General features: G+C 45.6%; 5 protein-coding genes across 7 annotated transcripts; 4 read left to right on the forward strand and 1 right to left on the reverse strand.

Annotated features, from left to right (window-relative positions):
• The first annotated feature begins 5,575 nt into the window (after positions 1–5,575).
• LOC101761452 (RNA cytidine acetyltransferase 1) lies at positions 5,576–14,024 on the forward strand. The gene is made up of 25 exons (XM_004961042.3): positions 5,576–5,772; positions 5,892–6,063; positions 6,155–6,277; positions 6,455–6,628; positions 6,831–6,941; positions 7,027–7,160; positions 7,238–7,331; positions 7,406–7,504; positions 8,273–8,409; positions 8,495–8,589; positions 8,693–8,816; positions 8,898–8,985; positions 9,132–9,231; positions 9,317–9,369; positions 10,112–10,288; positions 10,372–10,409; positions 10,812–10,896; positions 11,556–11,735; positions 11,822–11,930; positions 12,091–12,160; positions 12,234–12,381; positions 12,533–12,661; positions 12,754–12,879; positions 13,079–13,144; positions 13,465–14,024. The coding sequence occupies exons 1-25, from the start codon at positions 5,576–5,578 to the stop codon at positions 13,708–13,710; spliced, it is 3,075 nt and encodes a 1,024-aa protein (XP_004961099.1). The 3' UTR covers positions 13,711–14,024.
• A 1,219-nt stretch (positions 14,025–15,243) lies between these two features.
• On the forward strand, positions 15,244–20,747 carry LOC101762407 (protein REDUCED WALL ACETYLATION 3). 2 transcript variants are annotated; one of them, XM_012844954.3, is made up of 16 exons: positions 15,244–15,590; positions 16,404–16,495; positions 16,707–16,835; positions 16,924–16,980; positions 17,065–17,137; positions 17,374–17,532; positions 18,008–18,157; positions 18,283–18,538; positions 18,638–18,759; positions 18,930–19,016; positions 19,137–19,225; positions 19,330–19,392; positions 19,481–19,537; positions 19,876–19,972; positions 20,050–20,208; positions 20,294–20,747. In XM_012844954.3, exons 1-15 carry the CDS (start codon positions 15,558–15,560, stop codon positions 20,206–20,208), a joined length of 1,623 nt encoding a protein of 540 aa, XP_012700408.1. In that variant the 5' UTR covers positions 15,244–15,557; the 3' UTR covers positions 20,294–20,747. The 2 variants fall into 2 exon arrangements, with proteins under 2 accessions (XP_012700408.1, XP_004961102.1); XM_004961045.4 differs by having other exon boundaries at positions 15,245–15,590; positions 20,310–20,747.
• Positions 20,748–47,370: 26,623 nt separating this feature from the next.
• LOC101762806 lies at positions 47,371–49,025 on the forward strand. Its single transcript, XM_004961046.3, has one exon. It carries the CDS (start codon positions 47,657–47,659, stop codon positions 48,599–48,601), a length of 945 nt encoding a protein of 314 aa, XP_004961103.1. The 5' UTR covers positions 47,371–47,656; the 3' UTR covers positions 48,602–49,025.
• An 8,103-nt stretch (positions 49,026–57,128) lies between these two features.
• LOC101763213 (PLASMODESMATA CALLOSE-BINDING PROTEIN 2) lies at positions 57,129–59,074 on the forward strand. The gene is made up of 4 exons (XM_004961047.4): positions 57,129–57,501; positions 57,877–58,293; positions 58,408–58,438; positions 58,544–59,074. The coding sequence occupies exons 1-4, from the start codon at positions 57,438–57,440 to the stop codon at positions 58,791–58,793; spliced, it is 762 nt and encodes a 253-aa protein (XP_004961104.1). The 5' UTR covers positions 57,129–57,437; the 3' UTR covers positions 58,794–59,074.
• Positions 59,075–61,072: 1,998 nt separating this feature from the next.
• Positions 61,073–68,326, reverse strand: LOC101764022. Of its 2 annotated transcripts, none has more exons than XM_004961050.4 (10): positions 67,889–68,326; positions 66,943–66,986; positions 66,191–66,278; positions 65,989–66,106; positions 64,539–65,053; positions 63,554–63,812; positions 63,203–63,482; positions 62,817–62,966; positions 61,757–62,230; positions 61,073–61,678 (listed from the first exon to the last, which is right to left on the reverse strand). In XM_004961050.4, exons 1-10 carry the CDS (start codon positions 68,094–68,096, stop codon positions 61,433–61,435), a joined length of 2,382 nt encoding a protein of 793 aa, XP_004961107.1. In that variant the 5' UTR covers positions 68,097–68,326; the 3' UTR covers positions 61,073–61,432. The 2 variants fall into 2 exon arrangements, with proteins under 2 accessions (XP_004961107.1, XP_004961106.1); XM_004961049.4 differs by having other exon boundaries at positions 65,989–66,109.
• Positions 68,327–70,169: the final 1,843 nt, after the last annotated feature.

The following is a 70,169-nucleotide window of genomic DNA, read 5'->3' on the forward strand; positions in this document are numbered from 1 at the left end:
ACGAGATGATGTTGCTGCTGAACGCAGCACGCCGCACTCAGCAATGCCCGCATGGACGGATCCGCCGACGCCCGCAACATGCTACCCCCGCCGCAAGGATCTTTGGTTGGAGAATAACCCACTCCACAGTAACACACGCACAGACTACACTGGCGCTGCTGGTTTGTGTAATTTCGTCGAGCTCAGCCCCGGCACCCGGATCCCGGGGCTTTTTGCCGACGCCTCACCGTGCGTTTTCTCCTGCTCTAGCATTTTGGCGTACCTCCGGAACGATCGCGGGCGAACTATTTGGGAACATTTGCACTGCTCGGAGCACGATCCCCGCCGCGCATGGCCCTCGGGTAGTCGGATTCACATCAAGCGCTTCAAAGCAGCTCTGGACGTGTTTGTGTGGCCATCGTTTTGTTCGATGATTCCATGGACGCAAGAACTAAGGCCATGTTTAGTTGCCCAAGTTGGGACCTCCCAACTTGGGAGTTACTGTGCAGTCGAAATTTGGCTTGCATGTCAAATTCAGGAGCTCCAAACTGGTGCCCCCCAAACTTTGCAATGCACTGTTGAATCATTATAGCAGCCACTGTTTCACCATTACAACACAAAAAAAGCACTGAACCAGGTCAAATGACAACACAATTCATAGCTGTTTCAACAACAAAACTTCAAGGAAAATATTCTCAAGTGCACCGCAAATTATTACAGATTGACAACACCGAAAATTATTACAACCGAGCCACAAAGTACATAAACAATTACATGTCCTCAAACACAAATTATTCAAGACCGAGCAAACAAATGTGAAACAAGCATATCTCGGAATGCATTCATGCTTGCCATGTCCGCACTCTCCGGCGCAGGCACCGTTTCCGGCTGATCCTGAGTGCCTTCAACAGGCACATAGTTCATGTTGCTATCCACTATACCAAAGTGAGTATCAAAGTCACCATTAATCCTAATGAAGTTGTGCAATGCCATGCATGCACATATAATCCGTGTCTGTGTTTCTGGTGGATAGGCCGGGATGTCCAACAATATGCGCCACTTCATTTTCAACACTCCATACGCCCTTTCGATGACATTTCTAAGAGAGGAATGGGCATAGTTGAATACCTCCTTCATACCTTGTGGTTCTGGCGCGTTTTGAAAGTCTTGGATGTGATACTTGGTCTGGCGGTAAGGAGCTAGGAAGCCGGTGCGGTTTGCGTACCCGGAGTCCACCAAGTAGTATTTCTCTATAGGAACAGTACATACCTGTAAGTTTACAATGGTTGTATTAGAAAACACTACTGACCTAGAAACAGTTGTGTGTACCTCTAGGTGGCTTTGGGAACTTGTCGCTGTAAGTTGTCATTGCATCGTCAAACACCCTCATGTCATGCACTGAACCCGGCCACCCAGCAAGCACAAATGTGAAAACCATATCCAAGTCACAAGCGGCCATGACATTCTGGGTTGTCTTGCCCTTCCTACACATGTGCTGCATAAACTTTGCACTTGGCACTACAACAGGGATGTGAGTGCCATCTATTGCCCCTATGCATCCCTGGAATTCAGGGTAGAACCTACTGTTTTGCAGCCTAGGATGCATTGTTCTAAACTCTAGGTCCCTAGGTTTAATGATGCCGGCTGATAGGTCAACTAGAGAAGTGAGGACTTTGTAGAATAGCCTATGAACAGTACCAAGGGACCTCTCAAATCTATCCTCTGCTTGCCTAACAGATTGGGGTGCCCCACATATCCAAAGGAACAATCCTAGAGCCTCAATAGTGCTAGATTTATTTGATGCAGTCAGCCCATAGTCAGCTGTCAACAAGTCATGCAGCCTATAAAACATGTGGGGGCTCATCCTAAACATGGTGCAGCAGGATGTTTCATTGGCAAGCTTGTTAAGTACCCATTGCTCCCCAGTCAATGGTGGATTCCTATAGGGTGATCTATTGCAATACTTGTCGATATGAATAGCATATTCATACATACCATAGATAAATGGTGCCTCATCATCGTCTAATACCACCAATTCCCAGAAAAGGTCCCACCACTCGGCCAGCAACTTCTCCTCCTCCTCCTGGTCCTCCACCTCCTCCCCTTGGGCACCAACATGAGCAGGAACTTCCTGGGCAGTCCAAAACAAGACAGCAAAAGTTAGCACAAAGAAATTGGTAGCCACAATAGTAATTGCTGCTACCTTGAGTCAAATGACACCCATCTGAAGACAGAGGCAATAACTTTAACAACCATCAACCAAACAGCTCTAATGCACTACCATGCTGTTAATAACCGTGCTGTTCATATAGGATTAGCCAACACAGGTCATCAAATGTTCATCCTCACAACATAAACAATACCAACACATATTAAGTCAACAACAAGACATAACACAAAAGACATACCAAGCACACACAAAAGACATAGGGTGTGGTTTACACCATAGCAGCATATTTCTTGATCATTCGCAGCCTTGCAGGAACAGGTGTGTTGAGGTAGATGTTGCGTAGGTCATCATCCATGCAGATCATGACGACTCCATCCCAGAGATTTTCTTCCATCTCGTGCACTCCAAGCTCTGTCGCTGAATCTGTCACAAGCTTCTGTTCTTTCCTCCTGGCCTCCTCTCGGTACTGCTTCTTGTCGATCACAACCTCAACCTCCTTCATCTTACCCTCCAGGGCCCTTTGGATAATTGCTGTCCTCTGAGAGTAACTGGTGTTGAACGTTGTCATGTTGTTGTTCATGTTCCGAACAGCAGGACCCTTGTTCCTCTTGTTGGGGCTAGTAGCAGTGCTGCGGAAGCTGCTTGTGCTCCTTTTGCTCCCACTGCTGATTGGGGTGGCACAGCTGCGAGGGGTGCCACAGTCCTCATCAGCAGCATCTTCTTCGCCGCTGCTGATGAAGTTGATCTGCCGGCTGACCCCTGGAACAAATGACGTCTCTCCAGTCACCGCTACTCCACAGAACATGCGGTCAAGCTCGTCAATGTATGCTGGCCATCCATCCTTGAGGTCATACCAGTCCGCGCGCCCCTGCATTGCAAATAAGAAGACACAACCATTCAGTAGGCAAGACAGGAACGAAAGCAGTACACATGCGGTGTTCACATATCACTAACCCCGCTTTTGCTCTTCCACCAGTTATCACTAGCAATCACAGAGCCATCTTCTCGGCGCCCCAAGCCTGTGCATTGTGTCCGCAGATGTTGGATGAACTGCCAAAGCAGCTTCAGCTGCCTGTACTTGTACCCGAACTGCTCGCTGTTCCTGACCTTCCCAGTGGCCGCTTGGAACTTCTCCTGGACATCTTTCCAGCCCCACTTGCTCATGTTCCCGCTCTTGCAGTTACCCAACTCGATTTGCTGACAGTACAGCTCACAAAATAGCTGTGTATCCTCTTTAGTCCACTTCGCCCTGCTACGCTCATTCTGTGCACAATGCAATTGTACAAGCAATGCATGAACTCCTATTGACAGTATGCATGACTAAGCAATACAGATTAACAACACCAGGGATAAATGTAAAAATGACAACCAATGCATTATATCATATTGACAGAAACCATCAGTAACCAATACATTTCATGCACACCAGGCATAAATCATGATATAACAAGCAATGAGACAACTCCTACTGACAGTAACCGTGAGTAAGCAATACACATGATGCACACAACTGTTTCATGTACGAGGCAGCGCATATCTTTGCAATGGAAGTACAGAGGGGGAGTGGGAACAAGTACCGGATTCATCCCGGCTGCCCCTGCTGGAGCCGCGCCACGACGCCGGGAACCGCGTGTCCTAGCCATACCACGCCGCTGACGAGGCAAGGGAGCCGGGGCCTGGTCTTCGCTGCCGGAACCATCTCCGCCGGGAGGGACGACCCGGCTGCTGCCGCCTCCTCCAACTCGGTCGCCGGAGCGAAGGATGCCTTCGTAGTCGTCCATGTTCTGCCACCCGGAGGAGGCATTGAGGTTGAGGCCGGCCATGCCCAGCTGGCTTGGGGTGGGCAAGCTGGACGACAGGGTGTGCTGCGGCCCGGAGGAGAAGGGGCTGTACGCACCGCTTGCAGAGCCCGGCGGTGCCAGGGAGAACAAGTTCCTGGTGGGGTGGCCGCCGTCGTAGTCGAGGACGTTGCCGAAGTCCATACCCGAAGAGCCTTCTCCGTATCCGCCGGCGTTGAAGCTGGCGTTGAAGCTGGGGTTGCCGGATCCGCTGGCGTTGAAGCCTCCGGGGTTGCCGGATCCGCTGGCGTTGAAGCCCCCGGGGAGTCGGGATCCGGTGGCGGTGAAGCCCGCGGCGAGTCGGGAGGATCTGGCGGTGAAGCCCGCGGGGAGTCTGGATCCGCCGGCGTTGAACTCCGCGCCATCCCCTTCCTCGTTGAAGTGGTCCATCGCCGCAACCTGGGTCAACAACGGAACCGAGTACGTCGTGGATCTGGTGGTGGATAGGTGGATTGGAGCGGATGCGGCGACCTCCTGGCGGGGGAGTGGGACAGCGGCCGAGGGGGACAGATCTAGGCGGGGGAGAGGCGACCGCGGCGGGGGAGAGGGGAGCGGCGCGGGGGAGGGGGGACAGCGGCGGGGAGGGGGCGAGCGCCGCGGGCGAGGGGGAGATCTGCGGGGGAGACGAGAGCGGCGCGGGCGACAGGGATATCGGCGGTGGAGCGGACACCGGCAGGGGGGAGAGGGCGAGCGGCGCGGTCGAGGGGGAGAGTGGCGGGGGAGAGCACACTGGCGGGGGCGAGGCCCACGACGGGGAGGGGGGAGAGCGGCGGGAGGGGCAGCGCGGGGGAGAGGCACCGCCGGGGGAAGGAGCTGACTGCGGCGCTGCTAGGTTGGGAGTGCGGCCGGTCGGCTGCCGTGATAAGGCTGCGATTTTGGCGAATTCGGCATCCTAAGGCCGACTTTGCAACCGAAGTTTGCCAGGGCCGTTTACTTCAAACTCTCAAAAGGAGGCCCAAACACTGTACAAAGTCCGATTCGGGCCTCATCTAAACAAGGCCTAACCATAGTTCAGCTGCCGGATGCGATCGTGTAAATGACAACGCTGCTTTTTCTAAGTGGCTGTGGATGCATATCTTCGGACGAACTGGATCACCTCATTGCAATCAATTTGTAGATGTAGTGGATAATGTCAATGCGACAGCGCAATGTTCCGGAAACGTTTTGTTTGGTGAACTGCATATGTCTCTGTCGATGAACCAACTACGACAAGGTGCTTTCTTTGATGGGCAAGTTTGAAGGAGCAGCGTGGAGAGGAAGGAAAAGGAAGCAACACGTAAGGTTACAGTTACACGACGCATCCCTCTGGAAGCAGCTGGGCCTGCTTGGGCTTCACGTTGGCCCAATCAACAGCCCAGTACAATGATCTCTATATTGGAACTAGGCAATCTTAACCGTCGAAGCAGCAGCCCCCATCCCGCCGTCCGTCCACTCTACCATCCCCTTCTCCATCCTCCCGCCCCCGCCGCTTTCACCGATCCACGCCGGCGTCCGCGAAGCAAAACCCTAGCTAAAACCCCCACTGCCACACCAACCCGACCCCGGGAAGCAGCCGCCGCCGGCGCAGTCGGATAGAAGCGGCGGCACGATGAGGAAGAAGGTGGACGAGCGCATCCGCACGCTGATCGAGAACGGCGTGCGGCAGCGGCAGCGCTCCATGTTCGTCATCGTCGGCGACAAGTCGCGCGACCAGATTGTCAACCTCAACTACATGCTCTCCAAGTCCCGCGTGAAGTCGCGGCCCTCCGTCCTGTGGTGCTACCGCGACAAGCTCGAGATCAGCAGGTAATGCCCTTGCACCTGCTGCTTCCTCCGACGCCGCCGCACGCTTGCTTGCTGTTTCGGCTGGTGAATTGGTCGGTTCTGTATTACTTACTTGTCCCGGATTTCATCTTGTGCCGTAGCCACAAGAAGAAGCGCGCCAAGCAGATCAAGAAGCTCATGCAGAGGGGGCTCATGGACCCCGAGAAGGCCGACCCGTTCTCCCTCTTTCTGGAGACCTCGGACATCACATACTGCCTCTACAGGGACTCTGAGAGGGTCCTTGGCAACACGTTTGGCATGTGCATACTGCAGGTCTCGCCTCAAGCTGAAGCGTTTACTTGCAATTGGGATTGTCGTCCTGGCTTGCTTGTTGCTGAATCTTCTTTTGTTGCTGCTGCTTTAGGACTTCGAGGCGCTGACGCCCAACCTTCTCGCACGGACCATTGAGACAGTTGAGGGTGGTGGTTTGATCATTCTGCTGCTCCGTTCATTGTCCTCGCTTACCAGCCTTTATACAATGGTCATGGTGAGCTTCATTTCTCCTCTACATTTTCAATTTCTCTCACCCATAAATTTTCAATTAAAATGAACTGGATAGTGTTTTATTTTTTTGGTTATGATGATGTCCTTGTAGAACTTCTATACTCCCTGTCCCATTTGTGCTGAATTAGACTTTTGAGTTGGGCTCTTCCTGTGCCAACAGGATGTCCATGAAAGGTTTCGAACAGAGTCTCATACTCAACCAGCCGCGAGGTTCAATGAGAGGTTCTTGCTGTCCATAGCATCATGCAAAGCATGTGTTGTGATGGATGATGAACTTAACATTTTGCCGATATCATCTCACATGAAATTCATACAACCAGTTACAAACAATGAGGTATGTGTGCTTAATTCCATTTCCTTTATTAGTATGTGAAGCATTTTGTTGTTTAAATTGTCATTCTAATAAGACCTTTTCTCTGGTCTCCTGTGCATGCATCTGCTGAGGTTTCCAAATTTTTCTGAATCTTCGAGATTTTGTTTCTGTAATTCAGATCATTTGATTCCTTTGTAATGTACATATTTTACCATGTGACTAGGATTCTGAGGGATTGTCAAAACGGGAGAGGCAGTTAAAAGACCTCAAGGATCAACTTCGCGAAGACTTCCCTGTTGGTCCTTTGATTGGCAAGTGCTGCACATTGGATCAGGTGCAATTTGATGCTAATGTTGTCAATATTCTCACCAAAAAATAATTTTCTCGTGTCATATGTTGAAACTTAAAGTCACTTACAGGGTAATGCTGTCATCAACTTCCTTGACTCTGTTTTGGATAAAAACCTGAGGAATACGGTTGCCTTGCTTGCTGCTCGTGGACGTGGTAAATCAGCAGCCCTTGGTCTTGCCATTGCAGGAGCTATAGCAGCTGGGTAAAGCTGAACCTGTTGAAATCCATTATTTAGTTGAAAGTGCTAATCTTATTAGTGCTAACCATTTGACTTCTTAGGTACTCAAATATATTTGTCACCGCTCCAAGTCCAGAGAACTTGAAGACTCTGTTTGACTTTGTGTGCAAGGGAATAAATGCATTGGAGTACAAGGTGCTTTTCTATTATCTGGTTTTGTTGTTAAAGTGTAACTGTGTGTTCATAATTCTTGATTTTTCCTTTTTCAGGAGCATTTGCACTATGACGTGGTGAAGAGTGCAGATCCGGAACTCAAGAAAGCAACGATTCAAATAAATGTATATAAACAACATCGTCAGACAATCCAGGTAACTTGCTGCCAACCCTACCATTTCAGTTTTAGTCCTATTTGGAGCATCCAGGATGACGCTTCTGGCAGAAGCTCACTTCGAGAGTTGGAGGGTGACTTCAGCATATGTATACAAAAGAGTCTTAGGCTTCCTGTGAAACTTTAGGAGTTGTATTCCATTTCGGAGGTCTTCAATATCTTACTTAGTCTCATTTCCTCAGAGAGTGCAAAAACCAATTACTTCTCAAGACGCTAGCAATAGTAACTGAGCAAGAGAAATGCACATTTTTAATTAGTGAGATGACGATAATAATGGGTACTAGAGGTGTTTCCATTATTAATTGTTGGAGAAAGGCAAAGAACAATCAACATAAGCCTATGCAGTTTATTGGATGGTTAGGTGTGAACATACACTCTGGTGGGTGGGTGTAGAACAGAAATCAATTGATGTTTTTACTGTAGCAATTTAATCTTTGGTTACCTGCTGCCTGTTGGAGATTATGGTTTTCCTATACTATCTGCTTTATTCATTTGGCAATTAATAATGTAAAAAATGCTTGTATCATCTTATATGTCAACTTGAACAATTTATCACTGTGGAGGAAGAAACATGTATCCTATCACTGCATTGTTTTGGGTTTCATTTCATTCCAAGGGAAATATGTATCATCCTTGAAGTTTATATTTTCCCTATCCACTTGAATATGTATTTATGAAGATACCCATTTTGGAACTCACTTTGCTTAATATCAATGTACCTTGTTCTTAGAGTTGCTAATGTTTGCAGTATCTGAAACCACATGATCATGGAAAGCTTTCTCAAGTTGAACTCCTTGTTATTGATGAAGCTGCTGCCATTCCATTGCCAATTGTTAAGTCCATGCTTGGTCCATACCTTGTTTTCCTGTCTTCCACTGTCAATGGGTATGTTTGTTTTCAGTTACTAATAATGTGGTACCATAAGTCACAGGGGTCGGGGGTAATCGATGAGGATTGTTTTGTGTTGAAGGTATGAAGGAACAGGGCGATCATTGTCTTTGAAGCTTCTCCAGCAATTAGAATCCCAAAGCCAACCATCTGCGCAATCTAATGGATCTAATTCCAGTAAGAGTTGTTTAAGTTTTCAGTTTTAATGGACTAATTTTGGAAGAAACTTCCATGTTTCTTGTTGTTTTGCATTTATTGTCTGCTTTATTTTATCCTGTAGGTAGGGTGTTTAAGAAAATTGAATTGAACGAGTCAATTAGATATGCCTCTGGTGACCCTATTGAGACATGGCTTAATGACTTACTTTGTTTGGACCTTGCAAACTCCATTCCGAATATCAGTAGGTGAGCATCATCCAAATACCCCCTCTTTTTACCGTGTCAAGTTTGTAGCATGCCTAACAAAGAATTCTGGTTCCTTCTTAGGCTACCTCACCCAAAAGAATGTGATCTGTATTATGTCAACCGGGACACACTTTTCTCATACCACAAGGAGAGTGAGATATTTTTACAGGTACAGATCAATTATGCTTCGGTTTGCTCTCTCCCTTCATATATTTGAGAAATTAGCTTGCTGATACTTAAAAGAAATTATATATAAACTGAAGGGGAATGCGTTTCATCTTCCTAAATGGATAGTGGTCTCCTTGATATTTTCAGCGGATGATGGCACTTTATGTTGCTTCCCACTACAAAAATTCACCTAATGACTTGCAATTAATGGCGGATGCACCGGCCCATCATTTGTTTGTATTGCTTGGTATGGAATGACCCTCCTGAACTAATTACCTTTTCGGTATGGTAATATTATTATGCAGTACTTATATTTGTTCTTTGTTTGGCAGGCCCTGTTGATGAGTCCAAAAACCAGCTCCCAGATATTCTGTGTGTAATCCAGGTGCCAATACACATACTTGAGTTAATTTTGTAGGAGCCTATTTTGAAATTTGCTCCTGATTCTTCTTCTCATTGGTATCTTTGGTACTTCGATTGCACAGCACTGGATCACATGAAACAATTTTACATAAATACATAATGTATTTGTCCAGACACCAAATGCAGCAATATTTAGGTTTTTTTTATACATTTACCCCCAAATCCTCCAGGTCGAAATACACCTACTTTATTGACCTAATTGACTTTTCTTTGAGTTAATTTCCTGTGGACTCAAATTTCTGCACATATCAACCTAGTCCTAGAACCTTTCAAGCAATGTTCATTTCCCTTTATCAGTGTGTTTTTTTGGGAAAAAAGGTGGCGTGTTTGCTGTATTGCAAATCCATATCCGTATTGGGGTATCTAGTTGTGGAATGTTGTCTCTGCTATCTTGTGCTTGATCTATTTAGTCCTTTGTTTGCTGGTAATTATTTAAGCCCATTGTGTACATGGGAACTTGTCAAATGATTGCTAGTCTTAAAATTGGTAATGAGAACTAGCATTCTAAGCTGTTGGATTCAATCTAAGAATCTAATCAATCACGAAAGCCACTTACAGTTTTCATATTCCACCTGGATCTACACCATTCCAGCTTGATCTTGTTCTTGAGACTGCTTAGTGGTCTACTTTAAGGTTATTTCATACTAGATTCGCCTTGTAATTCTCAAATATTAGATATGTATGATTGTAATTTGTATTTTCAGGTTTGTTTGGAAGGACAAATATCTCGAAAGTCGGCTATGAAAAGCTTGAGCGAGGGTCGTGCACCTTCTGGTGATCAAATACCTTGGAAATTTTGTGAACAGTTCCAAGACAATGTATTTCCTAGTCTCTCAGGAGCTCGGATAGTGCGAATTGCTGTCCATCCTAGTGCCTTGAGGGTACATTCTTTTACCCATATTTGACTTGGTTTGCGTACGTTAACATCATTCTATATATCCTAAATGTTCGTCGCCTAATGCAGCTTGGGTATGGTTCAGCTGCCGTGGACCTTCTAACAAGGTATTCTTCTTTACAGCGATTTAATTTGCATCTGTATGGCATATATGATTATTGGTGCTTTATCATGATTCTAAAATATACTCTTCTTGACACTGATTTAGTTTGCATCTGTACGGCATATAGGCATTATTGGTGACCTGCTTCTGGTTCTAAAACAAACACAACCCCTACAGTCTTCAACCATAGTTGTGATATACAATCCTCCCTAATTTCCTGTAGTTTGTTCTCCAACCATAGCGCACTTGTTCACATGCACATTTTTGCGCAGAAGCATTTCTGGGAAATATATTTATATCGTCATTTATTTGTTATTTTATGAAAAGGGCCGATAACTGAACTAAGAATGCAACTTTTATAGCCGTTCCCATTTTATTTGACCAGTATTTCTTTTTTTCATTGAAGGTACTATGAAGGGCAAATGACACTATTTGCTGATGATGAGGAAACTGAAGAGCCTGAAGTGAAGATTACTGAAGCTGCAGAGAAGGTTCGAACTTACAACTGTATTTACTCAATTATTCATTTTAATGTCTTCATTAAAAAAGTTTTAAATAGCTGGAACTAGGCAACTAGCACAAGTTTACCAAAAAAATTAGGTACATTTCACATACTTGCTATTATGCTTGCTAATCTAGTTTCGATGTTTGCAAACTGTATGATCCTAATTCGGGAAAATTATATCTAATACACATTAGTATTACAGCTAATGCATTGCGTAGAAAAAGAAACCTGTTTTCTTTTGTCTATCGTTTAGTCTGGAGTATATGATTGTTTACCAGGTGCTATAGCTATTGGGACATGTTTTTTTTGCTTGGGGTATATTTGGTTATATACAGTCATACAGTATTTGTCCATATTTATGTCAAATTTCATCCTCAAATTTGAGTTAAACAATGCACTTGATGAATGACCTCAATTATCTATTGAATTTGTTGTATATTGCCTAGTGAATACATGATTGCTGAATTTGTTATATGATGTATAGATGCATTGAGTATTTAGCGTTGCATACATGCTTCTGTTTAATTATACTACCAATTATAACATTATTGGTATTAATATGTTATCACTGAGTTTTTAATGACATTGGCACATTGCTTATCTTTAGGGGGATAACAACTTTCAACTTGGTCTATGTTGTTTCAGGCTTCGCTGCTAGAAGAGAACATAAAACCTAGGGCAAATCTTCCGCCACTCCTTGTTCATCTTCGTGAACGTCGTCCTGAGAAGCTCCATTACCTTGGTGTATCTTTTGGACTGACACAAGAGCTTTTCCGCTTTTGGCGGAAGCACAACTTTTATCCATTCTATGTGGGCCAGATTCAAGTAATGATATCTAACCTGACCTGCCATAGCAGACCGACTGTTCTTGTCTCATCTTGACTTGTGCTTATTGCTATTTCTTTTTTCAGAGTGCTGTTACTGGTGAGCATACCTGTATGGTTCTGAGGCCATTAAATAGTGATGACATCGAAGTTAGCGAGTCAAACAAATGTGGATTTTTGGATCCGTTTTATCAAGGTACGAAATTCTTCCTTGCTCTGTTCGATATTGTTTGCATTTCTAACTGAAACTGGTTAGTACGCTTCACCTCAAATTCAATATTTATGTGGGTTCTAATCTTCCTAATCTGTTTAAGGCTTATTTTGGCGCACTAACTAAATTTCAAAGCTATATTCAGATTTCAGACAAAGATTCAGGCGGCTTTTGGGAACTTCTTTCCGGCATCTCAATTTTAAACTTGCGATGAGGTATTAACTTTCAAACTATGTTGGCACAGTGAATTTGGCTGTATTCTAATTTTCTGTTTGGTCTATTTTCTAGTGTCTTGGCTTCGAAGATTGATTATTCAAACCATGAACCTTCAGAATATGGTAACAATAGCGCATCAAAGTTGTTGGGAGACACGCTATCACCACATGACATGAAGCGGTTAGAAGCATATTCCAACAACTTAGTTGATTATCATCTGGTAAGACCCAGAAATGCAACTATCTAATCCAGAAGATCAAGTGTATGCAGTTTTAATGCATGTGCAGAATATATTCTTCTGGAGTGGTGTAAAGATATCTGCACTATGCATCTAAGACACTAATCCCAATTTAATGCCCTTGGTATTGCAGATTCTGGATCTTGTCCCCATCCTTGCACACCAGTATTTTTCGGAGAAGCTTCCTGTATCATTACATGGTGCCCAAGCTGCTGTTTTGTTCTGTATGGGTCTGCAGGACAAAGACGTAGGCACTGTAAAGGTTAGCTCAGGTTTAATTGCAAGCAAGTCTAGAGTACTTAACATTCTCATCAAGATTATTCACAACTGTTATCTTAATTTCTATACTCACAGGAAGAACTGGGGATAGAAAGGGAACAAGTTCTGTCTAACTTCATCAAGACAATGAAGAAGTTATATGGTTACCTTCATAAGATCGCAGGAAAAGAAATTGAAGCAACCTTACCTCGACTGAAGGAGGTAAGCAAATACATTTAGTTTCATAGTGTAAACTTCAAAATTCCATGTAATAATTCCATGCTCTATTGGCATGCTAGCTGGTACGAATTACTGTGACCGCATGGAATTTGTATGGTCATACTCTGGAAAACGCCTTTTCCCCTCCTTTGTTTCTTAAAAAATTCATGCTTTGATTTCATGCTATTTTTGCTACTCCCAGATTGAAATGCCCCCTCTTAGCAAATCGATGGATGAGGATCTTGCAGAAGCAGCCAAGGAAGTAGAGGTGAGAGTTCAAACCATCATCAATTAATACTTTAAATTCCATGAACCATCAGGGCACACTAATTAGATGATAAACACATTGATACTATAATTAGGTAGAAGAGCAAGATTCTTGTTTCTTTTTTTCAAGAATTCAGTGGAGAGCCAGATTCTGGCTGTCATTAAGCAGAAACTTGATTCCAGCCCAGTATAGCCACAACTGTGTACAATTTTGATCTATCTATATATAGAGGCAATCTTGTGATAGTGTCAGGAAGTGGGGTTTTCCCTGGCCGGTCTGCTTATTGACACTTCTGCTAATGTTTTACGGGCAAAACACAGGAAAAGAGAAGAGCCGCAAATGAAGCCCCTGTGGACCCAAAAATTCTGCAGAAGTATGCAATTGATAATAATGACAATGAAATGGAGGAGGCCCTGAAGAGTGCCAAGGTGTCTGCAAGCGGCATTATCAGCGTGAAGTCCAACAAAACAAAGGCAGACAAGAAAGAGAAGCACAAGGAAATGGGCAAATCAAAGAGGAAAGGAACTGATGGTGGCAGGTCCGAGTCGAAAAAGAAGAGGTCTTAAGGTATCCCTTGAAGTTGGGTCTGTCAAACAATTGACCCTTCCGTATTGTTGGAATCGACCCTTCCTGGAAACTGCAAGGATGCTTTGATCTGAAAGAAAAGGAGACGATGAGCAGCGTTGGGTTGAATGTGGCCAATTTTTCTAGCTGCTCGCTACAATTTTGATGTAACATTTCACGTTTTAGAACATGGCTTTTGCTGTATCTTCTGTCCAGTTCATTTTTGTTGGAGAAACGAAGCAACGTACTGCTTCCTAGTTTGATCAACTGCTGATGTTATATTATAGTGTTATTCTAGATGCTTTTGCTTTGCTAATTTCTGGGGATGCGGGGGGCGCAAGCGGGCTTGTATGTGCACGAAACCTGCAAGAAATGACCTATTTGTGGATTCGCGGATAAAACCTACTTGCGCGGGAAGTGCTTTTTGAACTGATGAACCTGCGGTGTGGTGCGGTTCGACGGATTGCTGACATTACCTGACGTCAAAATTCAAGAACAGAGGAGGAAAAAAATCTTTCCCTTCGGTGGATCTGTATAATTTCCGATGGCTATACTGGGAATTGGTCCAACATAGTCAGGCCTCCACTGCTTACTTAAAGAGTCGCTTGCAACCTGCTAGCGCTTACTGCTGCTAACTGGAAACAGCAAGAGGGCATCTACTCATTCGAGCCGCTTGACTTGAAAATTCCACTGTACTCAACCTGCTAGTAGAGTAGATCGGTTATTGCATAGAGCCATCCCTGGTAACCGGATTACCGGAGGTCAAGCGGCAACAATGCACAACGACATGGCACTTAATCGAGATGCGAGAGGAACACGTCGATCTAGCGATCACTTGAAGAAGTGGCAACGGTGCACTGTCGTTGGATCTCACAACATGTAGCTAACAAATCCGTGAAATGCTCAGGCCTAGTAGAAAGGCACCCAAACCTTTTTGTGCGGAAATGACAGATTACTTATGGAAAATATCCATGAAAATCATGTCGCCCTCTCTCATGTATCAAAAGAATTACTCTTCTATAAAGCCCAAAGGACCAACATGCACCATCAACCTATCATTCCCCTTTTCCACCAAGCAATAAAATACCCTTGTCCTTGGACACCACCACTTCACCAAACGCCACAGCCCTCAAAATTAACCAACCAATAATCAATCGTGCACCAGCAGCTCCTGAATTCGACCCCCGTTGGTGCACCAGCAAGCAGTTTGTGACCATTCTATGAGCCTGCCTACCGTTACACACCCAAGCAGACGCGGAAAGGGAGGGCGCGTTCCTGTCGAAAACGTAAAGAACGGGAGCTCGAGCACACGAGCACGACGACGACAGGGTCTGCCGTCTGCCGGTCTGGTCTCTGAAAACTCTGAAAAACTCGCCGAAAAAATGCGACGATGAGGAAGCAAGCGAGCGAGCGAAGGGTGGCACCAAACGCAACCACCACGATCCCGTCAACCCAACCAACCAACATCCAACAAAGCGCTGCGCCCTTTTCCGGCTTTCCCCCCATCATTTCCCACGTCCTCCCCGCCCGCCCCCGACCGCGACCAGCCACCGTCTCGCCCGCCCCGCCTCGCCCCGGCGGTTGCTTCAGATCTCCTCTTCCCCCCCACCCCGAGCGCCCAGCGCGGCAGCAGCGCCAACCCGCGCGCCATTGCACGCGCGCGTATATAAATCCTATCCCCATCGCTCTCCCCCACCCGCCCCGCCCCCCTGCTGCGCGTCTGCTCCGCGCGCCATGATCTGATTCCCGGCGGTGGGCTCGGTCGGTGAGGCTGCTGCTGTCCTCTGGATCTGGGGGTGATCGGTCGCAAGCCGAGTCGGGGGGAGGAGCGGGATCTCGGGCGCACGGAATGGAGGTCTTCGGCCCCGTCACGCCCGGACAGGTGCGCGCGCGCGCTAAATTCTCTGCTCGCCGCCTGCTGTTTTGCTTTCGCTTCGTTAACGTCAGTAGTTACTGAGATCTAGCCGAGCTTAGTTCGTTGGTTTGCTTTGCTCTCGGGAGTAGCTGCGCCGTGTGCGAGTGCAATTTGAATTTGAGTTCCAGCACGACCGAATTTGGCGAGATTGTTCGAAATTTCCCAGTTCGTGTACATGGGGGCGGTTCTGAAGTACAAGCAGCAGCGGGCTCCTGTGTGTGGAGTAGTTGCAGTTTTAATGCCATGGTTTAAGGTAGCTCCAAGGTTCCATTTCCAGCCTTCCAGGGATAATTTAGTGCCCACTAACTAAACCGTGCTCCGGCACATGAGTCCCCGTACCTAACAAGTTTGGTGGGTGGACTTCTGCTACTTGGAGGTTTCGTAGCATTGAAGTTGTCTGCTGATTATGACTTGCACGAAGCATAATTCGTGTTCTGTGGTTGTGGTTTTGAATGGGTCCAACGAAGAAACTTGATTTTCATCTTATGCTCCTTCTAATATTTTTATTGTTAGTCATAATGGTTGGCGTTTCAGCTTGACCATGGAAGGAACTTTTACTAATGTTTGAATCACTATATATGTGGAGTTGAGCTGTGATATCGAAAAGCAAGGGGGAAGTAATTTCTCTGCTGAAAACCACTAGGACAGATTTGTCATCATATCAAATCCATTACGCTAGGATATAGGCATTGATGCTTTCTTTTAAGAACTAACTGGTAGCTATGTTTATTCGGGATGGTATCATGGACTTATGGCACTCAATGTTTTGCTTTCTCTCAGGTGTCATTTTTGCTAGGTCTATTCCCTGTCCTCATCGCATGGATCTACTCCGAAATCCTCGAATACAGGAAGTCTTCATCGCATGGGAAAGTGTAAGATTTCTTTCCAGAAACTCTGGTTTTAATTAGCGTTAGTTCCATTGATCTGAATTGGTATATCTCTTTATGCAAAATATCTTAATAAGTAAATGTTCAAGGTCAACTGCATACTGCTATTCCAAATTAGTAAAATCATGGAAAAATTGAAGACCAGTGTTTTAATGTTCTCCTGTAGTCCTGTTATTTACTATTTTGTCATATGCAGTCATTCAGATGCAAATTTGGATAATGGAACCATCAAGGAGGAAGACAAGACGGTATTACTTGAAGGAGGCCAGTTGAAATCACCATCCACAAAGTTCCGGAACTTGTCTACCAAAGCCAATTTGATTCGGTACTGTTTGAAGAGCTAACTCAAGCCATTAGGGTTATAGCACATACAGTTTGTGGATTATTGATGTCTCTGTGATTTTGAGCTGTAGGTTTATAACAATGGACGAATCTTTTCTGCTTGAACACCGTGCTGTACTGAGAGCCATGTAAGATCATTTAGTAATAATGGCAGCCTTCTGGCTATGTGAATATGTGATCATTTGCTGATACTTTTCTGCCCTGTTTTGCAGGGCTGAGTTTGGCATTGTTCTGGTTTATTTTTATATTTGCGACCGGACAAACATATTTCCAGAAAGCAAGAAGGTAATAATGTTACTCCTGCTAGTTACTATTTGACACACAACACTGTAGTAAGTGGTACATGTAAACTGCAGCAGCTATTGATTTACTACATTTTGATTATAGAATGTTTCTGATCGCTGATTCGCTGAAGATTGCCCCTAGTCACTTCTAGTTTAATAATATACTATGACCTGTTTCTTACATGTTCTTCATGTCTTTTACTTGCATTGTAATCCTTTTTTTTTTGTCTTTGACAGAGCTACAACCGTGATCTGTTCCTGTTTCTGTACATTCTTCTTATCATAGCATCAGCGCTTACCTCACTTAAGAAGCACCATGAAAAATCAGCATTTACCGGAAAGTCCATACTCTATCTTAATCGGCACCAAACTGAGGAATGGAAAGGGTGGATGCAGGTTAGTGATATTACCTCACTTCTCTACTTTTCTTGACAATGTAATGTTTAGGTATCTATATCATTAGAGATTTGAAAGATCACAAGTATGCTTACACGTAAATGCACTTGTTAGACATTGATATTTTGTACGACATGTATGTTGTGTCTTCTGGTTTTCCTTTATTAGTGATTCTGCATCTTGTGCTACATAGATAGTGTATTCATTGTTGGGATGTTCCTTCTGTTGTTCTCCAGTCACAACTGATGTTATGCATACAGATTTCTCTTGGAAGTTTTCATATCGCTGGAGCACTTTTATTGTGATAACTAGTGCAATAACTTTCCTCGCACTTGTTTGTTACAACTACTAAATGCCACTGAAATATAATTACTCCAGTAGTGTTTTTGCATTCTTTTTTTGGCTTGTCTCACAGGTATTGTATTAATTCACTCCGGCTGCAAGAGTGTACTGATTGTTGATTCTGTGTTTCCAGGTCTTATTCCTGATGTACCACTATTTTGCTGCCTCAGAAATATACAATGCAATTCGTGTGTTCATTGCTTGCTATGTCTGGATGACTGGATTTGGGAACTTCTCATATTACTATATCAAGAAAGATTTTAGTATTGCAAGATTTGCTCAGGTACCTAAGCTACCTCAATCTTAGTTTCCGCTATGTTCTGAACTTCTAATGAGTTTAAGTCTCCTTTCCCCCCCTTGTTATCACCCTTTTTAAATAGTGGACCAATAACTATACTTTTCGTGCAGATGATGTGGAGGCTAAATTTCTTTGTGGCATTCTGTTGCATTGTCCTTGACAATGATCTCATGCTCTACTATATCTGTCCAATGCACACACTATTTACTCTTATGGTTTACGGAGCACTTGGTCTGTTTAACAAATACAACGAGATACCATCAGTCATGGCTATTAAGATTGCTTGCTGCTTCTTGTCTGTAATTTTGATATGGGAAATTCCTGGGGTATTTGAACTATTGTGGGCCCCCTTTACATTCCTACTAGGTAAGCTATTGTTATAATTTTGTATGGCATTGTCCTTCTCAGTCATGTTTCAGGAGTTCAGGGCCAACCATAAATATTTATGTATCTTTTTTTGTCCAGGCTATAAAGATCCATCACCTGCTAAGGCACACCTACCCCTTCTACATGAGTGGCATTTCCGATCTGGCCTTGATCGATATATATGGATTATTGGAATGATTTATGCTTACTTCCACCCTAATGTAAGTATTTCAGATATGGATCTATGTTACCCTGCTCTCCCTCTCATGCTGCATCTTAGATGTTATAGGTTGTGTCAATACATTTCTTCCTCAATCTCTCTATTCCTTAAGCATTCATTTCTTTTGTTGAGCTCATGTTAATGTAACATAGAACCTTTTATCCTACACAGGTTGAAAGATGGATGGAGAAGCTGGAAGAATCTGAGACTAAGGTTAGATTATCAATCAAGGGAACCATCGTGACTCTTTCAGTGATGGTAAGTTCCACTCTCTCTTACATTTGTTGTTGTGCCAACTAGGTTGAATTTCTTTAACTCAACACCACTGTGTTAACTTCAAAATTCTGTACTAACTAGGTGTTCTGTTTCTTCTCCTAGGCTGGTTACCTGTGGTATGAATATATATACAAGCTAGACAAAGTTACATACAACAAGTACCATCCCTACACGTCATGGATCCCTATAACGTACGTATAAGAAAATGTTGACATTTATTTAATCAATGTGGCATACTGGCATGTGGCATCAATTTGCTCCATTGCAGTTGACGGAGAACTTTTGTTTCTGACAGTGCTTATATCTGCCTGCGCAATTGCACCCAGCAGTTGAGGAGTGCCTCTTTGGCTCTTTTCGCGTAAGCATTAAATTTTCTACTACCTACATCATTCAGATGTTTGGTTAACTTACTTCGTCTTTAAATATTTAAACTATATTTTTGACAGATGGCTTGGCAAGATTACACTGGAGACTTATATTTCTCAGATCCACATTTGGCTTAGGTATGATCTGAGTCTGAGGTGTTCTAGATATATTGCTTTTTTTCCCCTAATTACTGAAGGTACTTCCTGTTCGCTAGTGCTGTAACAAGTACTACCTCTGTTCGTAAATATATGACGTTTAGCACAAGCAAATTACTTTCTGTTCGCTTGAACTAATTTGCTTGTCGTAAACAACATATATTCAAGAACGGAGGGAGGAACATATATTCCTATAGCATGTTGGATATAATATAAGGTTAAGATTAGAACAAATCAAAAGTGGTCGAATTGATTTTTCTTTAATATAGCAGGTCTTTTGCTTTTTTTGGGTCACACTCTAAACCAAGCTTCTTTTGCAGGTCTAGCATGCCAAATGGACAGCCAAAATGGCTTCTTTGTTTCATACCAGATTATCCTATGCTTAACTTCATGCTTACAACTGCGATCTATCTTCTTGTAAGTTTACCAACTTCAAAGCCATTTCATTCAACACTCATAAAAAAAGGATCCTCATTTCACGATCTATACTGCAGCTGTCATACCGTGTGTTTGAGATCACAAATGTCTTGAAGGGGGCATTTATCCCCAGTAGGGATAACAATCGTCTATACCAAAATTTTGTTGCTGGGATCGCCATCTCAGTGTGCCTGTATTTCTGCTCACTTATTCTTCTGAAGATTCCTGTTGTATAGGTAACATCTAGAACTCACTATACTTGAAGCTGTATATTCTGTCAATCCCAATACCAAGCAATTTTTTGAAGTGTAACTCCGATAGGGTACTGCATTTACAGGGATGAAGATATACCAAATGAAGCAATCTTGGTAGAAAGGTCGCTTCTGCAAGATGTTTGATTGATAGGATGTTTTAGCTCTGGCCACGTTTCCCGTTTGCATCAGGAGAATAGTCGGAATACCTGAAGCTGCTGCTCGTCCGAACAACTGGGACATTGAACTGCCAGAGGCTGCAGATATAGAAGTCCAAATTTTGATCTTTTTGTTCGTTGAAAACATTGTACACAATTAGGCAAACCCGTGCATTCTTTGGAAGTTGTAGCAACTACTAGCGTATGTTGATACAATACAAGCCTTGTAAGAGTTATCCTGTACAATTGTACCATAGACGGGGCTTTCCTCTTTGTAAAAGGAAAATATACAGGCAGAGCCCACGCATTTCAACTGTAACTAAAATAGTATTCGCATGATACTACATGAGGCGCCCTGAAATTCAAGACTGCTTGGTGCTTTCGGTTCAGTTCTTTGTTCCGTCGCAGATCGATAGCCAGTAACCGAACAACCGACGGCGCATGCAATGCAACAACCTTCGCGAACGCTCACGGAGCCGGCCGCCGATGCCTCCAAGCCGAGTGCGAGCCGTCGCGACGCTGGCAGCAGCCGCACAGCCCAACATGGCAAGGACGCCGTGGCCTGCGGGCAGTTCAACTCCGGTGCTGCAGCTGGGCGCGCGCGGCGGACACATCGCTGACCTTCATCTTCTGCTCGCCGGTCGCCGCATTGCCCATCATCGCCGGTCAGCTTCTCAAGCGGCTGACCCCTGGCAGGCCACGAGGGACGGTGGCTGTGCCGCGCGCGTTTACCGGCCGTCGGCGCCAGCACGCGGCCGCTGGTCGCATCGATGTGTCAGGACCAGCAACCTGATGGGCTCAGCTGATGGGCCCAGCTTTACAATTCACTGCATTCGAGCCTTAAGCGGCCTGCGACTGCGAGTCGCTGGCTGTGTACTGGGCTTGTCTCATTAAACGTATATACTCGCCGTGTGGGTGGTCGGGCGGAGGCGAACAAGAACTAAAACCCTAACAGTATCCTCTTCTTCCTCGTTTCCTCTCCGAGACGGCGCCGCCGGGCTCGATTCACCGTGCGCGACGCCGGTGATCTCTCTTCCGCCGCTTGTCTCGTGACACGATGATGCGCTACGGTTTCAGGGCTCTGGACGAGAGGTGGTGATTTTGTCCTCTCGATCGTCGCCGTGGCGGATAGGAGGCCGAAGCGGCGGCGGCCCCGCTCACCGCGGGCGCTGGTGCGGTTCAGAACAGGGGAGTGCTCGTGCCTCGTGGACTCGTGGTGCCCGCCGGGTGTTACGGCATGGCCGCTTCGCGGTTGCAGCCGGGTAGGTAGGACGCGCGCGGCGGCCGGCCTGCCAGATTTTTTTCTTCCGAGTGTTCAGGTAAGGAAGGGACGGAATCCATAAAAAATGAGTGAGCTCTGTTCGTACGTGTAAAGAAATGTTGGGTTGCAATCAGGTTGATTAATATGAAGATCTGATCCGATGCATTGTGAACGTCGTGAAAAAATAGTTAAAATTTCGATGGAGGATGAGAGCTAGACGGTGGTTGGATGAACGCAATGCATGGCATCCTTTTGCCTGCGTGATGATGGCCGGTGGGTTTGTGTGGTGCTTCCGGGGTGAAAGTATCAGCAGTGGTCTGAATTTTGCTGACAAAATTATGCATTGTCTCTTAATCCCCACATCCGAAAAAACGTGTCACTCTCGGATTTTAAATCACAAAACATGTCATCGTAGCTTCTCGATAGCTAATGGGGCCATCAACATCAATTCCATCCCTCATCCCGTGGCACCCAACCTAGGCCTCTCTCAATCTCCCATGCCTCAGCTAGGCTGCATCTAGGTTCCTTATCTGCATGCCACAATTAATTAGTCTAACAATTTATTGTAGGTGCACCAAGCAACAGTAGGTCTTTTTTGTCGGAAGTAACTTCGATAAATAGAGGCAATAGAGTCATTTCACCTCTTTACTAATTCGTCAAAAGAATTTATAGCCTGTTTTTTTTTGGGACGGAATATTTAAGAGACAGTTTGATGGCCACAGGCCAGGTGCGTTTCAGAGCAAAGTATTGCACACGGACATCATTGGAGCAAAATACAATACATTATTCGTGGGAGATGCAGAGAAGATTCAACCAAACATACAATAATCCAAAACAAGGAAGACTTCTGCTAGGAAGTAGGAATAGGATGGCTTTGAATTTCGGATCTTAACACCGGAAGAGCGAGGAGGAGGATGTTGAACTGAAGAAGAAAAAGCGCGCCACTCGAGCTCCCTGTCCCCAACCACCACGGGCACAAACAAAGGAAAGTTCTATACATCCCGACTAACAGTCGGGAAAAAGCGAAAAAAGAGGCCCCACTAGGGGTAATTAATGACGCCAGCCAGCATAAATGAAGGACTCTAAATATTTAGCTCCTGCCGCGATCCATGTAGCCGCTTGATCTTTTTATCTTGGCAACTATGCGACTGTGTGTTTGTTCCTGACGTTGAAAAATCCGCGCATTTCGCTCTGTACAAATCTCCCGCAACACAAGGATAATTAGGCTTCGTAACCCTTTTCGGCCGATCACCTGTGCACCCGCTAGAGCTGTCCACCAATTGTGTAGCGAGTCATGTAGATCCCAACGACTCGGGTCAATGTTTTCGCACCATGTCCATGCACTCATCTCTTTCCAAATTCTCCTTGCAAAGTTGCAGCCGGTAAACAGATGAAGTCCGGTCTCTTGTGTTGCATTACAAAGAGCACAATGTGGATTACTTGCCATCCTCGTCGCACCAGTCGATCCGTTGTCCAAACTCTATCCTAGATAGCCAGCTAGCTGAAGAACTTGCACTTGGCCGGCGCCCAGGGTTTCCAAATGATGGTCTCGAAATTTGTCGTCGTGGCTCCAAAAAATTACGCTCGGTGTGCCAACTGTGAACTATATTGCCTGTCTGTCGTGAGCTTCCATACAATGGTGTTCGGGACTCCCGGTCTAAGCTGCACTCGGCTCACCTCAACCCATAGGTGGTGGTACTCAATAAAGTGTGTCATAGAGAAACTGTGATGTAGAAGATTTAAGTCCCGAATCTAGGCATCATTCATCACAGCCTCATGCAGCAATCTGTTCTTTCTTTTGGATATCTTAAATAGGTTTGATGCCATATCCCTCGGTCTTTGGCCATTGATCCAACCACTATCCTAGAATAACATTTTCTTACCGTCTTCAATTGTAATTGTGGTGGCTGCCGCAAATAGCTTACGATCAGTTTGCAAGCAAGGGACATTGCATCCCTCCCAATGTGTACCATCATTCATCCATTCCTGCCATAACCAGCGCAGACGTAGTGCTCTAGAGAATTTTCCAAGATGTAGTACTCCGAGGCCGCCCCCTTTCCTAGGCTTGGCTAACCGGATCCGTTAACCTTGCATTTGCCGCCTGTGATATTGTTAGTTCCTGCCCAAAGAAACTATTTCTTCTTAGCGTCGATGAGATTCATGATTTCTTTGGGTGCGTTTAGGGATATCAGTAGGTAGACAGGCTGGAAGGTCAGGACCGATTTGACAAGCGTCAGTCGCCCAGCTGATGACATGTTCCACTCCAACTACTAAGTTTGCCTATAGCCTTGTCCATTAGAGGTTGAAAGTCCACCGTCCTTAGGCAGGTTGTAGACAACGGTAGACCCAAATACTTAACCGGGAAGTTCCCATTCTTTGCTGGGAGATTTTGTAAAACTTCACACAGTTGTATTCCTTCGCAGCGGATCAGGATGGTAGTTGACTTTTGGAAGTTTGTTTTCAACCCCGTTCTCTCTCCAAACATCTTCAAGATGTGGACCAACGCGTCTATCTCCTCTTTTCTTGGTGCAAAGAACATCACCGCATCGTCAGCATACATCGATATACAGCAGCACGGTGCACGTCCACATAGCTTGCCAAGGATGCCCATCTCAGTCGCCAATTCCAACAACCTTTGTAGTGGATCAATTGCTATAATGAAGAGGAGCAAGGACAATGGATCGCCTTGACGTAAGCCCCTGCCATGCTTGAGCAGCTAATTTGGGACCCCATTTAGGAGAACGCGGGAGGAGGAAGTCAACAGTAACGCCGCGATCCAGTCGCGCCAACGCATCGGGAAGCCCAGGTATTGTAGTAGAGATAGCAGATAATCCCACCTAATGGAGTCAAAAGCCTTCGCAATATCCATCTTTAGAAACACGACAGATACTTTGTTACGATGATATCGTCTAGCCGTACTGCGCACCATCATAAAGTTATCGTGAATGCTCCACTTCTTGATGAATGCACTCTGGCATTTGGAGACAATCGAGTTCATGTGCGGTTGTAATCTTATTGCCAATGCTTTAGTGATGATTTTGATGAAAGAATGAATTAGGCTTATGGGCCTGAAGTCCTGAACAGTGTCAGCCCCCTCTTTCTTTATTAGTTGGATAATATTTGCTGAGTTGATTAGTTGGAGGCTGTTACAGCGAAGAGAGTAGAAAGCATTTGCCGCTGCCATTACATCGTGCTTGATAATGTCCCAACATGATTTGAGAAACAATCCCGTGTATCCGTCCGATCCTGGTGCTCTATCACCTGGCATTTTATCGATGGCTCGTTTAATTCATCTTCTGAGAAAGGGGAGTCTAGCGAGGACAGGTGATGTTGGTTAATCCCGAGGAGGCTCCAATTAAAGTCCGCTTGATGAGGTTGTGGTTGCTGCATGGTTGCTTTGAAAAAGTTTTGAATTTCAGTTGATTTTTCCTCATGTGTGCATGCCCAACCATTGCCCTTCTTTAGTCTTTGAATGAAATTTTTGCAGCACATGGAGTTGACTCGTCGGTGGAAGAAGCGTGTGTTGGCATCCCCTAATTTTAGATTTCTTATTCTGCTAGCTTGGCTCTTACACGCTCGTTCAATCACGGCCAGCCCCATGGCCCTTGTCTTGAGTCGTCTACGCAGGAGGTGCTCTGCCTCCAAAAGTGTTTGATGTTCTTGCACCATGTCCAGCCTTAGGATAACCTCTAGGGCCATGTACAGCTGCATTTTTGCATCTGGTATAAGTCGGCTGCTCCACTCCCGCAGAGCAACGGCCGTGTCCTGGAGCTTGTGGTAAAGCCTATGGAATGGCTCAACATGTGATGAATGCGTATTCCATGCCCTGGTTACTATGTCCTTGAATCCCGGAAGCATTGTCCAAAAATTTTCAAATTTGAAGGATTTCGGGCCTCTCGGTCCGCATTGATTGGAGAGCAATAACGGGCAATGGTCAGATAAAGAGGTGGAGAGGGTGTGCAGGACATGGTTGCTGAAAGCGTGATCCCATTCCTCATTGGCAAATACTCTGTCAAGCTTAACAAGGGTAGGGTTGCATCTTTCGTTGCTCCAAGTGAATTTTCTATTTTGTAGCTTAATTTCGTGTAGGTCACAAACGTCTCATGCCTCTCTAAATGTGTTCATTAGCCTCAGATTTTAACCTTCTGTTGTTTTTGTCACTCGCTTTGTCGATGAGATTGAAGTCACCTTGGACAAGCCATTGGGAACCTGTTTGGGGCTTTTGGGATTGAAGTTCTGTAAGAAAGTTTGCTTTCCTGCTCGCTCTGGTTGGGCCATATACTACCGAAAGGGTGAAATTGTATGTCGTTTCTTGCATTATTACCATTGCCGTGATATGAAACTCTCCTATGACCAAGTTGGTAAGCTTGACGTGGTTAGTGTTCCACATTAGAAGAATGCCGCCCCTCGTGCCACTGAGGCCCCCTGCTAGCTTGAAAATATAGTCATCCAGCCTGTGCCCTCCCATATACGCAGCCATAAATTGGTCTATCTCGCTTAGCTTCGTTTCTTGCAAACATGCGATGTGGCAGAGTGTGGTGGAAATTGTCTCCCGGACCATGTCCCTCCTAGCTCTCTGGTTGAGCCCCCTCACATTCCAACATAAGACTTCAAGATGCATTCCTGCCATTAAGGTAAAGTAGTTCATCTCTTGTATCAGCAGGACAGGCTGGGCCGGTTAGCAGCTGTGGCTTTTCACGGTAGCGGAGGAGTGCACAACACATAGAATGATGACTGGCTTCATGACCAGGAGCACATCCATCAGAAGTGCAGTCAACAAGCGAAGAAGCAACCATGCAGAGAGAGTTAAGCTACCATGCATCTGTTCTGGCTTTAGGATTACAACCCAATCGAACGCTAAGACACTGAATAATTGAAAGTTGATGCAGTGGCTCCTAGCACTACTTGATAGTTCAAAATTTGCACTTAACATAACAAATTGGATGACTCTGAGTCAGGCACGGAGCTGGTAGTCAAGCGCCGCCTGTAGAACTTCTGCCTGCAAGCTATTGTTGGCTTCCTGGATGTAGGCGATGGCTTCTCCTGCCACCGCAGCCATAGCTTCGTCGAGGTTCTCAGCATCGATGTCTTCTAAGTTGAAGGCCAAAGTCAGCGCCCTAATGATATCTTGAGGTTGTGGCCCCTGCAACATCACCAAGAATTCCTGCAGTGCAACCTCGATGGGCTATAGATCATCGTTCAGTAGACCAAGCTTGCGATGGGATGCCTCTCTAAATGTGTTCATCAGCCGACAGGTAGAGAGTCTAGTGCTGCGGTGTACCGTAGACATGTTGAAGACGCGTCGTGAACGGCGGCGTTTAGCCGGTTCCATATGTACCAGCAGGTTCTGCTCCTCCAGCTCCTCCATTAGTGGCTCCGCGCTGTGAAGGATTGGCTCCGGCCTGGAGAAGAGGGCCCTGATGAGTGTGTTGCCAATCAGACTACTGTGCTCCTCGGTGCCCGGCATCATGGCAGACGGAGCATCTGTGCTGTTCATAGCTCCATCAGTGTGGCCGGCATCGACGCATGCTATGTCGTCAGTGTTGGTGTCGGCGGTCAGCTCGGGCGGCATCTGTGTAGCATTGAACATGTCAGAGAAGTTCTGATCCAGATCGAAGCCATGGCCAGAGGCCATGATTGGTGAAGCCGGCAAGGTAGTCGGCTCCTGGCCGTGCATTGCAGCTTCCACCTGAAGTTTATGCAAGGCTGCATCAACCTCCTGGACGGAGACATAGGCGCCACCGTCGTGGTGGTCTCCAACAGCTGGTATGTCATCTAGGATGTGTGCAAATGCATCTGCCACCTTGATCATCGGCGCCTCCTTGTTCTTAGCCTTGTGCCTATGACCCTCGGACCAGACTTCAGTCCCCTCATGCTATAATTGGAGCTTGTCTACAAGTGCTATTGCCTTGTCAATGTAGTCGGAGAAGAGCGCGTTAAGGGGTGCTAGTTCGCTGTCTGCCATCCCCTGTTGCCGGTGTAGGAAGTTCTTGGCCACCTCCTAGATCGTCGACGCTTGGTTAGCAAAGAGGAATTGAAGCTCAATCACCTTCTTATCTTGGAGAGCTCCAAGTTGGGGCAGCTGCTAAGGTAACTTGAAGATGGCTGTTGTGTCATCGCCAGTGTTCTGGGCAGCATCGAGGTGGTGTCGCCCCCCATTCCTGCTCCCACCGCCCTATGTCGTGCGCCTGGGCGAGCGATCCCGCTCACAGTAGCTCTCCCCACCCGTCTGCTTGCACGTGTCGTGGGCACGGCGAGAGCGGTCACGGTCGTCGTCATCGTCCTTTCATCGACGCCATGCGTTGCCTCTGCCCGGGTGGTCGTTGTTGTAGCCCTAGCATTAGAGGTCCATTCATTCCCGTCTTCACACCATCGGTCGTCACCTGCCGCGCCGCTCCAGCCAAGTCGCGATTGGTCCGGGCACGGTGGCGAGTGTAGGCGCGCGACGCGTTCCGCTGCCCGGCGTGGAGTCATCTCCCCATCTATGCAACCAAGTTGCCAGGGTAGAAGGCGGTGAACAGTCAGAGTGCATGAAGTCCTATTGTCGAGGTTGATAGATGCGACCGTGTAGTCTTGGATCTCCTTGAGGTGGACGATGATGTAGTGCTTGACTGCACGCTGCTAGTGTCCTGGCGGTGTCTTGGACACCAGCAATCTTGCATCTCGCGCTCGGCCGGTGAACATCAGCCAGACGCACTTGGGGATGGAGCTTGGTTCGCCGTCCATGCTCACATGCTGATGGTCTTTGTCTCCTCCGGCTGGTCCAAGTTGGTGTCAATGCCTTCAAGTGCGCAATTGTTGTTGATCAAACACTCTGTGATGTCCGCCCTCTAGGCGTGCATAGGCACGCCGTCAAGGTAGAGGCGGACACGGAACAGCAGCGTGGCGCCCTCAGCATCGTGAAGGCTCCGCCATTTGCTGAAGTAGACCTCGACGCCAGCAGCCGTTGCTTTGCCCTTCTGGAGCGCCTTTGTGCACTGGTGGTCGTGCTTAAACTTGATGTGGAACGCCTCATGGAAATGGCGTGAGACAGTCACCTCTCTGTGGCGTAGCTTGAACTCCTCTCTGATAGCTTTCTCGACGTCCGCGGCTCAATCGGCTCTGGGCCACACACCTCCCAGGTGATGGCTGCCGTTGAGTCCCACTCCCGCAGGTTGGCATCGATGTCACCGGTGGACTGGATGAGGCAGTCGACTTGCTCCGTTCTCATTGTAGGGTCGTCGAGCCTTGACATAGCCACCAATGATGTGGGCGGCGGCGGCGGTGGCAGATCTGGCCAGGACTCTAGACGTTGGCTGGTGACACACTCCGGGGGGCGGCGAGCGACGGACGGGTTTCTCTGGTTGCGGAGGTTGTTGCTGCAGTCCCAGGCATGGTGGCCGAAGTGGTGGCAAATGAAGTAGTGGACGGGATCTCGGCAAGAGGAGGCGCGGTGGTCAGAAGCCAAGCAGATGAAGCAGCGCCCGTCGGTTTTGGCCCGGAAAGCGCGTAGACTTGGGGCGAGGTGGTGCTGGGCCATGTGGAGTCGCCGTGAATGCAGATGGCCTCGATTTGCAGCTGGCCGCTGCGCCGGACTTGAATGCCACTCCTTCCTCTACCAGCACGGCTATCTGACCAACACCCAACTTGCATCCTGAGGAGTAAAGGAGGCTGCCTTGCACCGCGCGCCGGTCACCTCAGGCGTGGCTACGCAGACGGAGGACCGGTGGTTGGGCGGAGGTGACTCGTGGCAAGCGGAGCAGTAAGTGCTCCGGACGGCTCAGTAATGGCGGATTTCAGCTTCTACGCTTGCCGAACCGGATTCAAATCTTCCTCAGTTGTTCCCCTGACAACTTGGGCAAAGGTGCGGTGCAGCGGAGGGGGGCTTCCTTGCTAGGATTCTGGCATATCCTGCACCACGGAGCTCACCTAGATCTCGGCTCTGACCTTGGATTTGTGGGGAGAGGGTGGTGGTGTTTCCTCCCGGTGTCCCACTAGATCCGTGACTGGCTTGGGCAACGGGGTGAAGGTTGTCAGCGTGGGCGGCCAGGAGGTTGCGGAGGTCCTGGTTGCGGCATGGGGGTGGCGAAGCTTGGCTGGTGGTGCGGTCGGGGGCGCCACCGCCAGGGGCGGAGCGCGCTAGGGCATCTTACCTTTTTTTTCTTTCCCCTTTTCCTTCTATGATCTATCCAATAATGCCGAGTGTCGCCGTTGTCAGTAGATCGTAGAATTTTTTAGACCCCGGACACGAAGCCTCTGAAAACTTTAATCCCCGGGGGTGTTTGGATCCCCGGGCTAAACTTTAATCCTCGTCACATCGAATGTTTAGATACTAATTAGGAGTATTAAACATAGACTATTTACAAAACCCATTGCACAGATGGAGGCTAAACGGCGAGACGAATCTATTAAGCCTAATTAGTCCATGATTTGACAATATGCTGCTATCGTAACCATTTGCTAATGATGAATTAATTAGGCTTATAGATTCGTCTCACCGTTTAGCCTCCATCTGTGTAATTAGTTTATAATTAACTCATATTTACTCCTTCTAATTAGCCCCCGAATATTCGATGTGACACGGACTAAACTTTAGCTCAGGATGCAAACAACAACCCTAAGCTGCTGTGAGCCGCGTAAAAACTGCCGTGTGCACTTTTCCCTCCCCGGTCAGTGTTGCCCTGGCTGCCGCGCAAAAAAAGTTCTTGGTTCAGGATGCTTCAGGCTTTCAGCAAACAATCATGTTTCCCGAGCTTGCAGTGAGTTTCTCACCGCAGCACATGTAGTAGGGGGTCCCAAGTATAAACATCTAAGGCAAGATATCCAACTAAGCTCACATCACAGGTCCTTAATGGTTAATGCTAACCAAAAAAACCACTCAACAAACAATTAGTCCACAATGCTAACCAAAAAACACTCAACAAACAACGCTACCCACATTTTTTTCATGCACAAAGGTTATGTGAGAACAATGCATCATTGAGTTTTATAACATTCAAAGTTCACCCGCACATTCTGTTGGGAGAATGGTAAATCCATCGAGCTGTTTGTTATCAAAAATGAAACAGAACTTTTCTCAGGACTAAATCCAGCATCTCAAAACTAAATCTGGAGCAAGTGAACTAATCAGCTCCAGGAGATTTCTTCACGCCAGATGATCGGCGACGGAGGATGGAGCGTCCCGCGCACAATGCGCTTGAAGACACCACTGGTGCGATTTTCTTCTTCTGCTTCTTCTCCACTGCAGCCTCCTTCTCCTTAGCCTCCTCCGCAGCCTCCTTTGCCTCCTTCTCCGCAGCCTGTCTCTTCTTGGCTTCTAAAGGATCTTGGGGTGGTGGTCTCGAGTAATCCACACCAGTCATGCGCTGCCGGTCCTCAAACTCGTTCGGCGGGCTCTCAATCTCACGGGTAGATGAAGATCTGAGCCTAGGTGCAGCTGGTGGCTTTGTCCTGGAAGAGCAAAGTATGGAAATAATAATGGTGTGGTTCAGTCAAATATTTTTTCTGTAAAGAAATTAAAATATGGAAATTATAAAGGTGTTGGATCATACTGAGAAGCCGTTGTGGGGTGAGGAGGTCCAGCAAGACGACCCATAATCCCATTCAGCAAACCCTGACATGGGGCACCTGCAGTACCAGTCAACAGTAGGTTAAGATAACCCCATATGTGCTTTCAAAACCAATTTTAACAGAAGGTGATTGAGAGACAAAATAATAACCTGTAAGGGTAAGGGGTGTAAGAGAGAAAAGTGATGGTCTCCTAGCTTGATCCCTGCTTGATTGGACCCTAACACAAGTAGCAAAAATCAACATTTTAATAAAATTACTTGGCAAAAGAAATTTTGTAAACAAAAGGCTGACAGAACTATCCAACTGAAATATGAAGAGATTGCTTACTGATGGAGCCAAAGCTGAGCCGCTTCCAAAAGCGCTCTGGGTAACAGTTGCAGTTGGGGTTTGAAATGATGTAGGAACTGCAGAATTTGATGTTCCTGAATATTGTAAGGTTTAACAAATGTTAAGACAGTATTGAATAGACTTATATTAGATTATATGCCGAATGATGAAGATAATCAGATCGAACAGTGGATAACCAAAAGCAGAATTTGTGGTGCCATGATTTGCATATGCTACATTAGCAATCAGTGCGAGTCCAAACATCCACTAACATATATACAAGAACAAGATGCATGTTGAGGATGCAAGCTTATCATTCAAAATAAATCAGTAGTTACCAGGTGCGGCAGGGGGGTAAGCAGGGGGTAGCCTCCTAAGCAAAGCAGAATAGTCCTCACCAGCCTTCCATCCTGAGGGTCCAAACAGTGAGTACTAACATATATAGACAAACAAGATACATAGAGACAATGCAGCTAACTGTAAGTTAACAATGCACAATGTCACAGGTAATAAAGGGAGAAATGGTTCTCCTGTGAAGACACAGTTCGATGGAATTGGGTATTAATTCATTGCCCAAGGTGAGCAGTGAAGATGACCACTTACATATTCTCTTCACTTCATGTGAGGAATTTGTTGGGCAATTTCTTTTTAGAACACTTTCTTTTGAAACATCATTGCTGTTGGAATGTGGCCTTTTAGCTATTTAATATAAACTGGAGTAGCCGAGTGACTACTTTGTACTTTCATTGGGCAAGTCAGTAATTGAGTAATGCATTAACAAAAACTGCCAGAAAAGCTGAACATGCTGTGAGGCATTTCAAAACTGTGTAATGTTTGTTGGTGTTGCTTATATAACTAGTTTATCGATCGAACTTTCATCACAGATCAATGCAAGAAAGGTTTTTCAACACATACTTGCTTCCCCAAGTTCCAAATCTATTTTAACACGAGCAACATTCCTTCTGATCCTGCAAAGGTACGATCGAACGAAAGTATATGTTACTTTGTAAATCAATAGAAGATGTAAACTACTTAGGAAAGGTGCTTACCCTTAAGACAAAGCATTAGGAAAAACTGAAAGATGCAGAAGCCAACCATTATTATGCCAGAAGATATCTGAGAAAACAACAATTTATAATTATCTCTAGGCCAAGATATCTGAAGAAATAAACCATTCCCGATAATACATTACTTCCTAGATGCCTAGTCATTTAATATGAAGTGATATTTTCTACCTAAACTGTTGAAATATAAAATGCATGCTTGGAACATTCTAGAAGATTTTGAAAATCACAAGAGACTTTGACATACATAAGGATAAGATCATGGCAAAGTATGAAGGTTCCATAAGACTTTGGAGATATCAAGAGTTTAGAGTTGCCATGCTTCATGGCAACTTATGAATAGTCTAGAGCAAGATATTTATATGGTAGGATAAGAATGAGAGAAAATTCTAGAATTAGATATTCATAAAGAAAAGTGTGGAAGATGTCACATAGCAACACCATAAAGACCATGAGCACCTATAAATAGAGGTGCTCCCCTCCCATAGCAAGCAGGTGATTGCAAGGTAGATCCATTTTGTATACTAAAATCTATTTTCGACAGGAAATTCCAATTCAAAATAAAATGCTCTATTTTCACACCTAAGATCTATTTTTCACACAAACCTTCCTTTTCGCGAACAGACATCTATTTTCAATACCGTTTTACAAATTCTACATATTCTAGGAAACTATGTCCTATTTTCACGAATAGCAAGGATACTGAAAAAAAACAAGATTCCAACTGGGAAAACAAAAATACGTGAAAGAAACGAGAATCCACCGTGCAAAACAGTAATAATGCCAATAACATGAAACCTTAATCATAGAAGTTCATTAAAAATCCACTGCAACAAACTAAGAATACTACAAACCTTAATCATACAAGTTCATTAAACATCCACTGCATCAAACTAAGATATGAATTCAGAGACGGAAGCTGCTGTTATGGATATTCCTCCAATAGATATGATCTCATGTCTGTCATTTACAATACGAGGAGTATTAGATGCACAAAAGAAATAAGTCTTGCTGCTTGTATTAGATATAGTAATTGCACAAAACAAATACAAGGAGTATTAGAAGCTAATACTTACTCCTTGTACTTCTCCGAGCAAACGAGATCATACAGCTTCGAGCTTATCTTTTCAGGCGCCTTTGTGTATCTAGCCACTTTTAGAGTTGATATCGCTTTTCCTCTTGTCCTTTTAGCCGACTTTTCAAAGTCACTTACTTTTTCAGCCTTCCTCTTGTGCGAAGTATCTTCTGCCCCAGAGGAGGATTCGGAAGTGAATTCTTGTTGTTCAGGGACAGTTGGCACAGCTTCTCCTTGTACACTTTCCAGGGCAGACCCGATAGTTGGCATAGCTTCTCCTTGTACACTTTCCAGGGTAGACCTGGAGACTACCAGGAAGAGGAATCACCAGCTGCCATGCCTACATTTGGGCGCACCCTATTTGCTTTGCTGTAGATTAGGTCAACTGCAGTTTTCTGCCGGTACATACAAACCATTTCCTGTATTTTAAGGCAAACAATAAGTATTTCTGGGATTTGCAAAAAATAAAAGATACATCAAGCAAGCACTAACCTTATCATGACCATATATGTCCTTTCTTTCAAAACCATCAATGTACATGAGCACATGGATCCCGCAATCAAAACTGCAACAATAATTAGCATATTGGCATTGGCATATTGGCATTCATGATAGCGTTTTGTAACATAGCATATTGGCATTGCAATCTCTACAGCTAAAAAAATGTCAAACGGACCCATCTACTACCCCGCCCCTCCTCATCTCGCCTGGACGCCCCCTGCTCCGCCACCAATGCGGCGACGCCTCGCTGCGCCACCTGGCAACCGCCCCCCAGACCCCTTCTCTTTCCTGTCCCGCCCGACTGCTACACCATGCCGCCTCGCTCAGCATCGCTCCGTCCGGCATAGCTTAGTTAAATGTGCTTGCACTTCGGTTAGATCATACCAGAGTTGTAGACGTGCGTCTGTGTTTATGGTTTTTGTGGGCATCCTTTGTGTGATCAAGTGGTCTCAAATGGCTGCTAGTGAAGCTTTCTATATTGTACTTAGGCTGGATATGGGGTGGCTGATGAGCAACTTATACTAATTCTAGGATATTGTTCTATTGTTCCTTAAAACTAAAAACAAAATTATATTCATGAGAAGCTTCATAGCATGGAAAATCATAGGTAAAAGAGGCGACTGCAAAAAAATTGTGATATTATACTAGTAAAAGATAATGGAGAAGTACAAGACTTACTCGTGCTCTTGAACTGCAAGACCATGCATGAATGACAAAGGCCACAAAGATGTCTGTACACCCATCTCCAGCAAACAACTGCACGCTGCTTCAAACACACCCATTGCGCGATAGTATACACTGCGACATGGGTTGGAGTTCAGTACCCAACCACATTTTCCCTCAATGTCTATCACCAGCAGGAACCAGTGATTCTGATCTGGATCTTGGATAGGCACAAAAACCTAACTGGTGCCCTCTATGCTTCCATCAAGTTCTTTCTTCAGAATCTTAGACAGATTTAGTTCCAAAGTGTTCCCATTCCCTTCTGAAACAATAATATATGGCTTCTTCTCAGCCTTCCATTCAAATTTCCACAACATAAACTGAGCGGACATTACAGAGGAATCCATATATCCTGTTGGCTTGAAGCATTTGACAAAAACATCTTCAGCAACTGAATGATCATGAAAGTCAAGTATAGCATGCTGTCCCGACGAATCAAGCTTTTGCAGAACATGCTGAGAGTACAAACTTTTCACTCCAATTTGGTCCGCTCTACTGTTGCATCCCTCTAGCAAAGATCCATCTAGCAAAGATCCAATTTCAGCATCTAATTGTGTTCCTCTAGGCACATGCACGCGTGCCTTAGCAAGAGCAGCTGTTTTCCGTTAACTCCTGTCAACAGGTATGGCTTCAGCGACATCAGCTGCCTTCAGCTGCAACAGGCTTTCATAACAGGTGCGCGACCTGCTCTTTAACTGAAAAAGTGAACAAACCTGTTACATCTTGGACAAAGAAATGATGCCTCTAATGAAATCTAGTTGTTACTTACTGGAAGTTCGGCATAGTCAGATGATGACTTAGCTTTACACTTGTTTGCAATTTCCATCAGTTCCTTTTTTTTGAATTTGTTGATGCGAGGAGGGAGCAAGTCCTTCCCTTTCAACTTCGGATAGTCCACACTATCTAAGTAATACACATGTCAAGCATAATTTAGTGTTAAGACAAACACAGTTGTAATAAGGAAAAAAAAAGAACAATTGAGACAAGGTTGAGTCCACCCATGGAGAGTCCTTGTTGGTCGTGTCCTCCTTGGCTTCTTTGGCGGAGGCTTGTCTTTCTCGGCATGCCATCTCAACACAGCTTCCCTCAAATCTTCATAGACTATTCTGGACCAGTCGAACTTAGTAATCAAGTCCATATTTCTGGTGAGCATGACGGCCTCTTTATTGAGGGTGCTGCTAGTGCATGGCATCAGATAGGAGTCTATCACTGTCATGAAGAATAATCTTAATTTGAGCTCGCTCTCTTCCTCGGTGAGCACCCTGTTTTTCTCTTCCTCGATGTCAGATAGCTTTTTAAGCTTCTCAAGAATATGTTGGATGGTAAGATCTTTCTTTCCTTTTTTTTTTCTTGCCACCCTCCCCATCTTCACCCTCCCCATCTTCACCATCCTGGTCACCATCTTCCACATCATCTTCTTCATTGTCAATGGCCTGCTCATCATCTTGCTGAGGAAGTAAACCAAGTATAGAACGCAGCTTATCAAATTCATCATTTCTTTCCTTCATTGTGTATGTTGGAGGCATGTCTCCACCGATTGGGACCCCCAGGATTTTGTTTACCACCCAAGGCGTGAGCTATAGGTAGACCCCTGGTTTTATCTGAATGATGATGCAGCCTGCTTCGAGTTTAGAATTGTCATACAACCACCGTACCAAATCTCTTCTTCCTGGGCTTTCCACTGTTAAGTCTAGAAAATAATTGTAGGTGTACTCCTACAAATTAAACAACAAACAGTTCAGTGACACATAGATTTCACATGAGGTTATAAGAGAGTGAGGGACAATAAAGAAGACATACACTGAGAACAACACAGGTCCTTCTATTCACTTTTTCTTTTTTTTTCTTTTGTCGTTACAATAGGGACTTAGGGATAAGACGATCAGGATCCAGGGATCACGTGAGGGCCCTGCTGCCGCCTGGAGCATGTCGTCTCACTTTTCTACACAAAGAGTGTGTAAGTGAGTCTTGTATCAAATTGAGTAATGAATAAAGTTTTAAGTTTCCTTGTAGAGAGTTGGTCTCTCGCATTGGTGTCAGTGCGAAGGTCTTCTCGAAGTAGTGTGGGTAAGGATCTACAAAGAAGTGGTAGCACACTACTTTGGTGCCACTTCTAGGAAGTCGGTGTCAAGTTCGAGGTGACGATTTCTCAACATGAACCATTATCTGTTTTGGATGCCTGTTGTTATTGATGTACCACATGGCTAAGTTCAGAATAAAGCTAGGGATTGATGTAAAGCTGGTGAAGAACCTGGTCCAACTATCAGCAAGTGAGTCCTAAAAAAAAGAATGATATATATGTGTACTACAACATATCATACTAGCTAAAAAGGTTAATTAGATTCACATACAACTATATCCACAATCTGCCATATTTGAGAGAAAATGAGTGTGAAAACCGCTGCAATAGTAAATATAATTTGTATGCCTGGATGGACAGACACACTCCATCTCACCAAGGCAAATATCACAAGAAAGCTCATAATAATGAAACCGCCAACAACATAGCCCTTCAAATGTAAAACCACAAGTAATTTTTGTAGGTGCGTAAGAATCAGTGAAGGATATAAAAAGAAAAAGGAAAGGCAATCAACATACCTTCCTTGTTTCACGTCTTAATACATGTATTGCCATCAGTGCGTGGAAATGTGAATTAATAATCAGACCATGGCATAATCGGAATCAACGGTAATGCTCCTCTCAACAATCAAGCTATATGCAATCCACATCAAGGAGTTACAAATGCCCAGGTACATTGTTGGGATACTAAAGTAGTTCAGGACGCTATCAACGCTGCCAGTATAGACTAGGTACAGGCAACAGTCCTTATAGAACCGAAGATGTGGACGAAAGATAGATCACAACATTCCTGCTAACCTAGTAGATGATGAGACTTGCCAATTAAGCAGGAAAGTCAATAGCTGGGCTCATGTGTGTGAGGCCTGAACATGTGTGTGAAGCCTATACATGTGTGTATAAAATAATGATGTTACTGTGATGCTAAATGTGTGCGTAATTGCTCAATACATTGTTACTGTGATGCTGAAATACTCTTCATCATCTAGATATCAAATTATCTCACATTAACACTTAACCATTCCACATTACCACTTCATCATCCCACATAAACACTACAACGTCCCATATAAGCTATACATCATCCCACAGAAGCTATACATCATCCCACAGAAGCTACAAGATCAGACAAAAGCATTTCCTCACCCAACAGAAGCATTATACCATCCCACAAAAGCACTACATCATCCTAGAAAAGCACCACATCATCACACATCAATGTACAGCAAAAGAGCTAGTTGGATTTGAAGAAAGCAGGCACCATGACCTTGTAGAAGCTAGTGAAAATGGCATGGTAGATTGGATCAATGCCAACAAGCACCACCTGCAGGCATGCCAGCACCTCCGGGGCTAGCTCCACGTCTGGAGCCCTGTCGGCGGCAACCTCCATGCCCGGAGCCCTATCGGCAGCCACCATCATGCTCGGAGCCCCGTCCGTGGCCACGACCATGGCGCGACCCGCGTCTGCGGCGGCCACAATGGTAGGAGAGCGCGCTGCGGGAACCATCACAGCAACAGCCCCCAACACAGCCACGTCATCCATCTCCATGTCTAGGTCTTCATCCTCCGAGTTGGGGGCGTAAACCTCGCCCTGACTGTTGATGCACAAGCCAGCGCATCCGATGTGCCAACCGCGCACAAGGATTCAGCCTCGTCCCTCTTCGATCTGATCTCCATTACCTTCGATCCGGCCTTCACGCGCCCCTAGCTTCGTAGTGCCGTCATCGCCCACCTTCTTAATGTTGCCGCCACCTCCTAGCTTCCTGCCTCCACGGATCTGCACGCGGAAAGGGCCACCCGCATTCCCTCCTCCACGGAGCCTGTCGCGGGTGCCTGCAGCCATAGGGCACAGGGCTGGATCGACGGGAAGGAGTTCTGGATTGGGAAGAACGGAAAATTAGATGGGAAAGATAAATGAGTATTGCGGTGGATTGGAAAGATTGGATAAGCTTGGGACCGTTCGGTCTTGTGCGGCGACAGAAAAAAGAAAGCCAGGTTGATTTTTTATTTTATTTTATTTTTGCGTGCTGGAAGTCTGGAACTATCTCGGTGGTCCACGGACCAGCGTACGTGGCACCACAGCTGAACTTGCTATAGGCACCCCCCGCACCCCACCGCTATTGATTTTTTTAATACATCCATGCATCGGTGGGTCTCATATTTGGTTGGAGTTGCATCCTTTTGGGATAAATTTCAAATGCTAGAGTTGCATCAATCGGAGGGAGTAGAACTGAAAGGCAGGAATCGCCTAAATCAGATATGCGCAGGACCATTTGTTGGGATACGAGGTAGGCTACACTAGCGCAAATCAAAATTTCTACCGCGTATAACCAGGAAGAACTGCCGTATAAGGATCACGGGATTACCACTCGACGCACTACTGGTGCGGAAGATGTAGATGTGCGTCGGTGCAGTGAAGACGATCACGTAGTCGTACGTAGTCGATCAACGTAGTCGTACGTAGTCGATCACGTCCAGCAGCTCCTCAGCAGCTCGTCCACATGCACAGCAAGATCGCCTCCGGTACCGCGGCTCGTCGTCGGCTCGTCGTGGCTCGTCGGCGGCTCGTCCAAGTGCTGCAGGCGCAACACCTCCAAGGTATCCACACGTGCAGGGAGGAAGCGTCGCAAGCCGGATTGCTAGATCCGCGAGTTGCAACAGGCGAGGGCGTGGGAGGCGCGGCAGGTGTGTTTCGCCAAAAGGGTGTAAACCCTAGGGCGCCCCCACCCCTCTATTTATAGGGGTTCCTGACGGGCCTCTGGATCCGAGGCTCATTAGTACTCCTAAACTTAATCCAACTCGGATCAGATCCGAATTGGGCTTCCAGCCCCTTAAGTGTGTGACCCTATGGGTTCGGTTACGTATAGACATGGCCCGAGTACTCCTACTCGGCCCAATAGTCGGTAGCGGCCTCTAGCAAGACGTGCCAACTCCTATACGCACACGAAGATCATATCAGACGAACCATCACAACATAATATACATGCTATTCCCTTTGCCTCACGATATTTGGTCTAGCTTCAAGCCGACCGCTCTTTCTCGATCCTGTGATTCGGAATCCCTTTGTAGGTTAACTCTTAACTGTACGTAGCATGGCCATGCATTTTCGGATCCGATCACTCGAGGGGCCCAGAGATATCACTCTCAATCAGAGAGGGGCAAATCCCATCTTGATTGACCATGTCTCATAGCATGCTTCTTGACAAACCCGAAAGCTACCTTTATAACTACCCTGTTACGGCGTAGCGTTTGATAGCCCCTAAGTAGGTCGATCCACATCTAGAATACATGCGACAATCTCAGGTCTAAGGACAAAGCGTATATGTTGTTTTAAAGAGAGAACTACTTCTCGTGTTGGGTCAGTCCTAACACATGTCTCCACATGTGTCCACATTATTAGTTCAACATCTCCATGTCCATGACTTGTGAAACATAGTCATCAACTAATACATGTGCTAGTCTAATATTCATGTGTGTCCTCACATGAACTCCGACTAGGGACAACTTTAGAATAACCATACAAGTAAAGAGTTTCACATACAATTCACATAATTGCAAATCAATTCAAGTAGCCTTTAATGGATATTCAATGAACACAATATACAAATCATGGATACAAATGGAATATCATCATCTCTATGATTGCCTCTAGGGCATACCTCCAACAGTCTCACACTTGCACTAGAGTCAATCTAGAAGGTACCTAATACCCATAGCTCTTACATGCGCATCATGCTTAGCCTGCGGGAGTGGTTTTGTCAACGGATCAGAAATGTTCAGATCCGTGTGTATTTTGCATATCTTGATCTCACCCCGGTTAACGAAGTCTCGAATGAGATGAAATCGCCGCATTACGTGTTTGTTCTTCTGGTGGTTCCTTGGCTCCTTTGCTTGCGCAATTGCCCCATTGTTATCACAGTAGAGATTCAATGGGCTGGACGCATTCGGGAACACACCAAGCTCAATGAGGAAATTCCTTATCCAAACACCTTCCTTCGCGACTTCCGAAGCCGCGATGTACTCGGCTTCTGTCGTAGAATCGGCCACCGTCTCCTGCTTGGAACTCTTCCAACTAACAGCACCACCATTTAGCGTGAACACAAATCCTGATTGTGACTTTGAATCATCTCTGTCGGTTTGGAAACTAGCATCGGTGTAACCTGTTACAACGAGCTCCTCCTGACCTCCATAGACGAGGAACATATCTTTAGTCCTTCTCAAGTACTTAAGAATGTTTTTCACCGCTGTCCAGTGACTCTCACCTGGATCAGATTGGTGTCTGCTTGTCATACTTAGCGCATATGAAACATCTGGGCGAGTACTTATCATTGCATACATGATAGATCCAATAGCCGAGGCATATGGCACTCTACTCACGCGATCCCGCTCATCAGCAGTCGAAGGACACTGAGTCTTGCTGAGATGTATGCCATGTGACATAGGCAAGAACCCTTTCTTTGCCTCTTCCATGCTGAACCGCTTCAACACTTTGTCAATATAAGTATCTTGGCTCAGACCTATAAGCCTTCTCGATCTATCTCTATAGATCTTAATGCCCAGAATATATGCCGCTTCCCCTAAGTCCTTCATCGAAAAACTATTTTTCAGTGAAGTCTTTACGGACTCAAGCATAGGAATGTTATTTCCAATCAGTAATATGTCATCCACATATAAGATTAGAAATACTATAGAGCTCCCACTAACCTTCTTGTAAACACAAGACTCTTCTTCGTTCTTGGTGAAGTCAAACCCTTTGACCACTTCATCAAAACGAATGTTCCAACTCCTAGATGCTTGCTTCAATCCATAAATGGATCTCTGAAGCTTGCATACCTTTCCAGCATTTTTCGGATCGACAAAACCCTCGGGCTGTATCATATACACGTCCTCAGCTAGGTTTCCATTCAGGAAAGCTGTCTTGACATCCATCTGCCATATCTCATAATCGAAATATGCAGCTATAGCTAGAATAATCCGAATGGACTTAAGCATCACTACGGGCGAGAAGGTCTCGTCGTAGTCAACTCCTTGAACTTGTCGAAAACCTTTTGCGACAAGTCGTGCTTTATAGATGTGAACATTTCCATCCATGTCCTTTTTCTTCTTATAGATCCACTTGCACTCTATGGCTTTAACACCATCAGGCGGGTCAACCAAGTTCCAAACTTGATTGTCTCCCATGGACTTTATTTCGGATTGCATGGCACTCTGCCATTTTTCGGAGTCTGGGTCCATCATTGCTTCTGCATATGTCGCAGGCTCATCATTGTCCAACAATAATATTTCTCGCATTTCGCGGAGCCTTGCCGACCTTCGTGGTTGTGGTGGTGCTTCTCTTGCCATGGGTATCTCAACTTGTTCTGCTACGTTAGCATCACTCATTGATTCTTGCCCGATTGGCTCATCTTGAACTTCTTCAAGATGCACTGTCTTTCCACTCTTTTCTCCTTTGAGAAACTCTTTCTCTAGGAAAACCCCGTTCCGAGCGACAAACACTTTGCCTTCTGATCGGTTGTAGAAATAATATCCCAAAGTTTCCTTTGGATATCCCACGAAAATGCACTTATCCGACTTGGGTGTGATCTTGTCCTACTGAAGTCGCTTGACAAACACTTCACATCCCCAAATCTTTAGAAAAGACAAACTGGGAACCTTTCCAGTCCATATCTCATATGGTGTCTTAACTACGGATTTAGATGGTACCCTATTTAGTGTGAAAGCTGCTGTTTCTAGAGCGTATCCCCAAAATGACAACGGTAGGTCCGACTAGCTCATCATTGATCGAACCATGTCTAACAAAGTTCGATTACGTCGCTCGGACACACCGTTTCTCTGAGGTGTTCCAGGCGGCGTAAGTTGTGGAACAATTCCGCAACTCTTTAGATGATTGCTAAACTTGTGGCTCAAATACTCGCCTCCACGATCAGATCGTAAGGCCTTAATTTTCTTGCCACGCTGATTTTCAACTTCATTCTGAAATTCCTTGAACTTTTCAAAGGTTTCAGACTTGTGCCTCATCAAGTAGACATAGCCATATCTACTAAAATCATCAGTGAAAGTTATGAAGTATTGGAATCCTCCTCTAGCCGTCGTGCTCATTGGTCCGCATACATCACTATGTACGAGTTCCAACAAGTCTACTGCTCTCTCAGGAAATCCTGTGAAAGGCGTCTTGGTCATCTTGCCTAGCAAGCAAGCCTCACATGTCTCGTATGATTCAAAATCAAACGAAGTTAGAATTCCATCAGAATGGAGCTTCTTCATGCGCTTTTCACTTATATGACCCAAACGACAATGCCACAAGTAGGTAGGACTCAAATCATTAGGCCGAGGCCTTTTAGCACTTACATTACAGACAGGTGAACCATCAAGATTTAAAACAAACAATCCATTCACAATGGGTGCAAAAGCCATAAACATATTATTCTTAGAGATCACACAACCATTGTTTTCACTCGCAAATGAATAACCATCCTTCATCAAGCATGAAGGAGACAAAATGTTTCGACTTAAACTAGGAACAAAATAACAATTATTCAACTCCATAATAAATCCTGACGGGAGGTGGAGTTGCATCGTCCCGACGGTCAAAGCAGCAACTCTTGTATTATTGCCCACGCGGAAATCAACTTCTCCTCTTTCCACGCTTTTACTTCTTATCATTCCCTGCATCGAATTGCAAATATGAGCAACCGATCCGGTATCAAATACCCAAGAATTAATAACTGTATCAGCGAGAAATATGTTGTCTATAACATTAACAACAAGCGTACCTGAGGTAGAAGTACTCTTACTTCCGCCGTTCTTCAAGGAAGCTAGGTACTGCTTGCAGTTTCTCTTCCAGTGACCAAGTTCATGACAGTAAAAGCACTCTTTGTCTGGAGCAGGTCCAGGTCCAGCTTTAACCTTGGGCGGTGGGTTTGGCTTGGACGTTCCAGCCTTGCCCTTCTTCTTCCAAGAATTGCCCTTCTTCTAAAAGTTGGGCTTGTTCTGTATCGCCATCACATGGCTGGTACTAGTGCTTTTCTTTATGTCAGCCTCTGCTATTTTAAGCATGCCACACAGCTCATTCAAACCCTTCTCCGTCCCATGCATATGGTAGTTCGAGATGAAGTTCCCATAGCTAGGAGGAAGAGACGAAAGAATGAAATCAGTGGCCAACTCTTGGCCCAGTGGGAAGCCTAGCTTCTCCAACCGTTGAGTGTAACCAACCATCTTGATTACGTGTGGTCCTACTGCTGCGCCTTCTGCTAGCTTGCTCTCAACAAAGGCCTTAGACACATTGAACCTTTCAGTCCTGGCCTGTGTTTGGAACATGTCTCTAAGCGCCACGATCATATCGTGCGCCTCATGGTTTGTTTCGAACTGCATCTGCAGCTCGGGTTCCATGCAAGCGAGCATAAGGCAGCTTACTTCGAGGTTAGCATCACATGCTTTCTTGTAAGCATTCTTAGCAGCAGCGGGTGCATCCTCAGCAGGTTCTTCTGGTAGTGGGTTGTCTAGAACATCTTCCTTTTTCTCAGCCCTGAGAACAATTCTCAGGTTGCGGATCCAATCCGAGTAGTTTGTTCCATTCAACTTGTCCTTCTCAAGGACCGAACGCAAAGCAAACGATGTGGTGGTGTTGCTAGGTGCCATTTAATCTACAACAAAAGTAATGCAAAATACACTAAGACAAACGTATCCATGATAGAGCAAATTACATTAAACTATTTTAACAGAATCTACTCCCACTAAAATCAATATCCCTCTATTGAAACTTAGTGATTCAGGATCCACAACTAACAAGTCTACTAGTGAGCTTTAGCATCACCGCTAGCAAACGAGGTAGATCGGTAAGCAACTTTTGCTAATCATATCACATATGACTCCTGTTGTTGGGTGACATCTCTATGTCTCGGCGCCCAACCTTTATGCCCCAAGGTCCTTAACCGTTAAGATAACCTTGTTTAGCAAACCAACCCTTATGCGTGTAAGTGTCCGACACAAACCCGTCTAGTCAAGGAAAACTAGTGGCACCCTAATTTCATAGACCCACCACTAATTGTACAAGACATGGGACGGTGCAAGTTTTAGTTGGGAGGGCATACTAACTTAAACTTTGTGAGGGATCGTTCTACTTCTAACATCACAGCATGCAGAAAGTAAAACATAAACAGAATAGCATTCACACAGCTTGTGACACAGTATGGCCCGTTTTCATATGGTGATCTCCATCTCCATAGAACCTGTTCACCATGGTGATCTCCATCTCCATGTTCCATGTGCGCCATCCTCCTAGTGATGAGTCCTCCAAGAACTAGAGCATGCTATTACGCCTAATAGCTAGTAAAGAATCTAGTAATGAAGATTACATAGTTGCTTGGATCATCACAGATTGGTACGCAGACCATTAAATACAATAAAGTGACAACACATATGGCTCCTGCCGTGTTGCCGTACGCGTGACACGCAGGTCACGAATGAGTTACACACATGCATCTCATACACAAGGGGGCCATACTGATCACAAGATACATACATACATCCTGCAAAACAGAGTTAGGCGTCCTAACGTTCCAAACTTGGGAGGCCCGAAACTCCATCTTCCAAGCCGAATTTGGCAAATCTAATTTCGCCGAAAACGGCGAAGCGGTTGAAATTCACGTGTAACTTTTTCTGTAGATCAATTTTCGTATAGAAATCGCCTCGATCCGAGATCGTACCGAAAAGTTACGGCTGATTTACCGAAGCATACGCATACGGCAAAATCCCGACCCCGGCAGTAGATCCTATCTACTATTGCACATCTAATGCGCCTGGCGTATGACCCTGGATCTCGATTTGACCAATCATATTGATATTCCCTCACTGCAACTGGATTTACGTGTATCACTTAACTCCGATGGCGGAAACCGACCGGTAGGAGTATATCGTTACACTACCATTGCAGCAAGGGCACGAAATCAGGACATAGATCAAACAGAGAACTCGCATATCTCCATATGCACACATCCCGAATCCAAAACTAAGCAGCTACGGCTCTGATACCACTGTTGGGATACGAGGTAGGCTACACTAGCGCAAATCAAAATTTCTACCGCGTATAACCAGGAAGAACTGCCGTATAAGGATCACGGGATTACCACTCGACGCACTACTGGTGCGGAAGATGTAGATGTGCGTCGGTGCAGTGAAGACGATCACGTAGTCGTACGTAGTCGATCAACGTAGTCGTACGTAGTCGATCACGTCCAGCAGCTCCTCAGCAGCTCGTCCACGTGCACAGCAAGATCGCCTCCGGTACCGCGGCTCGTCGTCGGCTCGTCGTGGCTCGTCGGCAGCTCGTCCAAGTGCTGCAGGCGCAACACCTCCAAGGTATCCACACGTGCAGGGAGGAAGCGTCGCAAGCCGGATTGCTAGATCCGCGAGTTGCAACAGGCGAGGGCGTGGGAGGCGCGGCAGGTGTGTTTCGCCAAAAGGGTGTAAACCCTAGGGCGCCCCCACCCCTCTATTTATAGGGGTTCCTGACGGGCCTCTGGATCCGAGGCCCATTAGTACTCCTAAACTTAATCCAACTCGGATCAGATCCGAATTGGGCTTCCAGCCCCTTAAGTGTGTGACCCTATGGGTTCGGTTACGTATAGACATGGCCCGAGTACTCCTACTCGGCCCAATAGTCGGTAGCGGCCTCTAGCAAGACGTGCCAACTCCTATACGCACACGAAGATCATATCAGACGAACCATCACAACATAATATACATGCTATTCCCTTTGCCTCACGATATTTGGTCTAGCTTCAAGCCGACCGCTCTTTCTCGATCCTGTGATTCGGAATCCCTTTGTAGGTTAACTCTTAACCGTACGTAGCATGGCCATGCATTTTCTGATCCGATCACTCGAGGGGCCCAGAGATATCACTCTCAATCAGAGAGGGGCAAATCCCATCTTGATTGACCATGTCTCATAGCATGCTTCTTGACAAACCCGAAAGCTACCTTTATAACTACCCTGTTACGGCGTAGCGTTTGATAGCCCCTAAGTAGGTCGATCCACATCTAGAATACATGCGACAATCTCAGGTCTAAGGACAAAGCGTATATGTTGTTTTAAAGAGAGAACTACTTCTCGTGTTGGGTCAGTCCTAACACATGTCTCCACATGTGTCCACATTATTAGTTCAACATCTCCATGTCCATGACTTGTGAAACATAGTCATCAACTAATACATGTGCTAGTCTAATATTCATGTGTGTCCTCACATGAACTCCGACTAGGGACAACTTTAGAATAACCATACAAGTAAAGAGTTTCACATACAATTCACATAATTGCAAATCAATTCAAGTAGCCTTTAATGGATATTCAATGAACACAATATACAAATCATGGATACAAATGGAATATCATCATCTCTATGATTACCTCTAGGGCATACCTCCAACACCATTGCCCCTGTCCGCCCTTTGCCTGCAGCACGGACTGTTGGGCGCGTCCCAGAAAAATCTGTCAGGCTGACACCGGACGGGCAACGCACCCAACACTGACCCAATCATTCGGGCGCCAAAACATTTGCCATTAAATAACCCGCGCCGCTCGCATTATCGTGGCAACCAGCCCCGGCCAGCCAGTTCCAAGCTCACTTCGGCCGTCGCCTCCCTTGCTTACCAAGCACTGGCAAGGAAAGCCTCGGCCTACCTCCACCCGTGCTCCACCACAATGGAGGCTCCTCTCCTCCTCCCCGTTTCCACCGCCGCCGCCACCTCCTCGTCCTCCGTCGACATCGACGACATCACCGTCGACGCTGCCCCGGCCCCTCCGGCGGCGCCCTCCTCCACACCACCTTCCACGCAAAGCATCGTCTTCCGCGTCGTGGCCGTGATCGCAGTGGCGTGCGCGTCCCTGTTCGCGCAGCACGAGGCCGCCAGGGGCTTCGGCATCGACGTCGTGAGCGCGGGCGGCGCTGGCGCCGGCGCCGACGGCCGCCGGTTCGACCTCTTCTTCGTGTCCAACGGCCGCGCCGAGCGCATCCTGCTCCACGCCAGCCGCGGCGTGGAGCGCGCGCTCTTCCCGGACGCGTCGTTCCCGCGCAAGGAGGTCCGGCGCGTCACCGTCAAGATGGCCGGGTACAACCTCACCGCGGGCGCCACGGTGGACGCCGCCGCGGCGCCCGGCGAGTACGTCGTCTCCCTGAGCCCCGCGCTCGTGTCCGGCACCGGCACCGGCGCGGACGCCGCCGACGCCGTGGCCGCCGCGGTGCGCCGCGCCGTCGCGCGCATGTGGCTGTGGGACGGCCGCGGCGCCGCGCCCGCGCGCGTGACCGAGGCCATGGTGGAGTACCTCGTCTCCGCCGCCGAGGTAGCGGCGTCGGCGCCTCTGTCGTCGTCAGAGGAGGAAGACGGGGAGCCCCGGTGCATGTCGGCACGGTTCCTGAGGCACCTCGAGGGCCAGCGCGAGGGCTTCGTCGCCCGGCTGAACCGGGCGATGAGGGACCGGTGGAGCGACGTCGCCGTGGACGCGGCGCTCGGCACGCCGGCGCGCCACGCCTGCGCGGCCTACCGCACGGCGACGACGTCGTCATCGACCGGCCAGCAGGACCCCGCCACCACCCCTCTGGCCGCCTCCACGTCCGACGCCACCCGTGGGTCCAGCGTGGCAACGTGAGGCTCGGGAAGCAAGGGCAGTTCCGGTATTGTACACGCCCATGTGCGCCAGTAGTTGGAGTTGCTCTTGAGTCACTAACGTGTGGGTCCGGTCCCACATGTCAGTGACCCAACTGCAGACAATAGTACTGCAGAGGAACCACCTCCGTGCGCCGGCGTCCGTTGTATATTAAACCCGCCATTAGCATCGGTTAAGCGCGGGGTGTGGGCCATGCCCGCGGCCCTAATCGTGGCCGGAGGTGAGTGAGTGGTCGCAGTCACCGTAGTTTCTTACGCATTGTAGATGGCTTGTAATGATCCTGTAGTGTGATTATGATCGTACCAATGTGATGTGAGGAACAGATTTTTTGTCTGTAGACGTGGGTGATCGTGGTGGTTGATAATGATACGAGGAAGGTTCTAGGGCACCTTATTTTGTGACCAAACAAACGCTGGGCCCCTGATGCTGGTGACCCGTTCTATCGATCACTGTCGCTGATCAGCTGATGTTTGCGGATGATGCATGGTTCGTGGTTTGGAGGCCATGATCGGAATGATATTTTCCAAGGGTAGCAGTGGAGAAAGAGATGGAAGGCCTGCGTGAGGTTGGAGTCACTTCAGGTGTGATCCCACCGTTGTCTCGTTCATCCTGTGGTCGCAGATGAATGTTCCATAAAAACACCAACAAAATCAAGTCCCCAAAGACCAAACATGATGCCGACAACTTCTGCGAGCAAGCATAGACATAGTTTGACAAACTTCGGTTACACGGTCTGCAGTCTTTGCAAGCAAAATGAACTGAGACTATGCTCTGGAATTTCAACTATAATGCCCGCGACAGATTAGTTTCCGCCGATCCGTGAGGAAAAAGAGTGCTGTGAATTGCGATGTGTATCGAGAGAGCGAGCAGGTCACAGCCTGCTCTGAAAAGCGAGCTACTCGTGTATCTGTTGCTCTCACTACCTCATTTTCCTCGATTTCTTTAGAGCAACTTGCGGCATTTCTTGTGCCATCGGCACACCGCGTTCGATTAATTCCGATCACCGAATGGATCCAAGTCAGAAGCCATGTGGAATTCTGGATCAGAAAGGAACAGCAAGAAATATATAATACAGAAGAGTACATTATTGACGCCAACCACTGTTCAGTGCAAAGATAAAGCCGCATTATTGACAGATAAATGCCGAGATGAAGCAAGAGAACATCTTGTACAATAAACTAGCTAGGGAGTTGGATGGTAGCGTAGTGTGGCCCCAAAAGGGGTTCCTGTTCATCCCGCTGGAAAATTCATACATGAACGCGACGCGACTGCCAATGGATTCTGCTCCGTTTCTTTTCTTCAGAAACCAATGCTGACCTTATCGCTCCTTCCGCTCCTTCCTTCGACATCACATATGCGCCCTTTTTTCTTTGTACGAATGTCGATGTGCGTCGTAATCTGAAGAACATGCAATTTTGCGGCCCTCGATGTCAACTCTCTGAAAACCGGGACCAAAGCAGTTGCATCGGATAACCCTTGCCGTTGTTTTCCCTGTTTATTTTTTTTTCTTTTTGTTAGTTATCATCGTTGCCTTTGTAAGTTGTAACTGCTTATGCCATGGCTGTACATTTTTTCTCCTGAGCCATTGGCAAAGCTTTTGCCATTTTCAAGGGAAGAGGACTAGAGGAGAATGGTGTGCATGAGACCATGAGAGCATGCAATTTGCAGTTTGTACTCAGCTCATATGAGCTGTTCTTGCTCGTTTCCTACCCTTTTTTATCAGTTCCTTATACGGCAACTTGCGTTTCTTGTACCCTTCAGCTTACTCCATTTCAAAAGTAATAGATACATGTGGTCAATGGATCCATGGTTCCATGCCATACGCACGCCATCTTGACGAGGCTAAACAACAGCAATAATACAAGCACACAGCAGGACACAATTGGAGCAAAATACAATACATTATTCGTGAGAGATGCAGAGAAGATTCAACCAAACATACAATAATCCAAAACAAGGAAGTCGTCTGCTAGGAACTATGAATAGGATGGCTTTGAATTTCGGATCGAAACACCGGGAGAGCGAGGAGGAGGATGTTGAACTGAAGAAGGAAAAGCGCGCCACTACAGTCCAGTCCCCCCTTGTCAAACTCAGGTCCCTGTTCCTTCTATCCAATAATGCCGAGTGTCACCGTTATCTGATCAGTAGATCGTAGAATTTCTCAGACTCCGGACGCGAAGCCTCTGAAAACTGCTCGTAAGCTGCTCTGAGCCGCGTAAAAACTGCCGTGTGCACTTTTTCAACCCCGGTCACTCAGTGTTGCCCTGGCTGCCGAGCAAAAAGAAGTTCTTGGCTCAGGATGCTTCAGGCTTTCAGCAAACAATCATGTCCCCCGAGCTTGCAGTGAGTTTGTCACCGCAGCACATGTAGTAGGGGGTCCCGAGTGTCAAGTACGCCGTCAATCAGCGGCTGAGACCTTGTTTAGTTGCTAAAGTTTGGAGGTGCCAAATTACTGTTACAGCACTGTAGCACACTGTAGCGTTTCGTTTGTATTTGTGAATTATTGTCCAAACATTGACTAATTAGGCTCAAAAGATTTGTCTCGCAAAGTACAACAAAACTGTGCAATTAGTTTTTAATTTCGTCTACATTTAGTACTCCATGCATGTACCGCAAGTTTGATGTGATAGGGAATCTTCTTTTTGCATAGTGCCAAGTTGGGAGTTAGGGGTGAAGTAAACAAGGGCTGAACAAGTGGCTGTGTGCGTTGATGCTGGAGTTGGAGGGGTCCTTGAGGCTGGATAAGCCCCCAATTGGTGCCTGTCATGTGATGGCCAACTCCGGAGTCTTGTCCTGGGAACCAACATCACCTGCTGCTTAAACTAAACCAACTGCCTAACTGCGTTGCAGATGCTGTGTATATTCAGGGGTCGTCAGTAGTTGCCAAGAACCAGGAGTTTAACGTGTCGCGTTTTGATAAACTACAAGATTTATTGTATCGGATCGCCTCATAGCTCTTTTATTAAGAAAATATCAAATCATTCTATGAAACAATATTGTTTTTCTTCCAAACTAAAAAATGCTTTGAATGTAGACAAAGCCCGGCCTTTTGCTTCTAGTTCGTTGTATGGGCTTGTATTTCTGTTTCCTTTTCTTTTTCTTCCGAAGAAAACTACACGGATCTCAACTCTCTTACTCTCAACAGGATTAAGTTGGTGGCATCATTGGCCGAGCGGAGGCTGAATGAATTGTTGGCTTCAGGCTTCTGCCTTACTGAAGCTGACAGATGCTGGGTTGAACTGTTGAAGTTTTTCTGAACTGATTGGCGGTAGGGCCGGCACGAAGAACAGTGGCCATTCACACCCGTTCTACTTGAGAGTCAAAAAAGCGTTATCCTTTTTCTCCCCGAAGCGGGGATGGCCATTGGTTGCACACTTGCAACTACTGGTCTGAACTGGATAATGCACGAGCAAGTGGTGGCCGTCTGGCCGATGCCGAACTCCTGTCGCGGTCGCCGGTGACGCGCCAGGCTTTCAGCTCGGCAGGACCAGACGTCGAGAGAATTGAGGCTGGGTGACTGAACTCCGGCTGTGGCTGCCGAGTGACGGTTTTGAGTTTACCTGCCTGCGAGTTTTTTTATCGAACACACCGTCCCTGCGAGTTACTCCTGCTATTCTGCATTGCTTTGGTTTCGCAGCCGCATTCCCGCGGATTTGTAACTGAGAACTCGGTCTCGGCTTGGGCACATCAGCTCCAACAGTTGCTGTCAGGTTCGCCCCCAACTTGTTCCGCAGTCCTGTCCTGGAACCGGACGGCGTGGCTCTCGTGGATGACGCAAAAAGAATTAGTATATATACTGGTTCATCAACCCGTGCTCCCACATGAGTTAATGTTTTAAAATTTATTGTATTTAAAAATTATTTAAAAATTAAAATCTTATCTAATAATTAAAATTGTTTACCTACTACTCTCTCATTTTTTTCAAAACTTCAATATAATACTTATATAGATGTGTACTTATTTTTGTTCAGTTGTGATTGGTTTTTTATTAGTAGTGACTCTATACATTTTTTCATCCACATTCACACTTTTTTATTTTGTATCGCACCTCCATACATTGTGTTTAGCATAAAAATTAATATGTTTCATCACTTCCTCACATGCATGTATAGGTGGTCTACATGGTGACACTTATCATGCGTATATACCTTGACTTAGTACTATCATATTTCTATATTAACAACAACATAAATAGGTAATTTAGAATCATACATTAGTTTACTTTTGGACATTTCTGTACGATGCACATGAAGATATTTAGATTAAAATTTAGTATTTACTTTAGGTTTATTTTTAATAACAACATACGTAAAATATTATTTTAAGTCATGCTTTTATAATGATATGCATGAGTAAATTGGATGAAGATTATGACGTTACTTTAGATTATTTTTTATTTTTTATAATTGCAAAACTCGGTAATTTAGATATAGGTTTAGAGTTTATTTTACAATATTTTCATAATGACAGTGGTGGGCAACTTTTTAAAAAAACATAATAGACCAATGACTATGGTGATTATAGTTTACATGATTAATGTTTGATGTTTCTGATTTTTGTGAGCATTTCTAGGATTTGACTTTTTTTCTAGCGTGTCTCGCCAGAACTAATGCGGAGTCTCCAATAGAAAAAAATAAGACTAAATTGCTGCAAACTATTACCTTGAAATTGCTCAATAACTCTTCATCCGCATTTAGAATCTTTAACTTTTCACTTTGATTTATAGATATGCACTTGAATTTGTTTAATAGACCGTAAGTTTGAGTTATAATTTTAACAAAGAAATCTATATTCTCATCAATTCCTCTTTATCTTTATAAATGGTGACACACATCATGCATATATACCTTAATTATTATATCATATACCAGAAACAGACAATTTAGAATCATATATTGGTGTACATTTTTAGTAAACGTGATATGTAGGTAATATAGATGCAAATTTAAGGGATTAGTTTAAATTATTTTTTAAGTATTAGTGCTATTTTTTATAATGGCATAACTTGGTAATTTAGATATAGGTTTAGGATTTATTTTAGAATACTTATGTAAAGATAGTGGTGGGTATCTTTGTAGAAAATATAATAGACCAATGGCTATTTGATGTTTGATTTTTCTATTTTTTGTGAGAATTTTTAGGATTTGTGTTTTTTTAACGGTGTGTCTCATGAGAACTAATGCGGAGTCCCCAATAAAAAAAAATGAGGCCACATTGCTACAAAATTATTACCTTAAGCTGCCTCGCATTTGTTAAATATTTGAACACTATACTTATATGAATATATACTTATTATTTTCATCCGATTTGAACACTATACTTATATGAATATATACTTATTATTTTCATCCGATTGTGAGAGATTTTAGTTAGTAATTACTCTATAATGTTTTCATCTACATTTATAATATTTAACTTTTCACTTTACATCACAACTATGCGCTTGAATTTGTTTAATGGATCCTACATTTGAGCTATAATTTTAACATAAAAATTTATATTCTCATTACTTCTTCTATATCATTATAAATAATGATGGCACACTCATGTATATACCTTAATTATTGTATCATATACCAATAGGGTAAGAAATAGACGATTTAGATATTTTTAATTAAGGTGATTTGGTTTAAAATTTAGGGTCACCTCATGTTACTTTTAATAATAACATATGTGGGTTATATAGATATAAATTTAAGGAGTTACTTTAAGTTATTTTCAAGTACTAGTGGTGGGTAATTTAGTTTCAAATTTAGGGAGTTATTTGAAATTATTTTTTATAATGGTATAAGTGGGTAATTTAGATATAGATTTAGGGTGTTACTTTAGGCTATTTTTATAATGGCATAGGTGGGTAATTTTTTAGAAAACATAATAGATTAATGGTTATAATAATTTGAATCTAGCATGGTCATATGTTTTTTTTTTAGAATTTTTAGAATTTCTCTCATTTTTTAGACTGTCCACCTAGGATCCTAGGTGGTTTCACCTGGAGGTCTCAAAGGAGCCTCCAATTAGACTGTCCATCTAGGATCCTAGATGGCTTTACCTGGAGGTCTCAGAGGAGCCTCCAATTAGTAATAGTAAAATTGGCGTTAGTTTCTTATCAGCTTGGATGACCTGATCGATGAGCTGCTTTGGTCTCATGGAAAGTGATGGAATTTGGCTTCAGTTTCCTCTTTCCTGAATCAGTTGGGTACTAGGGTCGATGTGAACTGCCTTGATCTTCAGAATCAGGAGGTTTCCAGATGGACATCTACTGTGCCACTATGGGTTTTGGGCCGAAATGTAGCCACGTGGAAACTTTAAGGAGGAGGTCAAGCCAGCCTATGCGCCGTAGACCGTGGCCCAACTAGTATTGGGCCAAGGAGAAATTAAACGCACCGGGGTGGAGCCCAACAATCATCGTGTTCGCCTTTCTGTTGGTATTTCACATCTGGCCCAGCTCTGCTCAAATCTGCTCATTAGCAGCAGTCAGCTTTTGATTTGGTCTTGATGATTGGTCTAAGCCGCGGGCCATCGCCATTACCCCAAGCAATCATCGCGCCATCCATAGTGTGTTAGCAGCAATCCCGAGCACGGCAGGGGGCTCTAGACTACCCCAAGCAAACGACACTAGAATAAAGGGGAGGAGGATGCGGCGGTAGCGGCTTTCTTTGCCTGCCCCTAGATGTGGATGAAAAATTTTCAAACCTTCCTTCCGACAGCTTTAAAAATTCGCAAACAAGTTGCTAGTCTTGTCACTATTGTTGTCAAGCTACGACTATGACTGCCACGGCCAAAGGCACCCACTGACGACGCCATGATTATACGCTTGCTTCTTGCTGCTTCTTCCACGACAAATTCAGATCCTCTTTGGCGCGGCTTATTTCGACTTTGACTTCATCTATTTCACGCAAATCGAGATACTGTAGCATGAAGTTGTTTTGTAAGTCGGGACTAAAGCCAGGTGAAGCCAGTTTTTTTGGCTCATCGGCTTTGGCTTCACCGGTGAAGACGTTTTGGGATGAGCCGTGCGAAAGGAGGCCTCAATCAGAACGCAGTACATGCTGCAATGTTCCAAGCCGGAACACCATCCTTTAAAAAGGAAAAGGTTTGATTCCTGGTAGTTTCCTATTTCAATATGAAGTCTCCACACCAGAGAGGGAAATTCCATTCCATGGAAACATTCTAGTAGAGCGGCCACTGGCAACAGATTCCTTGGCTTTACACCAGCCTGCTAGTGCAGCTTTGCATCTACTCGTGGCACTACTAGTTCGTCTGACTCTTAACTTTTTTTCTTTTTACAAAATGACTCAACTGTTCATCGGATGCTCAGGGTGGCGAGTGGCGACCACGTTCTTGTTCTACTACTCCTAGGCGGCGCCGGCTAGCCCTGGGCCTATATGGCTCGAGGGACAAAAGGCAAATCTCTGAGCTTTTTCTATGGCCGATCCGCGCAGCTGCTCAAGAAGCGCGAAAGGAGATGTAAACTTGTAAAGCGTGGAGTGGAGACATGGATGGAGTCATCACCTTGCTCCAGGTCAGGCGCTTTCCCTTCCGATGCGTCTTTTTGTACGTTCGGGGTGATCACTGATCTATCGGTTAGTCCCGTGGGCTTTGCGCAGTCGAAATTAAAAGGAGACGCAGGCAGACGGGATCAGATGAAAAGTTGGTCTCCTTCTTCTCTTTAGTCTTTACCAAGCTTATCGCGAGCTTGATCAAAACCATCCCGGTCGACAGGTAAAAGCGATCGCTACTGGCAACGTGCATGCCATCATGAAACGATGATGAGCTTGACATCTGTATGGTAGCATGCGGAATTTTGAAGCACTTCTGAGTGAACAATGACCTGAGAAGAAGGGGGTATAGAGTGTACGTAGCGATTCAGATACGTAAATGATTTAAACCAGCACTTGCTGTGGCAGGGAAAGAAGGAATCGCATTCCCATACGAATCTGGAAGAAATTCGCTCCAATCTAGTATAAGATATCCAATCCCGGGTGGTGCCCGGGCTGCACCAAACGGAAATCCACGGCTCATCATGGCGGCTAGCAAGCCATCATGAAGGCGCTCTACTAGCATACCCCACCAGATAGCATCAAGAATGTCTCCTCTTTCTTTCGTTCACCCCAACTCATCCAACCTTTTCTTACTTTCCCACCCCTTTCGCTTAGAGGTGTTTAGCAGGGAGAGGCTAAACACATCGGATGTTTGACACTAATTATGAGTATTAAACATAATCTAATTACAAAACTAATTGCACAACCCCTAGGCTAAATCGCGAGACGAATCTATTAAGCCTAATTAGTTCATGATTTGACAATGTGGTGCTACAGTAACCATTCGCTAATGATGGATTAATTAGGCTTAATAGATTCGTCTCGCGATTTAGCCTAGAGGTTCTGCTATTAATTTTATAATTAGCTCATATTTAGTCCTCCTAATTAGCATCTGAACGTGTGATGTGACAGGGCTAAAGTTTAGCCCCTGACATCCAAACACCCCCTAATCTATTGCACAGTACTGAAGATTAAAGCCCCTGGGCAAGCAGTCTCCCCGCCCAAGTTTCCTCTTATTCCCCGACCCGGCCTTGCGAATTTCAGAAACTAGAAAAGCATATGCGTCTGCACACCAGCAGCTTCTGCGGATGCAGTGAGTTCAAGAGTGATAGCAGCAGAAGCAGCTGGCTAGCTCACTTTGCACTTGCTCCTGGATCAGCACACCACTCCTGCCGACTGCTGCTGCTGCTGCTACCTCGTTGCGAGGCAGAGCTCAGAGCTGAGCAAGCTTTGATCGGAGTGGTCGGGCTCTGAGCGAGCTCGGGGGAGCAAGGGTCATGGAAGGTCTGAGGCAAGGCCATTGGTTGGCGTCTCTTCTCGCCGTCCTCCTCTTCTGCCATGGTGAGTATTGGAGCTTCTGTCATTTCGATGCAGATTCTTTGATTGGTACGTTAGATGTTACTTGCTGCTAGCTTCGATTTGAACAGCAAAGATGGTTAGTTACAGAGAATACAGATGCGCTGTTTTTGGTTGGAGATCTTGAGTTTTGTCCTTTGCTTGTTTGGTCACTTTAATCAAGTCTGACGTGGTTGTTGCAGCTGACGAGCAGAGTGTCATGTCACCAGTCGCAACAACAGACAAACACTCACTTTATCACGATCAACTACGAAACAAATATGTGTTTTTTGTTTTGCTTACTCACCAGGAGAATACAGTACTAATGATCAAACTAAGCACAAGATACTGAAAAGATGATAAGTTTGGTTCATGCTGCAGCGAGAGGAAGCGAGCAGAGACCAGCAGAGCATGCCAAGCCGGGGCGCGCCGCCGACATGCCGGAGCGCGACGTGACCTCGCCCCTGGCCACCGTCCCGGTGGTGACCCCCACGGTCACGACGCCCACGGCGATGCCCACCGCGACGCCGGCGACGCAGACGCCGTCGCTTGCCAGCGGCGGGAGCTGGTGCGTGGCGAGCCCCAGCGCGAGCTCGACGTCGCTGCAGGTGGCGCTGGACTACGCGTGCGGGCAGGGAGGCGCGGACTGCTCCGCCATCCAGCAAGGCGGGAGCTGCTTCAACCCGGACACCGTCCGCGACCACGCCTCCTACGCCTTCAACAGCTACTACCAGAAGAACCCCGTCCAGACCAGTTGCGACTTCGGCGGCACCGCCGTCCTCACCAGCACCAACCCAAGTAAACCACCCATCAAGCTCCATCCTGAACACATCGAGATAAAAGTAGTTTCTGAGAAGATATATATATGTATATTTGATTCACTTATTTGCAATTGCATATTTGCATGCGCAGGTACTTCGACGTGTCAGTATCCAGCAACGAGGTAAATTTTAGTAGCTTTTTGAGCGATCAAAACAATATTACTACAAGAAACAAGGTTTAAATAAACGTGCTGATTTCTTTCGTTTTGGGGTGAACTCTCTGACAGCACCGGCGCCTCGGTTCTGAACACCTCGACGCCGCTGACGCCGACGTACGGGTCTCCGCCTGGCGGGTACGGGAGCTCTCCCCCTGCCGGGTACGGCAACTCCCCTCCTCTCTACGGGTCCATGTCGCCGCCGGACTACGGTGGCGAAATCAGCGCCGCCGCGGTGACGGTGCCCGGCAGCAAGAAGACGACGCCGATCCTGTCGCTGACGACGTGCCTCCTGGTCGTGACGCTGACACTGGCCGGCTGAACCTGCGCGCGCAACAGCCCAAGCTGCCGCGTCGCGACCGTGCACTGCAGCACGTTCTGGCGTTTCTTCAATTCAGGGATGAAGGTGAAGTGGGGATCGCCATGAGTTGATGCGGCATAGGATGCAGAAGCTATGTACAAGTAATCTGCAGGATCGGAAAGAGCAGATGCAGTCATGCAGATCAGTGATACCGAGCAGGGGTGGTTGCGTACCCATCGCATTGGATGTTTGATACTAATTAGGAGTATTAAATATAAATTATTTACAAAACCCATTGCACAGATGGAGTCTAATTCGCGAGACGAATCTATTAAGCCTAATTAGTCCATGATTTGACAATGTGCTGCTACAGTAAACATGTGCTAATCATGAATTAATTAGGCTCAATAGATTCGTCTTGCGAATTAGTATAGGGGTTCTGCAATTAGTTTTATAATTAGCTCATGTTTAGTCTTTCTAATTAGCACCGAACATCTGACACTCCAAAAGTTTAGCGTCTCGTATCCAAACACCCCCTTAGTCAATCAGATGTGTAAAGATAGACTGACAGACAGCAACCATTGTACTGAGATCCTGATCACGCTAAACGCTTCGCCTCTTCTGCCGGAAGCAGCAAAAAAGCGCATTGGTTGGAACAAGCACGCCGGCCGCGCCCTGCAGGCTGCAGCTGGCTGGCTGGCTGCACGCCTGCACCTGCACGCGGTACGCCGGCGAAGCCGCCCAGGCCGCACAGAACAGGGCAGAAAAGTCCTATAATACACAAGCATTTTCTGATTCTTTCAATTGCGACCTGAAAACTCATGGCCAACCTCGTGGGCCGACGGTCACGGAGAGAGGAGGTCAACCCACCTAAGGATTCTACCGGCCCATCTGGCTCTCTGAGCCAGCTCCCCGCCGCGCCGGCAGGCCGTCCCTCGACGGCCGTACGAGGAACCGGTACCGAACCAAGCAGTCCGTGCATGCCAAACCGTCAGGGCACATGCAGGCGTTAGGCGGGCGTTGGAGGTTGGGCCGCTAGGAACATACCACGGCGCCACGCACGCAACTCTTAACCACTCCACTACCATTGCTATTGCATAAGACCAGATGCATAAGCCAAGATCCCGCCGTCGTCAGCACTGAGCACAGCGCTCTCACGATCCTCCAAGGAAACTGCCGGGCTCGTTAGCACTGCTCCCTGGGCACTGGCGTGTCCTACAATTTGACCCGACGGATGGCTAATCTTCAAGTCTCTTGCCGCCTGGTCCGTGGTCTCAACCACCACCCTCGCATATCATATCCCAAACTTAAGAAAATTGGTAGTGCAGCGATTCGTCAACGCGCGCTTCAAGTAAGGATTGAACGCGTCGCCTTGCAACATAAAAGGCTAGGGGTAGAGTAGCCTAGCAAGAATATCAGCGACGACACGGGATCAGGTTGGAGCTAGCAGAGAGCTCGGAGACGCCAGAGCCGATCGACCGGCCACCGATCCGATGGCCGGCGGGAGGAAGCGGGAGTGGCTGCGGAAGAAGGTGGCGGCGGTGGCCGGGACCGGGGGGCGCGGCCAGCAGCAGCAGCAGCCGCCGAGGTGGACGCTGCGCGTCCGGGCGCTGTCCGCGGCGCTGCGCCGGCGGAGGCTCGGGGCAGGCGGCCTCCCGCGCGTCGACTTCCTCCAGGTCCTGTACCAGAACGTCCTCTTCTACCTGCTGTGGGTGATCGAGTCCGTCGTCGTCCTCGCCAAGCTCTGCTTCTTCTTCCTGCGCTTCGGCTTCCGCTTGTGACATTGTGAGAGCCACGGACCAGGATCTGTCCGCCCGGAGAACGACCTATCCTATCGCAGGTCTTGAGGATTGATCGTCAGTTCTTGACCCAAACAAAATGATGTATTTCCACACTTTCTCTATTTACATCTACCTTGCGCGCAATGGAACATGTAAAATTGTGAATACACGAAAAATAAAACGACTTGTCGCGTGGTTGGTCCTCAATATCATTTTTCATGAATACAAACACTGCGAATCTGTTCAAACAACGATTCCAAGCAATTCATCCCAAGATTCACAGAAAGTCCTGACACGGTAATGGATCAGAGACAATCTGGTAATGGGTCAGACACAATCCCGATAATGCATCAGACACAATCCTGATAATGCATCAGACACAATCTGGTCATGGACCAGACACAATCCTGGTAATGCATCAGACAATCTTAGTAATGGATCAGACACAATCTTGGCAATGGATCAGACAATATTGGCAATGAGATGGTGGCAAAGCAGGTGAGATGCAAGGGCACAGAATGCCGGTGATGTAATCTAGGCTCCTCTTTTGCTTCCTCGAAAATTAATGGTGCTGCTGTGTTAGATATTTCAGGTTTATTGTCACAAGATATGTAGACAGCAAAAAAAGAAAAAAAATAGAAAAAGAACGATCCTTTTCTATCAGAATTTGAATAAATAGATCGAACTACAACCTTGCCCATATCCTAAGAAACGCTACAAGTTTCCAACATGTATCTCTCGGGCTCAAAATGTCACGATAGCAACTCATGTACACAGCTGCTATCCGTCTGCCTGGATCAGGCCAAAAGCCATTGGATGCCATCTCTAGCATCCGCGCACACAACAGAAGCCGCCACCTTCAGGTTGACAAGGGATGGATCAATAGCTAGGCCACATTGGGTTAGCCTGTGCAGCAGCACTTAGGTTGCCATCACTGGGGTTTCGGTGTTCTGGGCCCAGGCCTGGCTGTGACTGCCCAAGTGCGGTGCCAAACTGCGAAGGTAGCTGGCCCTGCCGAAGCCCGGCCTGATGACTCTGCCCTTGATAGCCATACAAGGTACTGGCTGCAAGTGGGGGCATTCCTCGTGAACCAGCTCCATGCATCCACATTGCAGGGTTCTCATTCTGCCAGCAACAAATGAAAAATTAGTGATCACATAATTTGCCCATCGCGGAGGCAAAGCTCAGGTGCAATATAGTTACCTGCTGCTGAAGAGAAATAAACTGATTTCCCTCTTTGTAATGTGGAGGCACTGATCCATCGAACCCAAGAGTTGTGGTCGCTGATGCTGTGCTTTGGTTCACAGGGAAATTTCCTGGCATGTTGTTTGCAGTTCCAAAGCCTCCAACATAGCTTGAGAGCAAAGAGGCTGGCTGTGGTAAGCTAGCTAGAGCTTTGTACTGTGGTAGAGGGTATTTCACACTCGAGTTGGGAACTGCAGCTGCTGCTTGGTGGAACATATTGCTCATATATGGTTGCTGAAAAGCAGCAGGCTGGATATATGCATAACTTGGGGGCAGAGATGGATAGCCAATCATGCCTGCATACCCAAGAGGAAGAGTTGCTTGAGCATAGGGATGAAGAAGATGTTGAGGGAGAGGAGGCCCTGACGCAATGCTTGTGCTTGGCTGAGATTGAGTCAATTGTGGGTTGGGTAACCCAACTGAATTGGCACTCTGCGAGAATCAAACACAATAAGAAAGTGGCATATAGTCGTTAGATTCAATAAGATAAACAAGGAAAGCTATAAGCTTGTTCATGACATAGTTAGCTTGTTGTGTGGCAAACACATGATAAGAAGATAAACAAGGAAAGCTATACACAATAAGGAGCACATGGCAGAGTTAAGAGAATTCTTATCATGCTATCACCACATTCTTAACACATTTACAGGTACCATGATAAATTTAAAGATTAGCAAATGATCAGATAGCAAAATAGCAAAGTTCTATGCTTCTCTTCCTCAGCTTTTGACAAAAATTGCAAATCTTCCACCAATTCAAATAGTAGGACCATTGACAACCGATACAACAAAAAGCTGATCATTCTCTATAGCCAACTCTGAGTCCCATGTGACATTTAGTTTGACAACAACAAAAAATGAAGGAAACATATTCTACCCTTTTCCACATCATAGCTTTTGACAATTAGTTTACCTAGCAACATCAATTACCTTAAAGACAGAATGTATGAAGTTGACAAGAAATACATGGCTGCTTCAATGAAAAGCATAGCTGAACATGAAGATGAAGTTGTTCATACCTCTTGGGGCTGCGTAGAAACAGTTGCATTGTTCATGGACGATGACGACGTACCATGCATCATAGGAGGGTTAGTGAGCAATAGTGAGAAAGCTGGATCAAATTCGCGCAATGGTGGGATCGCTGGTGGCAGGAGACCATTTTGTATTTGCTGCAGATACGTAGTGTAATAAAACAGCTGTTAGTGGAGGAAAACAGTGCAGTATGGATAAATTACTAATATTGTGTGCATTATTTTAGCAAGGTGGCATGTGTGTGCGTGATGGGTGCGCGCACGCGCGTGTGTGCATGTGTGTGTGTGAGTGAGCGTGCGTGTGTGCGTGTGTGGGCTATACATTTTTTTTTCTTAATGAAAAGTTAGAACCAGGATAACACATAGGTACATACCATAAAGCTTGATAAAGGAGATAAATTCTGGAATTGTCGGTTTTCCTGCAGGTAATTGTGTGAAGCAGAATCTTGGAGCGCTGCACTTGAAGTTGCATAATCTGAGGTTGCTGATAGGTTGTATTCAGTATTGTTTGTAACATCCAGGAAATTGGCTATCGTCACTTCAGATTGTTGTACCGATGTAACATCAAGATTCTCCATGTTGCTGTTTGTCGCGGAAGCAACACATTCATTAGCTGCTGGAGTTGCTGCCGCCTTGCTTTCATCCTCGTGGATTCTTAAAAAAAAGGACTTTTAAGCGCTACACAATAAAATGGGGGTGAAGAATACTAAAAAAAGAAAGCATACCTGACAACTGTCTGGTCAATTGAATGGTCATCAGGTGCTGCCACAACGTCCCCATGACACTCAAGAGGTTTCGTGGTCAAAGATGCATCAAGTGTTCCAGACACAAAACTACCAAACGTCAAGTGTGCGCAGTCAGCATTTGAAACCTGAAGATGATCAGGGATTATTACTGCCGGATTATCATCAGATGATTTTGGTTCCTCGTGTAGAGTCAACTGGTCAAATTGTTTCGTCGTGGTAGACATATCTCCATTCAAATCTGCCATCAAAGGGGTAGATAGTAATACAAAATGAGAAACTTGATGAGCAACAGCAAAAGGTTACTAGAAAGACAAACAGTTTCAGAGATCCACAGTCGCCAAGGTGTTGTAGCACACAGATATGAAACAGGTCTATATTAATGGGTAACTGAGAATTATGGCATGCAACAATGCAATACAAAAAATACACGTGCAGATAGGAATCGAGAATTCTAGAAAGAAATTTCAACTGACTGACTCAGCATAATGGTGTTACCAGATTGTGCCAGACACCTGGTAGGCTGGGTAAGCTGGTGTTTGCATTTCCCTATTTGTTTGATTTCTCAGCTGGTGTTTCACACCCTCCTACCTTCCAAATTCCCATCAATAGTATATCCAAGCAAAACGACCCAAATTCCAAGCAATAATGTAAATGTTGGGTGGTTCAGAGTTTTTAGTAACTTGTAATAACCTTTTGGTTTCTTTGGGTGCAGGGAATGTAACCCTGATAACATCTCAAACCATTGACACAGCAGATGGTTTTAGTTGAAAAAGGGAAATATAGGTAAAATTAAAGATGGTCAAATGGGGGTGTGATAACCTTAGGAAACAAAAAAAAATCATCCACAGAAATAAAATAAGCTATCTTCCGACTTAATTTACTTAGTAGATCTTCAGAATCATATAAGCTGAACAACCACATGCAGAAATACAGATAATGCAAAATGAGGTTCATTTTGACTTACTTTGGTTAGGCTCAAATGAAAGGCCATTGGACTGAAAGTCATCTGTTTTCTCTATCGAGTCATCACCCTGATGAGTGGCAACTTCAGTATAGTCTGATTTATCTGTATTACCCTCCAAATTTGTGCTCTTTTCAATACCATCTTCATTGACATCTGGCGTTGATGAATCTTCAATGGAAGGAGCTGGCACATCTGCTCCCTCTGCTGGAGGTAACATGTCAATTGAGGAGGCATCTTTAGGTACAGAGTGCACCTCAACAGCACCATTTGGTTCTGATGCGAAAGCAGATCTGTTGTATTCCTTGGGTGTATGACTTGGTGTATTGGAAATGACTGAATCACCAACAGCTGGCATGGCTGTGCTACTTGCAGCAGATCTGCTCCCACTTTTAGCTTGAGGCCTGCCCATCTTCACTATTTCAGCCAAGGAAGGACGACCTGGAATACCACCCCAACCATGCTGCACTTGAGATGGAGGCTGAGTGGTGTTCTTTGCATCAGCTTGGGCAACATTGCTGCAAATAGAAGCACAAGACATTAAGATTCCTGACAGGAAGCCTTCAAGCTACATTGTATAAATAACCAGAAACATAAAACATAATTAGTTCGCACTGTACATTCTCAAATTTTAAAGATCATCCCAGTTTGCCCTGGAAAATGGCTATGGCATGATATGAACAGAAAGAATATAGAACACCTAATGCAACAATGAAGCAAACAAAAACGTTGACAATGTACAGATGATTGGTCTCTTCATAATAATCAAGTGAAAAGGTATCAGGCCTGGCAATGGCGTACCAGGTTACTTGTAGAGTAGGGCATCAATATGGTATCAATAAACATTTTCTACCATTGCTTTCTCTAGCCATATGTTAGTGAAACATACAAAAATATAATGAAACTTAAGTACTGTTTTCATGATGAAACTACTATTGTAAGACAGATATAATTGCTCGCTAGCTAGGATGACAAGTAAAACAAATAACTGATGATTATATGCAAAAATACTGACAATCTGTTCGGTCAAAGATACACTCTGTTTTTTGGCACCTGAAATATGTGTTATTCCAACTTCTAGTAGGTGTTTTGTGAATAGAACCAAAAGGAGATGAAACTCGAGCCATTAAGGTTTTCCATACCAGCCAAAACATATTTTTTATGTAATTTAATAGACAGAATGGACATTACAAAACCATAAACAAGTATAAGGGAATGATTGAAACTAATGAAACAGCTTCAAAAACTACAAAGCCTTTCCCAAGCAAGTTGGTTAGATTAGCTATGAAGCCCAACAAGAGTCACATGAAATGATGCGAAACAAAGAACGAAAAAGGGCGATAATGAAATAAGAGAAAGAACATTGACTCAAACAACAACGAAGGACAAACTAACTAAACAATCGACATATAGCTTAATAATCTCCATGCAAAAACCAGTAAGTACCCCCTACCCTGTAGCAGAAATTGTTTCTGTAGGATTGCTTGTCCTGACATCCAAGGCCGATGAGTTAAGCGGAGCATGTAATTCTGGTTCTTTCTTGATAGGGCCTTTGGAAACACCCATTGAGTCTGCTGATATGTTCAGGAAAAAACAAGATGAGTGGTTGGACTGAGAAAACTATAAACTCCATGACAATATGATATGCATCCTACCTCGCCCACTTCGATCAGAACCAGCCTTGTATCCTCGATTCATAGGTTTCTGGAATGATCGAGGTCTTGATTCCTGAGAAGCTTTAGTCTGCAGATGATAGAATTTGTCAGGGAAATAATAGGCAACCAGATGGCATGGATTGACTCGGATCAAAATGTGAAGATGCACTAAAGATCACAGAAAAGGATCTTCCGAGTGCAATAACATAGGCATATCAATGCATGAATCTATTTCAAACAATGTACCATATAATGTGGCTGCTAAGCTAATAACTGATCGATTGTAGCAGTATGCTGATTACTCCCTCCATTCCAAATTACAGGTCGTTTTGTCTTTTCAAGATACATAGCTTTTACCATGTATCTAGACATTGCGTATATCTAGGTGCATAGCAAAAGCTATGTACCTAGAAAAGTCAAATCAACCTATAATTTTGGGAAGGAGGGCGTATTTGTCAAGCAAGAATGGCACAACTGTGTATGTATCAGCCAGTAGATGGCATTGGAGGAGCCCAGGTCCCCCATTCATTGCAAGCTTGCATGATCAGTGACCCTAAACTCACATTGCAGCGAAATCCCACACAAAAAAAAAGATAGAAAAGTAGACAGTGAGGTTCCATTCAGTGCAAGCTTGCATGATCAATGGTCAACTCACATTGCAGTTAAACTCTCACATAAAAATCAAAGGATGAAAAAGCAAACTGTCAACTTACAGAAAAGCTGGAATATAAGGATTTTAAACATCTACTAACCTCCTTTTTCTTGTCCCGCTTTCTCCTCACTTCATGAAAAGTATCTGAACACCATGAATAAAGAAAGTTAGATTCCGTGATATTGCTATACCATGTTTTATTTATTAGGTACATCAGCCATAACTGTAGTGATTAATTGACACTAAAATACCAGATGCCTAGGTATGCATTTAAAATAGGACAAATCTACCCTAAAAATTTGAAGAACAGGACAAATAGAAGGCTATCAGCACATGAAGAACCAAAAGATAATGGCACCTGAGCATCTCAACATTGAATTTACAGAAATCACAATTCAACAAATATGTATTAATAGGCACATATCAGTTAACAGCAAAAACATGCACCTATTCCAAGTTATTAAATAGAAAAGATTGCATGAGTGAGCTTAAACACCATCCTATTGCTGAAGATAAAAGACATGTTCATGCAAGACATTACATAATAAATGGGCCAGCTATCATGGTTCTGCAACACAGCTGGACTACAATGGGATATGAATCATGACTTCTGCACTAAATTGAACCCCCTTACATCGTAAGTTGCCACATCTGTTCCATAAGACACATCCATAAATGCAAAAAGGGTTGCTTGTGTTGACAAAAATATAAAAAAGGATATATTCACTAATCTGGAGGCATAGCCGAATTAAAACTTCCCAGTATGCCTTCCACGCGGTCAGGTTAAATTAAACCTAAACTGGCAAGCCAAAACAGGTCACAGCGTACAGCGTCCGCGGAATCAGACCGGATTGGCAAACAATTCAACAGCAACCGTCCAGGTTGGGGGGTTACGACGAAACGAAGCCGCACATATCCGCGCGGCGCCCAATCACCCGCGCGAAAAAAAATATAAACCCTAGCGCTGACGAGCATCACACGACAACATCCGCGCTAAACAATTCGACCCGTGAGACGAGAAAAGGCGAGGGAGCAAGCCAGCATACCTTGCGAGATGAGCCTCTCGACGGCGATGTCGGGGTCCATGCCGCAGTCGCAGAGCGTGGCGTAGATCTCGCCTTCCGAGCGGTCGGCCAGGATCCCCTTGAGGCTCTGCACCATCTTCCTGGAGGCGGTCGGGATCGCCGCCGCATCCGCCCCGTCAGGCGCCGCGAAGGGCTGCCTCCCGCCGCCGCCACGGCCGCCGCCCCTCATGGCGCTCCCGGCGCTGCCGCAGCCACCACAGGCGCTGCCTCCTCCCCCTCCTCCTCCTCGATCCGGGGCAGCGACGAGCTGCGGTCGCGTCGCGGCTGCGCGCGGTGTGGGAGCAGCAAAACCCTCGTCGCCGCCGCCTTGCTCCCCCACGAACCCTGTATTGCCGCAGCCACGCACGCACGCAGGAAGAGAGGGCCGGCCCGGGCAGGAGCTCAGCTAATAAACGGGGGGTGGCTTCGAGTTTCCTTTCGTGAATTTTGTGAGGAAAAAAAAATGGATGGTGGCTCTGCCGCAGCCGGACGCCGTAGGGTTGCAGCTTGCAGGCTTGCGGCTCCCAGATCCTGAGGGCTTAATGCTTTCTGCACCCGGACTCTCCTCGCCCGCGTTTTACGAGTCCCTGACAGGCGGGTGCCGCTTAGCAAAGGAGTTCGGATCGCAATCTTTTTTTTCCCCCCTAAGGAGCTGTGGCTTTCAATTCCGTGAAATTGTAGATTCGGTGAAACCACTCTGGTTTCTGTTCAGAAAGGATGAAAGAGAAAAAAGATAGATAGTAAGCATGCGGTGCGCGCTAGCGAAAAACAAATAAAACATGCGCAAGAGTGCTGGCAAACACACCGTAGCACGTCTCTGGATAGCTGGGTGGGGACCTAGGGATATAACAAGAACTTTCACCTCCATGGATCAATATGTGCTGTCAAAAACGCGTACAGTGAAATATCAAAAATATGTGCACAAGGGTACTCCAGTGATCAATATGTGTTATCGAAAACGTGTCTAGTGAAAACAAGCACAAACAATACCTACCACGAGCCTGTGACACACCCCTGAGCAGCACAACCCTGTGGAAAGTTCGTCCCGGTTGACAGTTGCTTAATATGTACCGCCAGAAACGCATTTAGCAAAATAAAAGAAACATGCAGAAAGGATGTTGCCGCATACGCATAGCATACCCCTGGATTGTGAAGCTATTTGAGGGTAGGGATGTAAATAAGAACATTCAACTCAATTGTTTAATATGTGCTGACGGTTAAAAACGCATCCATCAAAATAAAAAAATGTTTGAAATAAAAAAATGTGCACAAGGGTATCGCCAAACGCGCATGGCATGTTTCTAGGTTGCACAGTTGGGTGGGAACCTAGGGATGTAAAAATAAATTATAGGCTATCAAAAATGCGTATAGAGAAATAAAAAACACTCATGAACGTTTGTTGCCGCACACTTTGTAGATTGTACGGTTAGGTGAGAACTTAGGGATGTAAATAAGAATGTTTGCCTCAGTTGCTCAATAGATGGTGTCAAAAATATGGTGTGAAAAATTATGTTCAATTTTTTTTACAAAATCCTAGTTTGCAACATTAAAGAATGGGTTGTATACCTAAGCCCTCCTACCAGCATAGATTGATCTCTGTAGTGTGGTTCCTTTAGCCCTCTTTTTTCATACGCGTAGGTGTAGCATTCAGTAGGTAATATTTATATTGCTTAACAAACAGATGATGCAAGATTTGGCCTCATCCAAGATATAAAACAAATGTAGGTATATGAATTAGCAACCCACATAAGAAAAACATGTACTCCTACATAGCATTTAATAAAGATTGTCCTAAGATAAGTGATGATTGTGCTCTTTACATATGAGATTGCTTATATTTTAAAAATTGACTACGAAATAGAAGTTTTGTTTTATACACATAACTATAGGAACCTCCTATTTAAGGATGCTCATGTGGTAGATGATGACCATGTGGTAAATATGGTTAGTGACCCTATACAGTCATTAAATAAATATTTCTGAAAAGACATTATGAGAGAAGCTACATTATAAGTCCGTAAAAATTTGGTATTTAACGGTTTGTTGCAGTTTTTGCACTGTGCGGAACTATGCTCGCATGCCATGTACGGGGAGGACCGGAGGACATTTTCCTTGCTTCGGTGCTAAGGTTTCCGCGGCTTCTTTCTTTTGCCCTAGACACCAAACATGGAAGGGGAAAGTGTGCGACCCGACCGTTAAATCGGCATATTCTGTGACTCCCGCGGCTGCCATGCAGCGATGCGGGGCACCGATGATGCAAGGA

The sequence above is a fragment of the Setaria italica genome, chromosome III (genome assembly GCF_000263155.2).
Source record: "Setaria italica strain Yugu1 chromosome III, Setaria_italica_v2.0, whole genome shotgun sequence".
Lineage (NCBI taxonomy): Eukaryota > Viridiplantae > Streptophyta > Magnoliopsida > Poales > Poaceae > Setaria > Setaria italica.

Bases quoted from the DNA above. Each gene is read 5' to 3' on its own strand.
- LOC101762806 (XM_004961046.3), top strand. From the start codon at position 47,657: ATGGAGGCTCCTCTCCTCCTCCCCGTTTCCACCGCCGCCGCCACCTCC.
- LOC101764022 (XM_004961049.4), bottom strand. From the start codon at position 68,096: ATGAGGGGCGGCGGCCGTGGCGGCGGCGGGAGGCAGCCCTTCGCGGCG. The intron at 63,813-64,538 runs GTAAGTCAAAAT...CTTTGATGGCAG, and splicing joins TTCATTTGAGCCTAACCAAA to ATTTGAATGGAGATATGTCT. The intron at 62,967-63,202 runs GTATGTACCTAT...ACGTATCTGCAG, and splicing joins CTCCTTTATCAAGCTTTATG to CAAATACAAAATGGTCTCCT.
- LOC101761452 (XM_004961042.3), top strand. From the start codon at position 5,576: ATGAGGAAGAAGGTGGACGAGCGCATCCGCACGCTGATCGAGAACGGC. The intron at 6,064-6,154 runs GTCTCGCCTCAA...CTGCTGCTTTAG, and splicing joins TTGGCATGTGCATACTGCAG to GACTTCGAGGCGCTGACGCC. The intron at 7,161-7,237 runs GTAAAGCTGAAC...TTGACTTCTTAG, and splicing joins GCAGGAGCTATAGCAGCTGG to GTACTCAAATATATTTGTCA.
- LOC101762407 (XM_012844954.3), top strand. From the start codon at position 15,558: ATGGAGGTCTTCGGCCCCGTCACGCCCGGACAG. The intron at 16,496-16,706 runs GTAAGATTTCTT...TGTCATATGCAG, and splicing joins TCTTCATCGCATGGGAAAGT to TCATTCAGATGCAAATTTGG. The intron at 17,533-18,007 runs GTTAGTGATATT...CTGTGTTTCCAG, and splicing joins AATGGAAAGGGTGGATGCAG to GTCTTATTCCTGATGTACCA.
- LOC101763213 (XM_004961047.4), top strand. From the start codon at position 57,438: ATGGAAGGTCTGAGGCAAGGCCATTGGTTGGCGTCTCTTCTCGCCGTC. The intron at 57,502-57,876 runs GTGAGTATTGGA...TTCATGCTGCAG, and splicing joins CGTCCTCCTCTTCTGCCATG to CGAGAGGAAGCGAGCAGAGA. The intron at 58,439-58,543 runs GTAAATTTTAGT...ACTCTCTGACAG, and splicing joins TGTCAGTATCCAGCAACGAG to CACCGGCGCCTCGGTTCTGA.